Source organism: Artibeus jamaicensis, unplaced genomic scaffold (genome assembly GCF_021234435.1).
Source record: "Artibeus jamaicensis isolate MK-2021 breed Jamaican fruit bat unplaced genomic scaffold, CSHL_Jam_final contig_470, whole genome shotgun sequence".
In the NCBI taxonomy this organism is placed as follows: Eukaryota; Metazoa; Chordata; class Mammalia; order Chiroptera; family Phyllostomidae; genus Artibeus; species Artibeus jamaicensis.
The window spans coordinates 1082930-1153034 of record NW_026521849.1 but is presented as its reverse complement, the minus strand read 5'-3'; the positions used below and the strand labels follow the sequence as shown (position 1 = coordinate 1153034).

The 70105-nt window shown below is 45.1% G+C and overlaps 4 protein-coding genes across 7 annotated transcripts in view; all 4 read right to left on the bottom strand.

Moving 5' to 3' along the window:
* Nucleotides 1-22778: 22778 nt before the first annotated feature.
* LOC119044212 (cytochrome c oxidase subunit 6B1) lies at nt 22779-33384 on the bottom strand. Its single transcript, XM_037138479.2, has 4 exons — nt 33285-33384; nt 31361-31477; nt 30132-30232; nt 22779-22959 (listed from the first exon to the last, which is right to left on the bottom strand). Exons 2-4 carry the CDS (start codon nt 31464-31466, stop codon nt 22906-22908), a joined length of 261 nt encoding a protein of 86 aa, XP_036994374.1. The 5' UTR covers nt 31467-31477; nt 33285-33384; the 3' UTR covers nt 22779-22905.
* Nucleotides 33385-37337: 3953 nt separating this feature from the next.
* On the bottom strand, nt 37338-39647 carry ETV2 (ETS variant transcription factor 2). Its single transcript, XM_037138427.2, has 6 exons — nt 39578-39647; nt 39362-39439; nt 39011-39070; nt 38331-38759; nt 37798-37910; nt 37338-37556 (listed from the first exon to the last, which is right to left on the bottom strand). The coding sequence occupies exons 1-6, from the start codon at nt 39645-39647 to the stop codon at nt 37356-37358; spliced, it is 951 nt and encodes a 316-aa protein (XP_036994322.2). The 3' UTR covers nt 37338-37355.
* Nucleotides 39648-42267: 2620 nt separating this feature from the next.
* On the bottom strand, nt 42268-51002 carry RBM42 (RNA binding motif protein 42). Of its 4 annotated transcripts, none has more exons than XM_037138480.2 (10): nt 50773-51002; nt 50393-50537; nt 49059-49143; nt 48878-48952; nt 47138-47203; nt 46884-47059; nt 46043-46375; nt 45211-45328; nt 42605-42799; nt 42268-42513 (listed from the first exon to the last, which is right to left on the bottom strand). In XM_037138480.2, the coding sequence occupies exons 1-10, from the start codon at nt 50898-50900 to the stop codon at nt 42401-42403; spliced, it is 1434 nt and encodes a 477-aa protein (XP_036994375.1). In that variant the 5' UTR covers nt 50901-51002; the 3' UTR covers nt 42268-42400. The 4 variants fall into 4 exon arrangements, with proteins under 4 accessions (XP_036994375.1, XP_036994376.1, XP_036994378.1 ...); XM_037138481.2 differs by having other exon boundaries at nt 46884-47038; XM_037138483.2 differs by lacking the exon at nt 47138-47203.
* Nucleotides 51003-65983: 14981 nt separating this feature from the next.
* HAUS5 (HAUS augmin like complex subunit 5) overlaps nt 65984-70105 on the bottom strand; it is an 11154-nt gene continuing 7032 nt past the window's right edge. Inside the window, 2 exon segments of the mRNA XM_053667602.1 lie at nt 65984-66457; nt 66459-66613. Of these exon segments, the coding sequence (XP_053523577.1) occupies nt 66314-66457; nt 66459-66613 (299 nt within the window). The 3' untranslated portion in view covers nt 65984-66313.

Below are 70105 nucleotides of genomic sequence, written 5' to 3'. Positions count from 1 at the left end.
AGTTAAGCCTCAATTGCTGTCAGAAGATCAATGGGAGGTATTTACCCAGGCCAGTCAGCTGCAAGGACTGGCTGTGGCCACTGACCACCAGCCTCTGCCCTTTAGGGAGGATCAGCTGTGCAAGGGCAGGATGGTAGTGCTCTGACATGGTCTGTAGCTGTCTACTAGTTGCATAGGTTCTGGGGTTTCCAAGATGGTGCAGGCCAAGGTCAGCCACCACCTGTGTTCTGACTGGGGCCACTCTGCATGAGCTATCTGAGATGGCTGCTACTTGTGCTGGGCTTGGAGATTGACAGGCAAAGCCAAGCTGTGAATCTATACCGGTTGCTGCTCGTGCTGGTCCTGGGGCCACTTAGCAAGAGGTACAGGGGCTGAAGGCCTGCTGAGGCCTTCTGTTGTTTGTTTGAGAGGATTTAGGAAGTTTTGAAGCATGAGTCAAGACCAGCCATTCTTATGGAAAAGCCACTGTTAACAGCTTGGGTGTGCCTGTAAACTGGGTGGGGCAGAGTCTCAGGGGATCTCCAGGGCAGGGCAGTATTAGCCAAGTTGATGGAGCCTCAGATATGGTACTAGCCTGCCAGCTCTGTAGCTCTGTTTTGCGGGGGGAGGGGCGGGAGTTCCGAAAAAGGATAGTGGCCACTGCCTGCCTTTCTGGGAGAAAGCTGTCCCCCAGCTCTCACCTTGATGCCAGACACTTCAGTTCCTCCCTGTGTGCCACTAGTGCCTTTCTGGCTCCTATCCCAGTGCTGGGGCTCAGAGGGAATAAGTCTGAGTAAGTCCATGTGTGGGTTTTTTAAGAGGAACTGTTTGGGACTGTAGCAGTTTCTTCCACTGAATCAGTCCCCACTGGTTTTTGCAGCCAAAAGTTATGGGACTTATCTTCCTGGCACTGAAACCTTGGGTTGGGGGACCTGGTGTGGGACTGGGACTCCTCGGTCCCAAGACATTCCTTCCGTATATTTTTTAAAGATTTTATTTATTTATCTTTAGAGGGGAAGGGAAGGAGAGAGGGAGAGAATATCAATGTATGGTTGCCTCTCATGGGTCTCCTGCTGGGAACTGGCCTGCAACCCAGGCATGTGCCCTGACTGGGAATCAAACCGCAGTCCTCTGGTTCGCAGGCCCACGCTCAATCCACTGAGCTACACCAGCCTGGGCTCCTTCTGTATTTTTATCCACTGTTATACTCAGCTAGGAAAATTACAGCTAGGGCATTACCCAACCCTAAATCTGCAGTTCCTGGAACAGGGTAATGAACAAACATCCAGGAACAATTGGGTTTAAAATTCTAGCCAAATAAGGTAACTAACCCGCCAGAAAGTGCCCGCCAGCAGCAGCACCCACCAATCAGGGACCCTCGCCGTTTTTAAATAAGCCAATAGCTAACTGCCACCTCTGCTTCTGTATGCCTTTGTTTGCTTGCTAGAAAATATAAATACCCAGTAGTCTGTAAGCCAGGCGCGACTTCCATTTTGTAGCTCTGAGTAGCTACGTGACTCTGATCACAATTGGGGAAGTTCGCCCCTGCGCAGGAAAATCTTTGGCCATTAAAATTTTTATCAATTTGGTTCCGGACTCCGAGAGTGTGTATTTACCCGCCGATCGTCTACAACATCCACCACATGTGGATGTGGGACCAACCCATTCCACGTCTCTTCCCCTCCTACTAATCGGATGGATATGGTTTCTTTAATTCTGTAGTTGTCAGACTTCCATTCAGCTTGATTTCTGACAGTTCTTAGTGATGGTTATTCTCTAATTTAGTTGTAATTTTGATGTGGTTGTGCAAGGAGGTGATCCATGTTTACCTATGCTACTTTCTTGACCAGAAGTTGGTGTTTTGTTTTCAATGGTCAGTAGCGAAAGGAATGTTTTCTTAAAATATTCAAGTACGCACACACACAAAATGTAGAGAATAAACTAACAAAAAACCTACATCTTCACCATCCAGCTTTGTCCTTAGTAATTGTCTATATTCACTGCAGATTTTTTATTTTTAGTGGCAAGCATTGCAGATAGCATTTGAAGGCACCTGATCTCACCCCAGAGATAACTTCACTTCTAAACTTGAAATTTATAATCCTCCATACCCTTTCCCCTGTCTTCTTTTTCAGATCTCAGGTGTCATGGGTTGAGTTAATCACATAACCTCAGTTTATTTATTTATTTAAAATATTTTATTTATTATTTTTTAAATAATTTTTCTCTTTAAAACAAGGATTTTATTTATTTATCTTTAGAAGGGAAGGGAAGGAGAGAGGAAGAGAAATATCAGTGTATGGTTGCCTCTCATGCATCCCCTGCTGGGGACTGGCCTGCACCCCAGGCATGTGCCCTGACTGGGAATTGAACCACGATCCTTTCGTTTCCAGGCCTGCGCTCGGTCCACTGAACTAGACCAGCCAGGGCTAAAGATTTTATTTTTAGAGAGAGGGAAAGGGAAAGAGAAAGAGAGAGAGAGTGAAACACTGATGTGAGGAAGCTTCTCTACGTCCCCAACTGGGGACCTGGCCTGCAACCCAGGCATGTGCCCTGACTGGAAATCAAACTGGTGACCCTTTGTTTCATAGACCTGTGTTCAATCCACTGAGCCACACCAGCCAGGGCCATATATATCTTTTTTGTTGGGTGTGTTTTTGAAAAATATGTACCACTATTTCCTTTGTACATATCTTCTAATTTACATACCCATAATTGTGTTAAATAGCTCATCCTATTCTTACTTATTTTGCTCAGTACTATGATTTTAAGGTCCATCCATGTTATTCTGGGAACACTGTGTCCATGGCTTCTTGGTTGCTTGGGACACCAGTGTTGTGCACCCTCCAGTTTATTGTCTCCTCCTCAATGAAGACACCCAGGGTACTTCCAACTCCCCCTCCCCTACCACTATCACTATAAGTAATGCTGCAGTGAACACCCTCATGCATGCCTCCTTAGAGACCTATATATCTTTTTCTTAGGCAACAGATTTCCTGGTCATGGATATGTATGTACCAGTTTGCTTTTCACAATGGCTATTCCCTCTACTCTCCAACCAAAAATTCATGAGAGTTCCTGTATTCTCCCATTACTACCTACACTTGGCATTATCCAGCATTGCAGTTTGGACAGAGTAAATCAGTGACAGGTGATACCTGCCATTATATATATCAATTCTCACTTATTACTAATGATTTTGAGCATCTTTCCAAATATTTGTTAGTCTTTTGAGTTTTTACTCCTATGCATGTTTTCATTTTTAACATATATGCATATATTCATCAACAGTATATAGAATAGATTTAGATGTTTTGGTAAACTTTATACATATAATTTGTACATATCCTCATGCAATTAACTTTTTTCACTTCAAAATTATGTTTTATGATTTATTCATCACATATATGGCTCTAGCTCATCCATTCTTTGCAAGAGTACTTCATAAGTTAAATTTTCCTTTTCAAATGTTGATTTTAGCAAAGATGTCAGCAATGGCAGCACAGAGGTATGCAGACTTAGCAACACTCTGAAACCCCAAGTTTGGGCACTAAGGTAATATGTAAAGGCTGGGATGTCAGATAACCTAAAATTCATGGGTAGTGGGAGACAGCTAAATATTGTGGCCAAGAAAGGGAAACTTCACAGCTAGATGGGACCAGTGTGAATTGTAAGATGAGGAGAAGAGAGGAGAAAAAGGGAGGGGGAAAGACAGATCCAGGGAGATGGACAATGGTGTGTGGTGGTGAAGCAAAGGGGAAAACTCTACTATGGGGGTAGTCAAAAGTCTCTATTTTTTCTCAAATTTATTAGCACGATATATATGATCAGGCCTAAACTAAGCATTAAAGGTGCGGCACACATAATGAGCTTTCTCACGTCCAGCCCTGTGTGGGCAATGCTGGGAATACAGCAGTGATCAAGACAGCTCCATTCCTGCTTTCATAGGAGAGAGATGTTTACCAGAGTGGAATAGCCCAGAGGGATCAGGCAAGGTTGAAGTGACCATGGCATTGAGAGAGGAAGCACACGTCAGAGTGATCAAGGCCACAATGGGAAAACAAAGGTGAGTCCAGTGGAAGCACCTGACCCAGGTTGGGGCATACAGGAAGGCTTCCTGAAGAAAGGGGCATTGGAGGAGAAGTCTGTGGCCAGCAGGTAAAAGGCAGGAAAGAACATTTCTGACAGAGGGAATGTAGTGAATACACACAATGGGAAATTTCAGCCTTAGAAAAGAATGCTGCGATATACAACCACATGGAAGAACCTGGAGGACATTGTGCTAAGTGCAAGCAGCTAGTCTCAGAAGAGCAAAGCACATGATTCCACTTATCTGAGGTATCTAAAACAGTCAAATTCATTAAAGCAGAGAATAAAATGGCAGATACCAGCAGCTGTCGGGTGGGGGCAATGGGGAGTTGCTAATCAACGTGTCACAGGAAGGCACAGGTAATCAGGTTGGTTGTGATCACCGACAAAGAATTGAACCAAACACACATAATTTATAGCAGAAAGTGAGAGAGAGAGAGCAGATTTATTAAGCAGCAGTACACTCCACAGAACATGGAAGTGGGCCAACTCTGAGCAGAGATTGACCTCAGGGGCTGGAGGGATTCTAATCTTACAGAGTGGATCCTTCCTGGCTAGTTTTGGCAGGCTTTTATTGTGCATGTACAAGTAATTGTATTACTTCAAATCTACTGAGGGTGTGGTCTCCCATGATTTTCCTTGATTGGCCACTGGAGAAGGGGGTTGAACAATGTTAATTTATTATAATGATATTATAATGAAGCAGGGGTCATAAAGCATCTTCTTTGCAGGTACATTTATGAGTCACCATGATTCAGTGCTTTTCCAGAAAGCAGAAACAACTGGTCTTAGAACAGTGTCTCTGTCCTCTATGGATATCCTTTATCTTAGCCCTGGGGCACCTCCAGAGTTCCTCCCTCCTGACTATCTCCTGCCTCAAATAGATATAAATGTTTCAGTTACTCAAGATAAGTAAGTTCTTGAGATCTGTTGTACAACATCGTACTGCCTCTCTTGTGTGTATTCTGACTCTGTTGGAATATTTTCCTTTTTTTTTTAACCAGGTGAATATATTTATGCATTACTTGATAAATTTGAAAAGTTTTTAAAAATATATTTTATTGATAATGCTATTACAGTTGTCCCATTTTTTCTCTTTATTCACCTCCCTTTCTCCCACCAGCATTTCTCCACCTTAGTTTATATCTATGGGTCATTCATAAGTTCTTCGGCTTCTCCACTTCCCATTCCATTCTTAACATTCCCCTGTCTATTTTGTACCTACCATTTATGTTTCTTATTCCCTGTAACTTTTCCCACATTCTCTCTCTATTCCCCACTGATAATCTCCATGTGAGATTGTTTGCTTAGTTCATTTTTGTTTTTGTTTTTTTTTAGGTTCAGTTGTTGGTAGTTGTGAGTTTGTTGTCATTTTACTGTTTGTACTTTTGATCTTCTTTTTCTTAGACAAGTCCTGGGGGATGACCCATACCACGGAGCTCTCCCAGCTGCAGTGGATGAGAATACATTGTCCTGGACACATTCTGTTGTTCCAGTGAGAAAGGGAGTGGTGATTCCCTCTAGTGGAGAATGCCCTGAGCCCTTCTCTGAAACTGCTTTCATTGGGATTGGTATGCACAGGGGTATACAGTATGCATGTAAAGCTCATTAATCAACGTCTAAAGGACACGGTTACATAAAACAGATATTATCTATAGATAACAATTAAGGAAACACAGAGATGTGCCTCAGATAAGGGTCTATTAGATATGCTGATGTCAGAGGGTCATTCATAAGATTAGGAGTTCACTCCCCTATGCTTTGAACTTAAACATCTGGTTTATATCAACAGGCCTATACAAGCAAAGCAAGCTTCAAAGGATAAAATGTATTCTTCAGGCCTGATTTCCCATTGGAAACCTCAGTGTTAGTATAGGGTCATGCCTGCCACCTGCATTCCTGGCGTTTGGTTGAGACTTAAAAGCAAGGCCTTACTCACCCGGAGCTATGGTTTCCGATACTACACAAAGTTATCCCCAACAAAGTCCCTCTAACATTTCATATAATAAGGGCTTGCTGATGATGAACTCCTTGAACTTGACCCTATCTGAGAAGTACTTTATTTGCCCTTCCATTCTAAATGAAAGCTTTGCTGGATAGAGCAATCTTGGATGTAGGTCTTTGGACTTCAAATACTTCTTGCCAGCCCCTTCTTGCTTGCAGGCTCTCTTTTGAGAAATCAGCTGACAGTCTGATGGGAACTCTTTTGTAGGTGACTATCCCCTTATCTCTTGCTGCTTCTAGAATTCTCTCCATTTTAATATTGGCTAATGTAATTATGATGTGCCCTCGTGTGTTCCTCTTTGGGTCCACCTTCTTTGAGACTCTGAGTTTTCTGGACTTCCTGGAAGTCTATTTCCTTTGCTAAATTGGGGAAGTTCTCCTTTATTATTTATTTGAAAATAGCTTTTCAACTTGTTGTTCTCCCTCTTCCCCTTCTTGGACCCCTATAATGTTGGAATGTTTAAAAATGTCCTGGAGATTCTAAGCCTCTCCTCATGTTTTTGAACTCTTGTTTCTTCCTTCTTTTCTGTTTGGTTGTTTCTTTCTTCCTTCTGGTCCACTCCATTAATTTGAGTCCCAGTTTTCTTTCCATCATTATTGGTTCCCTGTGCATTTTCCTTTATTTCACTTAGTGTAGCCTTCATTTTTTCATCTAATTTGCGACCAAAATCAACCAATTCTGTGACCATCCTGATCACCAGTGTTTTGAACTGTGCATCTGATAGGTTGGCTAGCTCTTGTTTGCTTAAAAGTATTGGCTCTGGGGCTTTGATTTGTTCTTCTGTTTGAGCCATAATTTTTTGGTCTGGTCACACCTGTTACGCATATGAGGAGTGGAGCCTTAGGTATTCACCAGGGCAGGGCAACCCAGGTCGCTGGGTTGTGACACTGTATGTGGGGGCAGGGTCAGAGAGGAGATAATGGTGCTTGCCCCACTCTCTCTCGAATATTGGTCCCCTCTGCCACTTCCCACAAGCAAATTGGGTCTTTCTGGTGCTGGTTCCCAGGTGGGTGGGCTTGTGTACATTCTAGGACCTGTGGGTCTCTCCAATGAACTCTCCTGTGAGGCTGGGAGTCTCTCCCAGCGCCTCAATCTCCACAAGTTTTTTTCAATCAGTGCTTTTAGGCTTTATTTCCCGTTGCTGGGGCCCTGGGTTGCACGGTCTGTCTCACTGCCCATTTTTTGCCTGGTTTATCTGCGCATGAATGTGTGTCCTTGGTCAGCCAACTTGCCTTGCGCGCCTCACTGCGTTTGCTCATTTCCTCCCCTCGCCCTCCCCATGCCTGAGTCTTCCAACCACCGCTTTTTCCCTCGGAAACCCCTCTCAGCTGGCCGCTTACTCCGCCCCTCTTACTGGTCCTGATGAATAGTTTGTTGTTGTTGGACTTTGATACAAATCAATTTTCTGTCTGTTCTGGTTGTGTTTTTGTTTCTAGATCTTTGTTGGCCTTAAATTTGGTTGTGCAAGGAGGCACAGTGTCTTTACCTACACCTCCATCTTGGCTGGCGGTCCTTCCTGAATGTTTTTTTTTTTTTTTTATCTTTGAAGGGGTTGAGATATTATTCAAGTAATGTTATTCAAATGGCTAAGTAGGAGATATTCTACCATCTTCCCTTAAAGAACATTGATTTTGAAAATCATCCATAGATGAGAAGTCCAGGAGTCCAGCAGAGAAGTCCCTGCACACCACTGGAAAAAAAAGAATTGAGATTAGAGGCACTGAACAGGAACACTGACTGAGGAATTATGTACAACTGGGGAGTGGGGTGAGAAGATGCTGCGAGAAGAGCATCTAGGGTTCTCAGAAAGCATTAGAGAGACCTGGATCCTAGTAATCACATCACGGACATCAGAAGATTGTGCATGAACCACTGGGAACAGAATTCCTTGCCTTTGGATCCCCTCAATTGGCCCACAGTCACCTCCAACACTGTGCACCTCACCCACACCTGCGCCCACCCCATGGCTGGCTCCCTGTGCATATCCCTCAAGGCTGTGAGAACGAGTCTTTGCAGATAGCTAGAGAGCATGTGCAGAAGTCAGCCAACTCTGTGGGACTGGGAGAAAGTACTGAAATCTGAGCACTCAGCACAGAACTAGAGAAAGCAAATGGGAGGCTGTCAGCATTTGGTCTGGCTTTGCAGGATTAAGAGAAGACACACGATCTTCTCTCCCTCCCAAGAGGAAATGTCCCCTCCGCAAAAGGGAACAATAAATGTGGAGCAGGTGTGTCCATAGCAGGGTTCTGAGAAAGCTTCAGAATCCCTTCCAAGGCCGAAGTAAGACGGGAGGAGTTGACTGAGTCTTCAAATGTGAAGGCAGCAATGCAAGACTTCAAGGAGTATGAAAAATCAAGGAAATATGCCACTACCAAAGAAACAATTTTCCAGTAATCAATCTCAAAGAAATGGAAATCTGTGATTTGCCTAATAAAGAATTCAGAATAGCAGTTTTAAGGAAGCTTACTGAGCTACAAGAAAATATACAAAGATGATTTAATGAAATCAGAAAAACAATACACAAACAACATGAGAAGTTTAACAGAGAGATAGAAATCATAAAAATAAAACAAAATAGCCCTGGCTGGTGTGGACCAGTGGATTGCCTGTGAACCAAGAGGTCGCCAGTTCAATTCCCAGTCAGGGCACATGCCTGGCTTGCGGGCCAGGTCCCCAGATGGGTGAGCATTAGAGGCAACCACACATTGATGTTTTTTCTCTTCATTCTCTCTTCCTTCCCCCCTCTCTAAAAACAAATAAATAAAATAAAAGCCAAAGAGAAATTCTGGAGCTGAGGAACACAATGATTAAATTGAAAAATAGAATAGAGATTGCCAACAGCAGCCTTGTAGAAGAAAGAATTAGTAGAAGAAAGAATTTGTGAAGTAGAAGAAAGGTCAATTGAAATGATTGAGACAGCAGAAAACAAAGAAAAAAGAGTGAAAATAAGTGAAGAAAGTCCATGTAAACTAGGTGATACCATTAAGAGAAATAAACTATACATTATTTGAATCCCAGAGGAGAATGGAGGAAGAAAGGGAGGGAAGTTTATTTAAAGAAAAAATGGCAGATAGCTCCCCAAATCTGGGGAGTGATTTGGACATCCAAATTTATGAGCTCCCCCCAGATTTCAATTCAAAAAGATTTTCTCCAATAAAACTATCTAAAATGAAAAACAAAGACAGAATTTTAAAAGTGGCAAGAAAAACAAATATCCTCATGTACAAAGGAACTCCCACAAGGCTATAGCAGTGAATTTCTCAGCAGAAACTTTACATGCCAGGAGAGACTGAAATGATATATTAAAGTGCTGAAAGAAAGAAATAAAACCTGTCAACTAAGAATGCTTAACCTAGAAAAGTTGTTCTTTAGAAATGGAGAGATGTGTAATGGTTTTCCAGATAAACAAAAGCTGAGGTAGTTTATCGACACTCTCAGACCTGCCTTACTAGAAATGCTGGAAGGAGTTCTACAAGCTGAAATGAAAGGATGCTAACTAGCAACATGAGAACATATAAAAATAAGCCCCAGTTGGTGTGGCTCAGTGGATTGAGTGCTGGTCTGTGAACCAGAGTTGCTGGTTCAATTTCCAGTCAGGGCCCATGCCTGGGTTAAGGGCAGGTCCTCAGTAGGGGGCATTTGAGAGGCAACCACACATTGATGTTTCTCTCCCTCCCTTTCTCTCTCCCTTCCCCTGTCTAAAAATAAAATGAAAAAATAATTTAAGAAAAAGCCCTGGCTAGTGAGGCTCACTGGACTGATTGTCAGCCTATTGCTGATTTGATTCCCAGTCAGGGTATATGTCTGGGTTGTGGGCCAGGTCCCCAGTAGGGGGCGTGCGAGAGGCAACTACACATTGATGTTTCTCTTCCTCCCTCCCTCCCCCGTCTCTAAAAATAAATAAATAACATCTTTAAAAAATTAAATTAAAAAAACATGAAAATATAAACACATTGGTAAAGTTAAGTATATAGTTAAATTCAAATACAGTTAATCCTTAAACAACACAGATTTGAACTGTGTAGGTCCATTTATATGCAATTTTTTTTCAACAAAGATACAGTTGACTCTCCATATTCTAGGGTTTCACATTTGCAGATTCAACCAACTGTGACTAAAAGCAGTATTTTCAATCTGCATTTGAGAATCCATGTGTGCACAGGGCTAACTTAAGTTATACACAAGTTTTCTACTGCAGGGTGGGGGAAGGGTATCAGTGGCCCAATCCCTGCATTAGTCAAGGGTCAACTGTATTCTGATACTGTAATAAGTGATTTTTTAATAATTTAACTCTAATATAAAGGTTAAAAGACAAAAGTATTAAAAATCACTATAGCTACAATAATGTGTTAATGGATGCACAATATAAAAAGATGTAAATTGTGATATCAAAAATATAAAATGGGAGAAAGTAAAAGGGTTGTGTTTTTGTATGCAGTCAAAGATAAATTATTATCAGTAACTTTACTGAATTTGTTTGTTAGTTCTAACACTTTTTTGGTGGAGTCTTTAGGAACTTTTGTATGTGGGACCACCATCTTCAAAAAGAGACCACTTTACTTGTTCTCTTCTGATTTGGATGATTTTTATTTCTCCTTCTTTCTTTTCCATCTTCTCCTCCTCCTCCTCCAGTTCCTCCTTTTTATTCTCCTTATTTTGCCTAATTGCTTTGACTAGAACTTCCAGTACTATGTTAATAGGAGTGATGAGAGTGGGCAACCTTGTCTTATTCCTGATCTTAGAAGAAAAGCTTTCAACCTTTCAAGCTGTGGCTTTGTCATTTATGGCCTTTATAATATTGAGGTATGTTCCTGCTATACCCAAATGTTGAGAGTTTTTATTATGAAAGACTGATGCATTTTTTCAAATACTTTTTCTGCATCGATTGAAATGGTCATATGGTATTTGTTGTTCATTTTGTAATGTGGTGTAATAGAAAGGTGCTAGCTTTGTAGAAGCTCAACATCTCATGTTCATGGGTAATGATGATCGCTTCCATCTGGAGGCACATCATGTTTGATGGTCTTTCTTGTGGTGAGCTTTACAGCCATTAATATAAGGCTTAGATTCATTAGGGGTTGCAAAATGCTGATATTCTAATTTTCTATTCTGCTTCATTTGTTGCCTGGAATATTTTTTAAAGTAATATAAAACCCTACTGTAAAGCTATGTTCAATCATGTAAAATGTGGGGTCATGTTGAGTTGAATACTATGAAATGAGGGTACATCCAAATTTGTATTTTCAGTTTTACTGTACCAAATTCCTCATAGCATATCTCTTTCTACTTAACATGCCTTGGGAGGTGTCTGTTTCCTGCACTGAACCCTCTCCTATGTAGTAGATGCACTAAAAGGAAACCCACAGCCACACAAACTGGCCAGGGAATAAAAGTGTCAGTTTCCTTACTTGTAAAATAGGGTTCCTAATAACATATGGCTCATCAAGTTGTTGGAAGGCTTGAGATAAGTCAGGTAAAGTAATCAGCATGGTAGCTTTAGAGTTGTTTTGCAGCCTGCTGCTATACCCTAAGGAGGAGTGAGGTAGAGAGTTCTATGCTCAACTGAAACAAGAGAGACAGATGATAAATGTTCTGTAGCAGTCTCCTGCAAGAGAGGGAGGTGGATGAAAAATTGCCCCATTGTAGCTCTTTGCAAAACTGCTTATATCCCTTTGCTTTGGAATCACCAGGAGTTCTACCAAGTTTGGGGTCATGCCATAGGTAAGTCTTGTGTAGATGTGTAAATTCTACATGTGGAGATGTGCAAGGTTGTTGGGGTCCCATGGCAGAACTGCTCTCCATAGTACCATTCCACTGGTCATTTGCCAATGACAAAAAGGGAAAACAGATCTTTCCAGAGGAGACAGTTAGTGGCCACTACCTTCCCCAAGGATTAGACTCAACTACCACTAATAGGTCAACCCAGCATCAGGTACCTCCTGATGGGAAGCAATAAGATGCACATGAAAAGATTCTTGCCAAAAATACTTAACTGGCTTCTAATCAAGCAGATTCTTCTAAAGAGCTCATTTCAGTTTATAAGAGCTACAGAAGACAGTAGAAGCTAAATGACACAATGAGGAAACAAGGCAAATCCAGAGTGGGAGACATTCTATAAGACAGTTGGCCTAGCCTCTTGAAAAATTCCACCTTACACGGGTGGACAGGGTGGGGAGCGTTGGCTATTCTAGAATTTTAAAAAGACTAGATAACTAAAAATCGAATGTGAAACTTGACTGGATCCTAGTACAAAAAAATAAGCAAAAAATAAGTAAGACTAGGGTATAATTTGGGAAATTTGAATGAGACATTAGGGAATTAGTACTTCTTAGGAGTGATAACAGTATAGAGGAACCCGTGTTTTTCAGAGATACATGCTTACGAATTTAGGAGTAGAGCATCAAGATGTTTGGAAGCTACTTTTAAATGATTCAGTAGAAAAAGTCGTGTATACACATAAACAAAGTAAATATGACACAATGTTAACTATTGTTAAAAACAAGTGGTGGGAATAAAGGCAATCATTGTCTACTTTTTATATGTGCTCGAAAATTTTCTTTTTTTCCCAATAAGAGGCTATTAGGAGACTTCTGGCCAAGATGGAGGTGTAGGAAGATACCTTTTGCCTCCTTGCATAACCAAAAGAAGGACAACAGAAAATTTAAATATAAAAAAATAACCAGAACTGCTAGAAAATTGAACTGTATGGAAGTCTGACAACCAAAGAGTTAAAGAAGAAACCTTCATCCACACCAGTAGGAGGGGCAGAGAAGATGCAGGTCAAGGTAGCGGCAAGAGGACCAGGGTGGGCAAGGCAGCAGCTGCTGGACTGGGCAGTCCGATATTTGCGTGCAAATAAACTGGAAGGAACAACGGAGGGGCGAGACAGACTGCTCGACCCAGGGTTCCAGTGTGGGGAAATAAAACCTCAAAACCTGACTGTAAAAATCTGTGGGGGTTGTGGCAGCAGGAGAAAATCCTAGCCTCACAAGAGAGTTCATTGGAGAGATCCACAGGATCCTAGAATGTACACAAAACCACCCACCCAGGAATAAGCACCAGAAGGGTCCAATTTGCCTATGGGTAGCCGGGGAAGTGACTGAAAGCCAGCCGAGAACCAAGCAAGCATCATTGTTCTCTCTTGGCCCTCTCCTCCACATATAGCACCACAATGCAGTGACCTGGATTGCCCTACCCTGGTGAATACCTGATGCGGACTCTGTCCACTGGGGTCCATATGTTGTGGATGCAATGAACAAATTCACATGGGCTACAGAAGTCCTATGGAGAAAAATGGACAGCACAGCCACTCTCTGAGAGAGAAAGAGTGCCCCGACTCCTGCCTAGACAGGCTTTTATTGGCTTTCTAATAGCATGCGTCAAAGAATGTTCTCGGACTTCCGCCAAGATGGAGGCATAGGTGGATGTGCCGTGCCTTCTCACACAACCAAGTTTAGAGACAACTAAATATTAGCAACAGAAAACACAGCCAGAACACAGAAAATTGAACTTTTCGGAAGTCCGTTAACAACAAATTCTTCAGCCTGACCGGTAAGGGGCGAAACCAGCGGCTGGCGGAGCAGGGGTTGCACAGGAAAACTCGGTCAGACGGGCTCAGGTGCGGAATCCAGGCGCAGGGTTGGACCCAGTGAGCAACCGCGCGAGCAACCAGGCGAGCGACCGCGGGGGACACAGCCGGGCCGGGGCTGCGTGTTGACTGAGGTCGCGCATTTGTGCGCGGGTGGACAGGCGAGGGAGTGGGCGATTGGACCGGGCTGGCAGGTCCCCACGGCAAGCGGCAGTGGAGGGCGCCGCCATTTCCCTGCTCTGACCCCACCTCCACATACAGCGTCATAACCCAGCGACTCTGAGCGGCCCGGCCCAGGTGAACCACCTAAGGCACTGCTCCTCCGCACCCAGCTGTGAGAAGCGGCAGAGGGGGGTCGCCATTTCCCCGCTCGGGCCACGCCCCCACATACAGCGTCACAACCCAGCGACCTGGGAATCCAAGGCACCAATTCTTAAAGGGCCCGAACAGACCAAGAATGGCGCAGGAGGATCTCAGAGCCCCAGAAATAAATCTAAGCGATGAAGAAATAGCAAATCTCACAAACGCACAGTTTAAAACATTGGTTATCAAGATCCTCACAGAACTGGTTGATTATACGGACAAATTAGACAAATATATGAAGGCGAAACTAATTGAAATGAATGGAATTGCACAGAAAACCAATAGCAATGAAAAGGAAACTGGGACTCAAATCAATGGAGTGGACCAGAAGAAAGCAAATAATGGCCAAACAGAAAAGAGTCAAGAAGCAAGAATTCAAAGAAATGAGGAGAGTCTTAGGAACCTCCAGGACATCTTTAAACGCTCCAACATCCGAATTATAGGGGGTACCAGAAGGGGGGAAAGGCACAGCCACCAGTGGAAAACTTATTTGAACAAATAATAAAGGAGAATTTCCCCAATCTGGCAAAGGAAATAGACTTCCAGGAAATCCAGGAAGCTCAGAGAGTACCAAAGAAGTTGGACCCAAGAAGGAGCACACCAAGGCACATCGTAATTACATTAGCCAAGATAAAAATGAAGGAGAGAATCCTAGAAGCAGCAAGAGCTAAGGGGACAGTCACCTACAAAGGAGTCCCCATCAGACTGTCAGCTGATTTCTCAAAAGAGACCTTACAGGCAAGAAGGGGGGCTGGAAAGTGGTATTCCAAGTCATGAAATCTAAAGACCTACAACCAAGATTGCTCTATCCAGCAAAACTTTCATTTAAAATGGAAGGACAGATAAGGTGCTTCTCAGATAAGATCAAATTCAAGGAGTTCATCATCACCAAGCCCTTATTATATGAAATGTTAAAGGGACTTATCTAAGAAAAAAGAAGTTAAAGAAACATGAACAGTGAAAGGACAACAAACTCACAGTTATTAACAACCACACCTAAAACGAAAGCAAACTAAAAGGACAGCTAGATCAGGAGTGGAAACATAGAAATGAAGATCTCAAGGAGGGTTAGCAACAGGGGAGTGGGAGGAGGAGAAGGGGGGAGAAGGTACAGAAAATAAGTAGCATAGACAGTAGATAGAAAATAGATGGGGGGGGCAAGAATAGCATGGGGAAATATAGAATCTAAAGGACTTGGGACACATGGTCATAAACTAAAGGGGGGGTGATGGTGGGGATGGGGGTAGGGTGGAGGGGAATAAAGGGGGAATAGAACAACTGTAACAGCATAATCAATAAAAAAATTAAAAAAAAAAAAAAGAATGTTCTCATTCATTACGCTCAGGTTTGCTTTAGGTAATTACTTTTTACAGAATACAAAGGAAAGGATGTCACTGATTACTTCTTATAGATTAACAAAGAAAAGTGTTGCTAATGCAAGGGAACCATAAGAGTGATTGGTCTGATTACACTCTGTCCTTGGGAAGATTAGCACAGACTTTAGGAAGTTACTTTAAAAATATGTTGCAAACATTTTCTGCTTCCATTCAGGGTGAGGGAATTTTAGCAAAAGCAAGCCTCAAAGCAGCCTAGGTATAAAGCAGGCCTGGTTTCCCACAGGAAAGCTGATCCGTGGGTTTGGCTTCCTGTGTGCTGCCCTGTGCCTATTGGTTTTCTGATAGGGCTGGGCTACATTTGCCATTGCCAGGGGGATCAGTTCCCTATAAATACCTAAGGCTCTACCCTTACAACATAACAGCTATGCTGAGAAGGGAAAAAAAAAAAGCCCAAATAAAAGAACAGACCAGACTCCGCTAAGATGGAGGCATAGGTGGATGTGCCGTGCCTTCTCACACAACCAAGTTTAGAGACAACTAAATATTAGCAACAGAAAACACAGCCAGAACACAGAAAATTGAACTTTTTGGAAGTCCGTTAACAACAAATTCTTCAGCCTGACCGGTAAGGGGCGAAACCAGCGCTGGTGAAGCGGGATTGCACAGGAGGACTCGGTCAGACGGTCTCAGGTGCGTGGAATCCAGACGCTTGGAATCCAGGCGCGCGAAATCCAGGCACGGGGTTGGACCTAGTGAGCAACCAAGAGACCAGGCGAGTGACCGTGGGGGAGACAGCGGGGGAGCGGTGCTGCGTGTTGACTGTGGTCGCGCATTTGTGCGCGGGTGGACAGGCGAGGGAGTGGGCGGTTAGACTGGGGCCCGGTAGGTCCCCGCGGCAAGCGGCAGTGGAGGGCGCTGCCATTTCCCTGCTCTGACCCCACCTCCACATACAGCGTCATAACCCAGCGACTCTGAGTGGCCCGGCCCAGGGGAACCACCTAAGCTGCTGCTTCTCACCCAGCTGTGAGAAACAGCAGAGGGGCTCGCCATTTCCCCGCTCGGACCACACCCCCACATACAGCCTCACAACCCAGCGACCTGGGAGTCCAAGGCGCCCCTTCTCACACTTAAAGGGCGTGAACAGACCAAAAATGGCGCAAGAAGATCTCAAAGCCCCAGAGCCTATAAATCTAAGCAATGAAGAAATAGCAAAACTCTCAGACGCACAGTTTAAAACACTGGTGATCAGGATCCTCACAGAACTGGTTGATTATAGCCACAAATTAAACAAATATATGAAGGCAAAACTAATTGAAATGAATGGAATTGCACAGAAAACCAATAGCAATGAAAAGGAAACTGGGACTCAAATCAATGGAGTGGACCAGAAGAAAGCAAATAATGGCCAAACAGAAAAGAGTGAAGAAGCAAGAATTCAAAGAAATGAGGAGAGTCTTAGGAACCTCCAGGACATCTTTAAACGCTCCAACATCCGAATTATAGGGGTACCAGAAGGGGGAAAGGCACAGCCACCAGTGGAAAACTTATTTGAACAAATAATAAAGGAGAATTTCCCCAATCTGGCAAAGGAAATAGACTTCCAGGAAATCCAGGAAGCTCAGAGAGTACCAAAGAAGTTGGACCCAAGAAGGAGCACACCAAGGCACATCGTAATTACATTAGCCAAAATTAAAATGAAGGAGAGAATCCTAGAAGCAGCAAGAGATAAGGGGACAGTCACCTACAAAGGAGTCCCCATCAGACTGTCAGCTGATTTCTCAAAAGAGACCTTACAGGCAAGAAGGGGCTGGAAAGAGGTATTCCAAGTCATGAAATCCAAAGACCTACAACCAAGATTGCTCTATCCAGCAAAACTTTCATTTAGAATGGAAGGACAGATAAAGTGCTTCTCAGATAAGATCAAATTCAAGGAGTTCATCATCACCAAGCCCTTATTATATGAAATGTTAAAGGGACTTATCTAAGAAAAAGAAGTTAAAGAAACATGAAGAGTGAAAGGATAGCAAACTCACAGTTATTAACAACCACACCTAAAACGAAAGCAAACTAAAAGGACAACTAGATCAGGAGTGGAAACATAGAAATGAAGATCTCAAGGAGGGTTAGCAACAGGGGAGTGGGAGGAGGAGAAGGGGGAGAAGGTACAGAAAATAAGTAGCATAGACAGTAGATAGAAAATAGAAGGGGGGCAAGAATAGCATGGGAAATATAGAATCTAAAGGACTTGAGACACATGGTCATAAACTAAAGGGGGGGTAATGGTGGGGATGGGGGGGTAGGGTGGAGGGGAATGAAAGGGGGAATAGAACAACTGTAACAGCATAATCAATTAAAAAATTAAAAAAAAAAAAAGAACAGACCAAAGCTCCAAAAATAGAACTAAGTGGCAAGGAGATAGCCAGCCTATCAGATGCAGAGTTCAAGACACTGGTAATCAGGATGCTCAGAGAAATGGTTGAGTGTGGATGCAAAATAGAGGAAAAAGTGAAGGCTATGAAAAGTGAAATAAAGGAAAATGTACAGGGAACCAGTGTGGGGAAGGAAACTAGGACTCAAATCAGTGGTATGGAGCAGAATAAAGACATAAACATTCAACCAGAACAGAATAAAGAAATAAGAATTCAAAAAAGTGAGGAGAGGCTTAGTTTTAAAGGTTCCAATATCCGAATCATAGGGGTGGCAGAAGAGAAAGCAGAAGAAATAGAAAATTTACATGAAAAAATAATGATGGAAAACTTGCCTAATCTGGCAAAGGAAACAGAACTTCCAGGAAGTCCAGGAAGCTCAGAGAGTCCCAAAGAAGTTGGACCCAAGGAAGCACACACCAAGGCACATCATAATCACACTACCCAAGATTATAAAGATAAGGAGAGAATCTTAAATGCAGCAAGAGAAAAGGAGAGAATTACCTACAAAGGAGTGCCCATAAGAGTATCAGCTGATGTCTCAAAAGAAACCTTGGAGGTAAGAAGGGGCTGGAAAGAAGTATGTGAAGTCATGAAAGGCAAAGACCTACATCCAAGATGACTCTATCCAGCAAAGCTATCATTTAGAATGGCTAGGGGGCATGCAGATAAAGTGCTTCCCAGATAGGGTAAAGTTAAAGGAGTTCATCATCATCAAGCCCTTATTATATGAAATGTTAAAGGGACTTATCTAAGAAAAAGAAAATGATAAAAAATATGAAACAGAAAAATGACAACAAACTCACAACTGCCAACAACTGGACCTAAAAAAATAAATGCCCAAGAACAAAAACAAACTAAGCAAACAACTAGAACAGGAACAGAATCATAGAAATGAAGATCACATGGAGAGTTATCAGTGGGTAGCTCTTCATTTCACTTTGCATAGCTTTCAGTTTTCCCTCCATGTGCAACTATACTCAATCATTTCTGTGAGCATCCTGATTAAGAGTGTTTTAAACTCTGCATCTGATAGGCTGGCTATCTCCTCGCTGCTTAGTTGTTTTTCTGGAGTTTTGATCTGTTCTTCCATTTGGGCTATATTTCTTTGTCTCCGCAAAAGTGTTATGTCATAAGCGATGGAGACTTAGGTAATTGCCAGGGCAAGGTAACCTACTTCACTGTGTTGTGGTGCTGTGTATGGGGGAGGCATGTGAGATGGAACAATTACATCTGGTTGGCTCTTGCACCACTTTCAGGCACTTCCCCTGCTACCCACAAGCAAATTGGGCCCTTCTGGTGCTGATTCCAGGTGGGTGGGCTTGTGTACTTTCTAGACCCCGTGGATCTCTCCAAGTCTGTCTTGTGAGGCTGGGAGTTTCTCCCACCACTGCAACCTCCATGGATTTTTACAGTCAGAGGTTTTGAGACAGTTTTCCACGCTGAAACCCCAGGTCATGGTCAGGCTCACTCCTCAGTTGTTCCTCCTGGTTTATCCACAAGTGAATGTGGGACCGTCTGGTCCACCAGCTGCACCTTGTCTCACATCCTCTCTGCCCCAGCTGCTCATCTCCACCCTTCCCACCAGTCTGGATGAATGTTTCTTCTTGAACTCCTTGGTAGTCAAACTTCCATACAGTCTGATTTCTTGGCAGTTCTCGTTCTTTTTTTTTTTTTTTTTATTGTTGTTCTTTTGGTTGTGTGAGGAAGCAAAGTGTATCTATCTATGCCTCCATCTTGGCTGGAAATCCCAGAAAAATGCTGTGCTTGAAAATTTTCATCATAAAAACGTTGAGAGGCAGAATATGTAATAGATATTTTTTAAAAATTACTACCCCTCCTGCCTTGGCTTGTGTTGCTGGTTGGGTTCCCAGTCAGGGCATGCCTGGGTTGTCAGCCAGGCCCCCAGCTGGGGGATACAAGAGGCAATGGATCAATGTTTTTCTCACACATCGATGTTTCTGTACCTCTTTCTCCTTCCCTTCTCCTCTCTCTGAACAATAAATGAATTTTTTTAAGCTTAAAAAGTAAATAAAAATTGCTACCCCCACGGAGATTACATTCTAGTAGTATGGGTATCTTTATCAAGGATGAAAAAGTAAAATATAGGTACTATTAACAGCAAGTGCTTAGAAACAAAAGGACTGAATGGCTAAGTTATGTCTGTGGAAGAGCTGAATGTAGGAGGGAGTGAGCTGTGGAAAAAAGCATTCCTGGGAGAGCAAACAGCATGTGCACAGGCCATGAGGTTAGAGCCAGGCTGATTTCACCCTCTCATTTGCTCATAGTTCCTGTCACTCTGATGAGGCCCGTGCAATAAGAACTGCATGAGCAAAGTGGTAGATCGGAGAAGTAGGAGACTATATCAAATCTTTATCAAATCAAATACATATATAATATGTATTTACCAGACGAGCCCCTCATCAAGTTGGCAGATAGATGGCTTTGATGCAGCAGGAGAGTCCAGAACCTAAGGAGTTCTCCCTGAGAATCACAAGTCAAAATCTAGACTGAACAGTAGAAAATATCCTTTGCACTGAGCGACCCTGACCCAGTGGCTGTTACCCTAGTCAGGGCTAGTGCACCTGTGGATGGATTTAGGGCAACCTCTGCAGAGGTCAAACTTGGTGATAACAGCAGAGGTGAAGTGGGACACAGAGCAAAAGGAGAGATTCAAAAAGGAAGAATCTAGGGGCACATGAGTCAGCTGCAGAAAGAGAAAGAGAAGCTGAGAGACCCTGTTAAAATGTACAGACCAGGGAGGCCTGGCCAGTCTGGAGCAGAAGCTGAAGGAAACTGAGGAGTGCAGGATAAAGGAAAGCAGGCGTATGGACCTTAAGCTCAACATCATGGAAGTTAAGGATAACCTGGAGAAGGCCAAGGCCAGACCCAGACTACCAGGTACCTCCATGGACACCACCCATCTGGAGAACGTGAGCTCTGGCCCAAGGCTGCTGCCTCCATCCCTGCCCCCAAATGTACCTCCCAACTCTGCAACGACACTCAAGAACAGACCTCTTTCCATCACAGTCACAGGCAAAGGTACTGTCGTCCAGAAAGTCAAGGAATGGCAGAAGAAAGGTCCAAGGGAGCAAACAAGCTTCATCTAAATAAAGACTTTTGTCAGTATGGACTTTGATGACAATCTTGCTTTGTTCAAGTCTGTGTTTAAGCAGCAACTCTGTGAAAGGGGAAGGTGAGAGTGATATCTGGGGCTGAAGCCATGAATTGCATATGCAGCTTCTTGCTACCCACCTCCCACAAGAAATCAAGCTACTCTGGAACAATGTTCTCCAGAGCTCCCCAAAATGGTGTGTCACAAAATCAGCTTCATGGGGTGCGAAACTGAGGAAACATCAGAACACATTTCAAGTAGAAAGGGTAAGCACTGTTTCATGGACAGTTTGTTTCAGTTAGGTGCATGTGTGTATTGGGAATGCACATTTCTGTGAGCTGCCATCAAAGAGCTGGAAAGCTGGTCTTCTATAGCATGCTTAGATTACAAGCTCCTTGTTAACAGTAACTACAAATACTTCTAGACTGCTCCTTGCAGTAGGCCCTTGGCAGAATTAGGTGTCTGGGATCAGCGAAGTCCTACATCTTGACTTTTAACTGGATGTCTTATTTCATTTGAAAATTTCACGATGTTCCTTTTTAAGTTCTTTGTTCTTTCCAATGTGTGCCATAAGCTCTACAGCCCCTCAAAATCCCTATGCATGTACAATAGTCCTGTTTTCAGCCCATCCTTCTTATAGGCAGCCACTGCAGATCCTTCCTTCCCTACAGCCACTTTCCTCAATCAAGTATCATCTCTCTGCACCTTTGAATACTGTTATCCTTCAGATAAGTCTGTGGCACAGGCATCTGAGTGGTCTTGAAGAAACATCAATTTAGCCACACATGGTGCTCTAGCTGGCAACAATCTCAGGGCTTCCCTGTTGACAAGTTGGGTGAATGACTGGTACATAGTATTTTGGGCTGTCTTTGTATGGCAATGCTTTTGGGGGCATTCAGAAAGAGCATTTTAAAAAAAGTTTTTTATGTATTGATTTTAGAGAGAAAGAGAAAAACTGGTTTGTCGTTCCACTTACTTACACATTTATTGGTTGATTCTTATATGTGTCTCGACCAGGAATCAAACCCACAACCTTGGTATATCAGAACTCTTACCAATTGAGCTACCTGGCCAGGGCAAGAACATTTCTTAACTCAGCCTACTTAAATGACATCCAGTCATTACCATGCTCAACACGAAAGAGGAAGCTCAGAACACAGAGAAATTACATATTGTGCAGAAAACTGCTTATCAGATGATAGTAAGTATTGTTCACTTCTTAGGTGTAATAATAGTAGTGTAATTGTGTTTTAAAAAGCCCCTGCCCTGGCTGGTGTGGCTTAGTGGATTGAGTGCTGGCCTGCTAACTAAAAGGTCACCCATCAGGGCACATGCCTCGGTTGCAGGCCAGGTCCCCAGTTGGGGGCGTGCAAGAGGCCAACCAATTGTTTCTCTCACACATTGATGTTTTTTCTCTCTCTCCCTTCCCCTCTGAAAATAAATAAATAAAATCTTTAAAAAATGTATCTCTAATAGATACATACACTTACTCATTTCTAGATAAACTATGATCTCTCAGATTTACTTTAAAATTACCTAGAGTAGGGAGAAGAATAATTAAAAGTGAAACTAATCATTTGTTGATAATTGTCAAAGTTACGTGAGGTACATATGTGTTTTTACTGTACTCAGTAAAGTTTTTAAAATTATACAGATAAATTAAGGGATCACACAGATACATTTTAGAACATAGTGGGGCCTGAGGCTATTTCATATAACCATTTCCTCTATTGTCTAGCACAGAGGTGGTCAAATTTTGGTAAAATAAAAACAAAACAAAACACTCACTCTAGAGCCCCTCTTACTGGTCTAGGTATCATTCCCAAGCCAGCTTCTTAACCAATGATCCAGCTCTTTACACAAACATAGTCTTACACTGTTTCAACAAGTATTTATTGTAAGTTAAGCCATGATTCAGAATCCTAGGGTGGAATATACCCAGGTCCCCTTTCACCTCCCTGGGAGAAGGATGGAAGACAGAGGACAGGTGGGAAGCAGCCAGTTCAGATCTTCCCAGGAAATGTGCCTTCTGCCCGGCGGTCATCCCAGGATGACACCTGTGGAAAGACAGCTAGTGTTACTCCCTTCCTCTATGGAAAAACCAGATGGGTGGATTTGTCTTCCTCACTTTGCCCACTTACTCATTTCTTCAGTCAGACAAAAAGTAACCCCAGTACTTAACTGTTCCAGGAACTGGGGAACCAACAGTGACCCAGAAAGACAAGAATCACTGTCCTAAATGAGCTGACACGAGCTGAATCCGAGGAGGTGGGGAGAGAAGTAATGCACAGAACAATCCCAGGTTCACTGCAGGGCTGTCCATGAGGAGATATGTGAGGTACACAGGTTCAAGAGAGTGGCTATGCCCTGCTTCAGGAACCCGAGTGATGTTTGGAACAGAGTTAAGAAGAAATACTAGGCAACTGTGAAAGAAAGTAAGACAAGAATGGATGTCCACACTGGCTGGTGTGGCTCAGTGGATTGAGTGTCAGCCTATGAACCAAATGGTCGCTGTTCAATTCCCAATCGGGGCACATGCCTGGGTTACAGGCCCGGTTCCTGGTGGAGGGGCATGTGAGAGGCAACTGATGTTTGTCTCCTCTTTCTCCTTCTCTTCCCCGTCTCTAAAAATAAATAAATATCTTAAAAAAGAAAAAAAAGAATGGATGTCTAGGATATAATCAAGTGCACGTGTGCATGCACATAAAAATGATGGAAAGGCCAGAATCACATTGTTAACACTCCCCAGAAATAACACTCTACTCCTTGCAGACCCCTCTACAGGCAATTAGAAGCATATTCCTTTTTATTACCACACATACATAAACACACATTTACATGCTACCATATGGCAGAGGAAGTAGATAAAAACATGGATAAGGGAGACTGAATCTAAATAGCCACTCTAGCACTTTCTAGCTGTGAGACCTTGGTCCTCAGTTTCCATTCTATAAAATGAGGATAATAGTACCTACCTGATCCTACTTTTTTAGCATGTTTGCCCTTATATGATATAAAACGCTAACAATGCAGCTGGCCCACACAGTTAAGTGACATGTATGTGCTTATTTACATAGACATATGCATCACAAATACTCTGTACTTTCAAATAAACACACACACAAGTTAGGCCATATTATATAGACTGTCCTGCAACTTGCTTTTTCCCAAAAGTAGCAGAGCTCTTTCTATATTCTGTCATGTAGAGATCAATAAAAATGTGTCATTTATCTAACTGGGGTTGTTTCTGAATGTTCCCCAAAACAAACAAACAAACAAACAAACAACTGGCAATGGACAGCTCTGTATACAAACATTTTTGTAGGTGTCTAGAGTATGGTTTTTTTAAAAAAGATTTTTATTTATTTATTTTTAGAGAGAAGGGAGGGAGAAAGAAAGAAAAGAAGAAACATCAGTGTGTGGCTGCCTCTTGCACGCCACCCACTAGGGGTCTGGCCTGAAACCCAGGCATGTGACCTGACTGGAATCGAACTGGCAACCCTTTAGTTTGCAGGTCAGCACTCAATCCACTGAGTCACACCAGCCAGGGCTAGAGTATGTTCCCCCCCCCCAAAGATTTTATTTATTTATATTTAGAGAGAGGGGAAGGGAGGGAGGAAGAGAGGGAGAGAAACATCAATATGTGGTTGCCTCTCGCATGCCCCCAATAGGGGACCTGGCCCACAACCCAGGCATGTGCCCTGACTGGGAATTGAACCAGCAACACTTTGGTTCACAGGTCAGCACTCGATCCACTGAGCCACACCAGCCAGGGCTAGAATATAATTTTTTAAAAATTATGCCACATCTACAGTATGATTATTTTTTTGTTTTGAAGCAGCCTGCCAAACTGACCTCAAAAGTGACTAGAACAATTTATAGAACCACCAATACTTAACACTATCAACCTTTATCGGTAATTCTTGCACCAGACTGCCAGGTAAAAACACAAGCATCTCTCTGTTGTTTTAAGCTGTATTTTCCGAAGTGGGGATGGACATCTTTTCATGTCTGGAATTCACCTAGATTCCCTTATACTAGACTTGTGCTGTCTACAATCCACAGTTCTGTAATTTCTCAGGTTCTCGGTTTATGTCCCCAATCCCTTTTAAAGTTAAAGGGTCCAGCTGGTCTGGTCCTTTGGCAAATTACCCTTTGTCCAGTAATCTCTCTTCATGGGTAGAAAACTAAGGATACCAGTCAAGTGGAGGGGACATATCTTGTATATCAAGTATCATTTAGTTAAAAAAAAAAAAAAAAAAAAAAAAAAGAATGAGTCCAGCCAAAGGGGAAGGGAATATTTTTTTAACTATTAAACCTGATGGCTACTCAATAATTGAGCATTCTGCACTGAAGTAAAAAAAAAAAAAAAAAAAGCAAAATTCAAAAAAGTACCTAGAGAATGACCCATATCTATATAAAAGTAGATAAAAAACAAACCTACACATACACTGGCATGCAGCAAAGAATTGGAAAATTACACCAAATTCCTAAGGAAAGTTAATTTTAGGACTCAGAAGGGGTCACAGGGGGCTTTCACTGTCTACATTATACATAAATCTCTCATTTAAAGATTCTGCAGTCTTCCGGCCAAGATGGAGGCATAGGTAGACACACTGTGCCTTCTCAAAAACCGAAAAAAAAAGAACAAAAATTTACAAACAAAAAACAACCAGAACTGACAGGAAATCGAACTGTATGGAAGTCCAACAACCAAGGAGTTAAAAGAAGAAACATTCACCCAGACAGGTAGGAGGGGCGGAGACGGGCAGCTGGTTAGAGAGGACTTGAGGCAAGGCAGCAGCTGGAGGACCATGGCTGGCAAGGCAGCAGTGGGCAGACCCAGTGAGGTGGCGGCTGGTGGAGCGGGTAGTCCCACATTCGAGTGCAGATAAACCAAGAGGAGCAACTGGGGAGCGAGACAGACCACACAACCCGGGGTCCCAGCTCCAGGAAATAAAGCCTCAAACCTCTGATTGAAAACACCTGTAGGGGTTGAGGTGGCAGTGGGAGAAACTCTCAGCCTCACAGGAGAGATCGTTGAGGAGACCCACAGGGTCCTGGAATGTACACAAGCCCACCCAGAAACCAGCACCAGAAGGGCCCAATTTGATTGTGGATAGTGAGGAAAGTGACTGAAAACCAGCAGAGAGTACAGCAAACACCACTATTCCTTCTCAGTCCCTCCCCACAGAGTCGCAAAGCAGTGATGTGGGTTGCCCCACCCTGGTGAACACCTAAGGCTCCACTCCTTACTATGTAACAGATGTGCTGAGACAAACAAAAGCCCAAATGGAAGAAAAGATCAAAGCTCCAGAAAAATACAGCTAAATGATGAAGAGATAGCCAACCTATCTGATGCACAGTTTGAAACACTGGTAATCAGGATGCTCACAGAATTGCTTGAATTTGGTCGCAAATTAGATGAAAAAATGAAGGCTACACTAAGTGAAATAAAGGAAAATGTACAGGGAACAAACAGTGATGGGAAGAAAACTGGGACTCAAATCAATGGTGTGGACCAGAAGGAAGAAACATTCAACCAGAAAAGAATGAAGAAACAAGATGTCAAAAAAATTAGAAGCTTAGGAACCTCTACAATTTTAAAATTTTTTTAATGTTCTAACATCTGAATTATAGGAGAACCAGAAGGAGAAGAGAAAGGGCAAGAAACTGAAAACTTATTTGAACAAATAATGAAGAACTCCCCCAATCTGGCAAAGGACATAGACCTCGGGAAGTCCAGGAAGTTCAGAGAGTCCCAAAGAAGTTGGACCCAAGGAGGCATACACCAAGGCACATCATCATTAAGTTACCCAAGATTAAAGATAAGGAGAGAATCTTAAAAGCAGCAAGAGAAAAGGAAACAGTTACCTACAAGGAGTTCCCATCAGACTATCAGCTGATATCTCAAAAGAGACCTCACAGCCAAGAAGGGGCTGAAAAGAAGTATTCCAAGTAATGAAAGGCAAGGACCTACATCCAAGATTACTCTATCCAAGAAAGCTTTCTTTAGAATGAAAGGACAGATAAAGTACTTCCCAGGTAAGGTTAAGTTAAAGTCCTCACCAAGCCCTTATTATATGAAATATTAAAGGAACTTATCTGAGGAAAAGAAGATAAAAAATACAAACAGTAAAATGACAACAAACTCACAGTTACTAACAACCACACCTAAACAAAAACAAACTAAGCAAACAACTAGAACAGGAAAAAACCCCACAGAAATGGAGATCACATGGAGGGTTATCAGCAGGGGAGTGGGAGAGAGAGAGAGAGGGAAAAGGTACAGAGAATAAGTAGCATAGATGGTAGGTAGAAAATAGATAGGGGGAGGTTAAGAATAGTATAGGAAATGTAGAAGCTGAACAACTTATATATACAACCCATGGACATGAACTAAAGTGGGGGAATGTGGGTGGGAGGGGGTGTGCAGGACAAAGGGGAATAAAGGGAGGAAAATGGGACAACTGTAATAGCATAATCAATAAAATATATTTAAACAAAAAGATTCTACAAAAAGCCAACGCTATTTTTTATGAAGAAACTAAAGATTTATGTACTTACTTATTTTTAAATTTTTATAAGAGTTTATTTGAGCCAAACATGCCAGAAGCAAAATTTCAAATGCTCCTAACTGTTTTTTTTGTGTGTTTTTTTTTAAACCAGAAAATAAGACAGTTGAAAAAAAACTTAAATGCTTATATAGGAAAAGTGCTGGACTCCCACCCCTACTGCTCCCAGAATATACATGAGATTAGAGACTGAATTGATTATATTGTTTATAAAAAAAACTAAAAAACAGCAATAACAAAACTTATTTGTACTTCAAGTTTTTGAAATGCCAGGGCTGCTGGCTAGCCTGTGCAGAATACATTTTTATCCAATCCTAACAGGGCAGACCCAGTAGGCACCTGAATGGAAGAAGCACCTGATGCTTCTCAGGTAAGGGCAGGCCCAGGTTCTGGAAACTGGGGTAGGGGGCAGCATCAAGACCAAAAGCATGACCCTAGCATCGTGTCTAGCATGTACCCAGTGCAGGCCCTGAGGCTGGAAGTGGGTTGTTAGGAGATCACAACATCATGTTACCCGCCCTGGCCAGCTGACTCGGTTGGTTGGAACTTCGACCCATGTACCAAAAGGTTGTGGGTTTGAGTGCCAGTCAGAGCACATACCTAGGCTGCAGGTTTCATTCCTAGTCATGGTGCATGGGGGAGGCAACTGATTTATGTCTGTCTGTGTGTCTATCTCTGTCTCGTTCTCTCCCTTCTTCTCTAAAATTAATAAATAGATCCTCAGGTGAGGACTAACTAAGCAGAAAAAAAAAAAACAAGTAACAAAACTCATCACATCACCCAAGGTCACCCAGGGTTTTTAAGAAATCCTGGGATAGCACAGGGTACCCAGAGACACATGAGACAGTGTGGCCGAAGAGGTGAAAGGAAAATGAAGTGAGATGAAGAATGCCACTAAGACAATTTGTTCTCCAGAAACAAGCTCCAAAGATGCACTTCAAGGATGCTGAAAATACTGAAAAATTAGAAGCATAATCTCCATCAAAAGGGGACCAGTTAAATAAAAGCATGTTATTAAAATGAATAAGACAGATCTCTGCATTGCCATAAAAAAAAGGTTCTAAGACAAACTAATAAGCCAAAGCAAGCCATAAAACAGAATATATAGTATGAACTGTTCATACACAGAAAGTGCCACAGGCTTACATATGATAAATTTATATAGAGAGAAAAAGGAATCAGTTAACAGTAGTTACCTCTTGGGAGCAGGATTGGGCTTCTACTTTTTATTTTACTGTTCTGCTCACATTTGTTGTTATTGTTTTTTAAATGAGCACTATTACTTTTGCAATAGTATCATATTTTGATTCTAAGACAAATGGCATTTCATTTTAAAATCTCTGAAATTAGTATACTTACTACATTTGTTTCTAGTATTAAAAAAGATTTGAACATCTCAATATTTCTTACACTTGATGGGAGCTTTGATTTGATTAAAAAAAGTTTTTATTTTATTTATTTATTTATTTTTAGGGAGGGGAGGGGAGGAAGAAAGAGAGGGAGACATGCAAGAGAAACATCAATCAATTGCCTCAGGTACATGCCCTGACCAGTGCCTTTTGGTTTGCAGGACAACACCCAACCCACTGAGCCACACCAGTCAAGGCTGTTTTTATTTTATTTTAGTTAAAATTTAATTTATTGACTTTAGAGAGAGAAATGGAGAGAGGAAGGGAGAAACACTGATTTGTTGTTACACTTATTTACAAATTCGCTGGTTGCTTCTTGTATGTGCCATGACCAGAGATGGAAACTGCAACCTTGACATATCAGGAGATTCCTGTTGAACATAAATTCTTTATTTAAAAAGAGGGCATGGCAGAGAATATTAAATGGTGACAAAAGGTCTGGTCAGACCAGGGCTAAAAGGACTGCTTTACTGTGTCCATACTTTTTAGATATACACACTAAAGCAGGGAGGGGGTGAAATGACATGTTTGGGATTTGCTTCAAAATACTTCAGCAAAGGAAAGAAGAAAAAGAAAAGAGACAGATGAAGGAAATGTAGAAAAATATTGATTTTCAATTTGGATAATGGGTATATTTGGTGGTCACTGAATTATTCTATTTTTATGTATATTTCAAAATGTTCATAATGAGGCCCTGACTGGTGTGGCTCAGGTAGCTGGGCATTGTCCTGCAAGGAGAAAAGTAGCTGGTTCAATTCCTAGTCAGGGCACATGCCTGGGTTGTGGGTTTAGTCCCCAGTTGAGGAGTATGCATGAGGCAACTGATTGACGTTTTTATCTCACATTAATACTTCTCTTCCTTTCTCCCCCCACCCCCCGCAAAAGAAATAAAATCTTAAAAAATAATAATGTTCCTAATAAAAAAGGACAGGAGTGCACAAGATGGTGAACTCCATAGGGACAGGAACCGAGCACTGAGTATACCTAATATCTGTAGAGTGCTGAGTGAGATGGATTTATCAAAGAGATAGCCCTGGTCACCTTTGCTGAGAGCCCTGACTTGTTGAGAGTATTGGTGAAAGACTGAAAGAGAGGCAATTCTAGGAAGAAAAGGCCAAGTCCCATGGACAGTGTGATGCCCTGTCTTCCCTCTGCCTCTTGCATCTGAATTCCACCAAGTTACCAAATTCCCCTCTCCTAAGACCCCACTCCAGCACCCCAAGGGTCCCAGTAGGAGTCACTTACCCAGGATACAGGGCAAAGAGACTTATACACACGCCGGTACCATTCGCACACGGAAACATCACCCCCTTTAGCAGCCATTGCCTTCTCACAGCGGTAAAAGTCTGTGAAAAAAGGGCTTCAGGGTCAGTCCAGACAAAGGGCTGGAACACAGTTTTGAACAAAACTCACAGAAATACTTTTTACTTCACAACCAGTCACACACACACTTTATAAAGAATGTATACTCTCACAAGTATACTAAAAAAGGCTAGATATAAGTCAATAATTGACTTTGCAATCCCTATAGAACTGCTGTTCAACTCGAAAACTGGGGTCAGGACTGGTGGAACAAAATGAGGGGCTTGTGTAGAGATTATGAAAACCTAGAACCAGGGTAAGAGAAAGATAGTCTTGATGCTAAAATTCAGAAGTCCAGGAGAGGAAGACAGGAAGGGGAAATCTGGCTTCTAAAAGTAAATAATTAAAAAAAAATTAATCTAGGTATTTTACTTCAAGGCACATTCTCTACAAAGAAAAGCATTCATATGGACTTCAAATCACATCTGTAAGAATGCACACAGCATCATCATCCATAAGAGCTCCAAACTGGAAACCGCACAAGTGTCCATGAATATATGATGAAAAACTTTATAGCACTGAAAATGAGCAAACTTAATTGTCATAGTACAGATGAATCCTCAAAACTATTGAATTAAAAAGTACAAACACAAGAGAATACATACAATATTTATAAAGTTCACAAGCGGCAAACCAAACATGGTAAGAAAACCAAAATGTGATTGCCTTAAGTCAGTGAGGTTACATCTCTGCTGGGGAGAGTAGGGTGTGTTTTCACTACAGGGTGTGCAGTAGGCAGGGGAGTTCAGAGTTCAGGCAGTATCTACTTTTTTTATCCAGTTTATTCTGGATAAAACACAGGTGTTCACTTCAGAATTATTCTTTAGTTCTATGCTATGTTTTCTGTACTTCCTCTATGTATATTACATCACACACACACACACACACACACACACACAAAATCTTTAAAAAAAGAAATCATTGTAGGAAACAGAGTTTGTAGCACTGGTTCAGATCTTGAACCAGCTGGTGATAAGCCACCTAGGCCCTGAGGTAGGATGTCCAAAAATAAAAAAGGCCTGGGATGCATGGGTCCCTGAGGAGGCAAGAGGTGGGCAACAGATGCAGGAGCAGCAACATCTGCATCCCCCCTACTACCATGCCCTGCTTACCCAGGTAGTTTTGCCAACAGTTTCTGGTCTGGTTCTGGTTGGGGAAACGGCTATCAAAAGGGGCAGTCTTGTAGTTCTTGATTTTGGTCTTGATGTCTTCTGCCATGTTGCTGACTCCTGGAGGCAAAGAGAGTGGTGTTAACATGGATTCTAGGGGGCCTGAACCTGGGCATGTCAGCCCACTCAGGCTGTTGGGGACAGAGAGAGAATAAGAAAGGCTGGGTGTGAATAAACCATACCCCCTGCCCCTTTCAACACACACACACACACACACACACACACACACACACACACGCACACACACACACACAAAGGTGAAAGGCAGGACAAATCCACACATCTAAATGTGGAAGTCACAACAAGGTTTGGAGGGAGGATCAAGTCCTTGGTAAAATCAGGCCTTATCTGTCACAAAATAACACTAGCTAACACTCACTGAGTGCTGACCACAGGCCTGGTGTTGTCCTATACTCTTACAGATTTACTTCTACAGTCAATCTAATAAAAGGTAAGAACTTCTACTATCACTGCTTCACCAACAAGGGATGACCAGTGTTTAAATGATTTCTTAAGGTCATACAGCATACAAGTGGTGGAGCTGCACTCAATCACTGACAAAACGCACAATGAAGAAATTCTTAGTATCTTTGGTGCCATGAACTCATCAGGGGTCTAATGATCCTTTTCTCAGAATGTTTAAATGGTTTAAAAAACTGCAAAGGCTCACAAAAAACCCCACATATATGCAGCCAAGGATTTATTAACTACCACAGTTTTTAAGTAATCATGAGTGAAAATATTCTGTATTATCTGCAACCATAAAGTGATATAAGATGACATGTGATTTCAACGCTGACAGTCACAGATGCTAATACTCAAGTTGTTGCCTCAATGCCTAATGGAAGCAAATGTTACATTTTAATGAGATTATTGAAAATACAGATGTAATTCCCCTTCCCATTTGGGTACTAGAACTCCTTGAATTCTATAGATTCTGTGGACTCAGGGTTAAAAAGACCTCTACTGCTCTGGCTAGTGTGGCTCTGTGGATTGAGTGCTGGCCAGCAAACTAGAGTCGCCCATTCAATTCCCAGTCAGGTTACATGCCTGCGCTGTGTGGCCCAGGTCCCCAGTAGGGGACGCAGAAGAGGGAATCACACATTGATGTTTCCCTCTCTCCCTCGCATCCCCTTTCTAAAAATAAAATAAATAAAACTTAAAACCCTTTGCTATAACGGTTCATGAGCTGACAGTTTTTCACCCAGGAATCTGAGAGAAAGTGCCTCTATTCCAGAGAACTGGAGGAGTCGTAAACTTACATAGAGGTGCGCAAGCCAGTGTTAAATGAAAGCGATCCAAAGTAGTAGTGGGGATTTGCGACTACAAAATACTGTGGGGGAAGGGGCAGAGAAGTAGGGAGGGGATTGCAGAACACCAGCAGCGGGGATGCGGACATGGGAGAACAGTAATGTGGAGTGAAGGTGGACCGGGATCACACTGCGGTCCCCTTCAACGTTCAAGGAGGAAAGGAGGGGCCAGATACCAGGGAGCTAGGCTGCGGCCAGGCAAGCCGCGGGGAGACACGGCTGCGGAGCGATGATTAAGGGCACGGCAGGCCAAACTACTGAGTCCAAGCCTGGTCTCCAGCTAAGTAGCTTAATACTTCTGAGCTTCTGTTGCCCCACTGTCAAAAGGGACAATCAATCACAGGCTGGCGGGAAGACTAAATGACAATATAAATCATTTGGAATGTTGCCCGGCATTAAGGAAGAATCATTATCTATGACTACTAACACAAACAGGACCTCAGGGCCCCGAAAGACCGAAGGCCGCTAGCCGGAAACCTCTTGTTCTCGGGGAAGCTAGGGGCCGGTTCCTCAATCACCCAGGATGGGATCCCGGGCTCCCGACCCTCTACACTCACCTAAAGACGCCCCTGAAGCCGCTCGCAGCTCAATGTGACCCTCAGCAATGACGCCTCCGTCTGGCCGGAAGCGGAATTTAGTCCGCCCGGAAGCCGGGCGGGGTATAAGTGAGTCTTCCATTCAATGGAGCGCCCAGGAGAGGCGGTCTCTGGGGCCATTAAGGCCACACCCATTCATGCGAATTCCAATCTTCTATTGGGCTAAATGGCTGTTCATCGTTACTCTAGACCCAGTCATGAGATTGCATAGATAGCATTTGAAGAGCTTCGAGCTGGGGATTGGGACACCGCCTAGTTAGGGGTTGTCCTCCTTCTGGCTTTACTTGGAGAAAGGAATTCTGTCTGGGTCCTGGGGCTGGCTCGAGAGTGGACCTGGGGAAGTACCCAAGCGGAAGTACTCTTATTCGCTCAAGTATTATTTATTGAATGCCAAGTACTAAAGGTTGGAGATGCATCGTTGAATACAAGATAACAATCTGTACCCTCATTATGATTATTGTGCAGTCAATTGTTACGGTATTGAAAAGGAACTAGTCTTCTTTCCCAGGGTCATTTTTTCATGTTAAGAAGAATACCCAGACTCCACCTCCAAATCCCGAAAAGATTTGAGTGTCTGAGGACTCAGAAATCAGTCCTGCATCACGGAGAAGAGGGGTTAAGAGTTAAGATATGGTTCCATGAAAGGTCTGGCAGAAATCAGTTCATCTTGGAAAATGGCAACTCTTCTTCTGGACAGAGTTATACTTGACTCCTATCTTTCTCTCACACCCTATAGCTGATCTTATTGAGAAATCCTGTTTGCTTTGCCTCTAAAAATATACTCAAAATCTTCTGCCATATCTGGTTCAAGCCACCAGCACCTCCAGCCTGGAATATTATAGTAGCCCACTACCTGGCTTCCAGGCTTCCCTGCTGCCCTCCAGTCAGTTCACTCAGCCAGAGAAACCCTGTTAACACCTCAGTCAGATCAGCTCCCTTCCTTTGCCTAGAATCCTACCCTGGTGTCTGGTCAGACTTTTAGTCTATAATGAAAGTCCTCACAAATGACCTACACAGTTGGGCCCCCTTTATACCCTCATCTTTGTAAAAACTAATAGAGGAAACCTTATTCAAAATGGAGTTGGGAAGCTGACATGTGCACTGGCCTGCAGTGCCCGCCGCGTTATGGATGGAAAATCAAGACAAATTCACATGGACTACTGAGTCCTGTGGAGGAAAAGGGATGGCACAGCTACTCCCTCAAGGGGGGAGTGCCTCAGAATGGCCTGGCAACTCTCTCAAGGGGAGAACGCCCAGACCCTCGCCTTGATGGGCTTTTATTGTTTTTTTTTTTGCACAGGAATTCAGATACAACTTATTAATCATTGTCAGGCAGTAAACAGTAGGTAGCATACAAAGGACTATTAGGGTTTCTTTTAAGTCAGGGTCTATCAGCTAAAAGGCTACAAAACTTTGGGAAAACAAATTCATTTTTGGCGTTATCACCTATGGAGCTTGCCATTCCCAGCACAGGGCTGCACCACACCCTCAGTCATTGTTTTCAGGCTTAAGTCAGGCAGAGGAGGCAGATAGCCAAGGAATTCTCTGAGACTTCTCGCAGACAGAGGACTCAGGCTTCATCAAAGCCAAGGGACGAGGGTCCATCACCCCCTTTCTCCATAGCCCCCGAAGTCCTTCCCTGGGGCCTCCATGTGACCATGCCTGTCTTAGGTGGTTCCCCCCTTGGGGGGAATCCGCCCCCCCTTGGCGGGATTCCCCCTTGGGGAATCTTATTGTTCATTGGCTAACTGATCAGGCATTGGAGGCCAGTTATGAAAAAAGGAGCAGAAGCGGTGCTTCTGCCAGGGAGATAAGCTTTGCCTTCTTAGTGGCTTATGGTTCAAAGGTTGCTCACTCGGCCTTAGCCATGGGGGGTTACAGCTCCTGAAACCAAGCAGGGCTGTTGTCAACAGGAAGCTCTGAAAGAAGAGCTCTCAGGCCCTTATTATTTGTTGCAGCATGCATAACAACAACAACAAAAAAAGGAAGATAAGAATTATTTTAACAAGATCTGTTTCTCAAGTTCCTGTCTGTGATAAGAATGCTACTTTTCATCTGGTTCAAAGGAGGATATTTTTCACAAGGGAATTTATCTCTTGCCTAAAAAGAGAGAGAAAGAAAGAAAAAGGAAGATCCCTCCCTGCCCTAGCACCAACACTCTGGGCCAACACTTGCAGCCAGTGAGAAACCACTGCAACCTCAAACTCTTGTTCTTCTAATGGACTTGTGTTCAAAACACCCCTCCCTAATTTCCTTCTAAAACGTAATAAAAGCTGACCTTCACTTTGTCTCTTTGGATGTACTTTGGGCTTGCCTGTAGCTTGCTACAGTTTGCCTGTCCTGAATTGTAGTTCTTCTGCTATTTCAGAATAAATTCATTTTCTGTTTAGCTGGCCTCAGTTTACCTCTTTAAGCCAACATCTCCTACCCATCTTCTGACTCCCACTGTTCCAGCCTTGGAAGTGGCCTAAAAGGTCCTTAAACATGCAGGCTGGCTTCCCCCTAAGAGCCTTTGCACTTGTTCTCTTGACCTGAAATCTTCCCAAAGCTGGCTCCTTGACTCAGCTCCTTGTTTTTTTGCTCAAATGTCACCTTCTTGGTGAGCCCCTCTCGGTTCAGATATTTTAAGCTGCCATCTGTCAACCTCTATCTCCCTTCCCTACTTTACTTATCCATAGCACTTATCTTCTCAAATATGATATCCTTCCTTTTATTCTGATTACCTTCTTTTGTTTCCCCTCAAAGTAATAGAAGATTGTAGAGGAGCAATTTTTGTCTTATTCTCTACTGTATCTCCAGCACCTGGCACATTGACACAGTGAATTTGTGTGAATAAAGTGCCTAATGAACACTGGATGAAGGAGTTGTGTGAAAGAGAACTGCTTTCATCCTTCTCTTGGTCTTGGCCTCCAAAGCTTCCCCATATACTATGTGTTTGGTGCAGTGCCCAGGTCTTATTGGGTCAGGGGTTCCTTAAATATTGTGTTCATCAACATTGTTACTATTTGTGGAACTACCTGTTTGCATGCCTTCTTTCACTCCCTTCAATGACATCTTAAAGCCCAAATCCTTTCCCTGCTTAACCCACCCATAGCTCCCCTGTGACCTTGGGACAAAGTCCAGGCTCCTTACCATGACCCCAAAGATTCTTTGTGAAACGATCCATTGTCCCTTCTCCAGCCACACTGACATTTTAGTTCATTGAATAGTGCTGTGAGATCTACCTCCAGGCCTTTGCTCATGCTGTTTTTCTGCCTGGAACATTCTTTGACTTCTCAAATCAGCTGTTTTTTCCTCCAGGAAGCCTTTCCTGGCTTCCCCTTTCCCAGGCTAGGTCAGGTCCCTCCTTCTGGGTCTCCCCAACCCCTTGGAGTTTCCCCATCCCAGCCCTGACTACTGTGGGCTGCCCTGGTCTGGTGATGGGTCTGTAACTCCACTGAACTGTGAGCTCCCTAAGGGCAGGGCCGAGTAGTCTTGGTCACTGCTGAATCCCCAGCAATGTCAACAGGACCACTTGAGCTGGCTCTTTTCAGGAGCTCAGCAGTTCCCAGAATGTAGTAGCTCTGCTTGGGATCTAGGTCTGAGTTCTACATTCCCCAGCTTGGGTGGGGAAACAAAGTAGGTGGTTTTGAGGGGGTAAGCACTACATTTAATTTCTTGATAATCACTAGCACTGTGAGGGTACACAGTAAGCCTTTTTTGGAGCCTCAGTTCTTTTTTAAGGGGGACAGAGTAGGTAAACTCACCAGTGATTGTGTCTGATGCTTTACAAGTCCCAGCACAGGGCAGGCGGATCCAATGGAGGAACTGAGTTAGATTCCTTTGTTTGTCCCATCACACAATGAGCGCACAGTAAGTCCCTTAAGGGTCTGGGTCTGTTTTGGTCTGGTGAGTCTTAGGATCACACAGGCGGTGGGTGGCAGGGTTGGGGGGTGGGCGCTGTTGAGTGGGGACGTACGCAGGCTCCCCAGCAGATCTAAGGGTCGTTGGGATGGATGCAGGCAGCACGAGAAGGAGATTTGACCGGATATTTTATTGGGTTGCTGCTCCCTGTCCGCCCCCGGAACGGTCGGGATAAGCTAAGCCGGGCACCCGACCCCCGAAGCAGTAGGTGTACTTGCTCCTACCGCTTTTGCGCACAATATCGCGACGGTAGTAGTAGCGCAGGCCTCGGCTCAGCTTCTCGTAATTCATGCCAGGTTTCCTCTTGCGCTCGCCCCACAGCCGCGCCACCTAGGGGATAGGCAGAGCTTAGTGGAGAAGATGGGAAGGGGAGGGCTTGGCAATAGGTGGGCGGGTGGGGGGGCGGGGCAGGGTTCGAGTATAGTAAGGACAACGGTTAGGTGGCGCGGAGCAGGGTCGAGGTGAGAACGCGTCCGGGGAGGGGCCAAAGACTAGGCAAAATGAATGGTGGGACTAGGCTGAACAAGAGGAGACTGGGGTTGGACTTGGCGGGTCTGGGAAGCTGCCCCACCTCTTTGGGGTCGCACAGCTGGAACTCGAGGCTGTTGCCCGTCCAGCGGATGCAGCTGCTACGAGCCCCATCTTGAAGCAGCTCCAGGAGGAACTGCCACAGCTGAATTGGACCTGCTGGGTGGAGGCAAGTGAACACTCAGGTTTTCTGGCCCCAGTCCAGGTCGCTTTGATGACTCAGGCGTCCGGGCTCCCTCCCCAGACCAGTGAGTCCAAATCCCTCCATATAAGGACCCAAGGATTGGCCTCGGGGGCTCGGGTTGTCCCACCTTGAAGACCCAGTCATCCAGACTCTCAAGTCTTTCCTTGCCACCTAATCCAGGAGCCTAAATCCTCGTCCCTAGCCCCGCAGAAGACGACCAGGGTCTTAACCCTCCCCTTCCTCAGGACTCAGGAATGAGGGCAACCGCCGTCTCCACTCTCCAGCGCTGAAGCACCTAAGTTCCGCTCTCTCACAGCCAGTTTCCCGGGTCCCGCCCCCTTATGCGCGTAGGCTGCAGTTTAGCTTCCTGCGAAGTCTTGCGGACCTCTCACCTCGGTGGTTAGTTTTGGGATAATGAGCTAAAGTTGCGCGGTCCGACTGCTGGCTCGGTCCGGAGGAAGAGGTGAAATCTGAACTCTGGTACTCCTTCGAAGACGTGGTGCAATCCGTATGCAACCCCATGTCCCAGGTGGTGGGATAGTACCGGCGCTCAGGCTCGCCCCAGGGGGTGGCGCGGTCGCAGCCAATAGAACAGTCCCAGCTGGTGGAGCTGGCTGCTGCCGCTACGCCCGACCACGAGTTGGTACCTCCCGCAGAGCTGGTGTTCTGGCGTGTGATCCCTAAAGACCCAGAGGAGCGGAGAGGGCCCAGGCCGGGAGGGGCGGGGCCCAGGGCCGGCGAGACAGGGCTCCAAGGGTCCCAGCTGGTGCACCCAAATTGTGACCAGTCTCCTGACCACGGTAGAGCCTGACAGGAGTGCTCTGTGAGGAGGAACGGATCCCAGTGAGTGGAGCCCCGGTGTCTCATTCCCCGGCCCCCTGGGGAGTTCTAGAAGTCGAAGCTCTCTGTCCCTGGTTCCTGAGGCCCCTGGCTCCCGGATCTGGGCTAGGCCACCTGGAGGACACAGGCGCCCCCAGTCCTATTTCCGTTCTCTCTCAAAGATAAGGGAGGAAAAACTTCAACCTCGGTGGAGGGCCCCAGATTCCTCCTTCCCTGTCTCGTACACACTCACCCGCTTTCTGTGGAGTTTCTGGGTGTGGCAACGTGGAGCCCCAGTCCTGCTGTGGGAATCCTGCGAGGGATAAGGATGTAGCTGAATTTAAGGAAGTGTGTGAGCAATAACTAGAGACCCCCCCCCCCTCAACCACTCACCCAGTAGTTTTCATTTGTCTGGGACGGGAAGTCCTTATTACCGCCCCCCCCCCCTCACTCAGAGCTAGGACTTGGGACTCCAACCCCCTCTTCATCCTCAGGAGTTTAAGCCTGAAGCCCTCTCCCCGTTAAACTCGGGAAGTCCAGGCATGGTCCCTTCCTCCCACAGATTTAACATTCCCCAACACCCAGGATCCCAGCCCACAAACACCTTTCCAGCAAGGGTCCTCTGTCAGGGTGTCCCCTTGGAGTGCCACTTCAGGGAAATAGAAGCCGAGTTCAGCTCCTTCTGCAGGCAATCAGGAGATTAGGGCGGGTCAGGGTCAGTGGAAGCCTCCCACCTGGGCACCGGCCCCCGCCCCCCCCTCCCCGCCCACACATCTACATTGTTTCAGCCCCAGCAGCCTACCCAGCCTTGGCAGCCTACCCGGCCTTGACAGCCTGTTCCCTGGGGGCCCTTCCTGTGGTGATGCTTCATCCCACGTCCACAAGTCCATGGATGTTCCTTGTAAATGTTCTGGAGTAGGGGGGATGGGATGGTGGGGAAGACACAGGGTGAGCTGGTGTCACTTAAGGACCCTGCAATCTAAGTCCCAGCCCTTGCTTCCCTCAGACCCAGGAGTCCAGGCCCCCAGATCTCCAGTCCCCAGTTTATGGCTCACCTCTGGCGGGTTCCTCTGCCCCCAGTTGAGGGTCTCAGCCCCATTTCATACCATGCACCCCTCCCTTGGGGACCTGAGCAGGGGAGAATTTTCCAAGACGTCAGAGCTGGGGGTTGAAACTAGGGTCAAGTTGCAGGGGGCTGGGGCGGGGCTGAGCTACACTGCCCCCAACCCAGGAATGGCCACCTGCCTCCTGGTAGCTGGGGCTTTCCTGCTGGAGTAGCTTTGGGGAACAATAGGCTGGGCTGCAGGGGGTGTTTATGGGGTGATGGCACTGGGGCAGGGGGCTTGGTAGACAGGTTCTCCATCTGGGGGACTTGATCCTGCGACATGGAGGGGGGCTGGGGGAAGGAGGGCCTGGGTACAGCTGGGCTGCACCAGATTTATCTGCAACAGGAAGGGGGGGATTTCCGGCCAGACTCTCCATTAGCCTACGTCACAATCCACAAGACAACTGAGGGAGATGGAGTTGGGGGACGCTTATTGGGATCCCTGACCAGGTAGAGTTCTCCCATTCCCAGGGCTCTGAGGACATTCTAGAGGAGCATCAATCATGATAATGGTAGTGTCAACAAAACAAACAATAACAGTAATACTAATAGCCAACATTTGTTGAGGGCTCATTGCATGCCCCCAACTGCTACGGGCCTTTGTTTAATTTTCTATTGGGTAGTTACTAGTCTTATTTCCATTTTATGACAGAGAGGAAATTGAAGCAGGCTTCCTCCCACTTTTGTTCATCTCCAGAGTCCATGCCCTTCCATGCTGTAATAGTTTGGGACAAATGGGAAATTTGAGTATAGACTATGTGATATAAAATTACTAATTTTTCTTAGATGTGATAATGGTGTCATGATATGAAAGATGTCTCTGTAATGAACACTGAAATATTTAGGGGAGAAGTGCTGTTTGTAACTTGCTTCAAAAGATTCATCAACCCTCTCCATGTCTGTTTTTGAGTGTCCCTCTCTCTCTCTCTCTGGGTTTTCTGCCCGTTTCTACTCTCATTGTACTGCTTCACGGTTCCCGCCTCTCTTCATCCTTTTGCCTCCCTTCCCACCCCTCCATCTCTGTTCATCTCCACCTATGACCTTTTTTTCTCTACCTGTCCTCAGGAAGACTTAAATGCACCCTTTAAAAGCCTCCTTTCTGTCATCATTCTCCTTCCCATCTCCTTCCTTGCCCCTAGGGTTAGTGAGCAGAAGCAGGGCAGAAGGGAGGGCTAGTAATGTGCGGGTGGGACTTGAGGGTCAGCTGGGTGGTTCAGCCAGGTGGCAGGGAGCTGAAGGGCACTTCCTGCTGGGGGAGGAGGCCCTCATCCTCTGACCAGACTGGAAAATGTGACGTCACAGAGGGGGGTTGTAAAGCAGAAAGACAGGAACAGAGGAAAATTTAACATCTCTCCTGGGTGGCTAGCTTCCCTGACAGGCCTTGGTAGTTTCTCCCCTCCTCCCTTGCCCCCTACCAATCCAGGGTTCTCACCACTATACCCCTGGGAGACCCTCATCTCCTCCTGCTGGAAAAACACGATCTCCTTCTGCCCCAGCCTCTTTCCAGACCTCTGCACACAGTAGTTTCAGGGCTGTTTCTAAAGTGCAGATCTGTGATGCTGGTTCCCTATTTGAACTACCTCAGCTTCCTGGGACTGGTTGCTGCCATCAGAGTAAAGTCTAAGCTCTTAGTCTGGTGTTCAAGTTCCTGTATGGATTTTCTTTCAATAGGCAGAGACAAACTTGGAGCCGGGAAAGGAGATGGGTGAAGAGACCCATAGATATGGAGAGAGTCGACTCAGATACAGATGCATAGGGACAAACCAGGGTACACTCAACAGAGAAAGAGACAGAAAAACATTCAAGGAGACCCCCACAAAGACATAGTCTAGGGTTCAGCAGAGTGAAGAGAATGGGAAACAGTCTCAGAGATCCAGAGAGTGAGAACTGCAGACTCTGAGAGAATGACAGAAGAGAATGAGACAGCCTCAGAAACAGCCAGTTCCTTCAGAAAGCCCTCCTCGAATACCAGCTTGCACCCTGGGCTCCTCTACTCCAACCCTGATCTCTCTTCTGCCATTGGACCAGGAGCTCTGAGGAAACAGGGCCTGGGACTGTTACAGTCACCAATGTGTCTCCAAGCACTGTTTAAGCCCTAGGTGAGTCTGCTGCAAGCCTAGAAGGCTGTGAGCTCCAGAAGGGCAGGGCCCAGGAGACCCTCCCAACCCTTACGCTGGTGCTGAGAACACAGGCTAGAGTCAGAAGAGCATGGGTCTGGGCCTCAGCTTCCTCTTCTGTGAAATAGGTTGTACTCAGTGTGCCCTAAAGAGGTTTCCAGAAGATGTAATGGGCGCTCAGTAGGAACTGAAAAATGACCATCTGCATAAACTCCTGGCTACCTACTATTCCCAGGTGGGGAGAGGCAAGGTCTTGTATCCCAAAGCGTTTCCAAGCTCAGCCAGGGATGGAAACGAACAAAAATTTATTGAAAATGGTTTTGAGGAAGATGGTTGGGTGTATAATTGCAGGTTTTCCAAAGAGAACACTGAGGAGGAGCCAACACCTGGCCAGGTGGGAGCAGGTGCCCAGCCACAGACCCTATCTCAGGCCCAACTTCTTCTTCTCCTTTTGCTTCTTGCGTACCACATCCAGGTTCCGGTCCTTCCACATGCTCTTGCGCAGCTTGATGGGGCGTGAGCCCACATACTTCCCTATGGGAACGGAAGGTTCAAGGTCAGGTTTGAGATTGGGTTTAGGCCAAATACCTGTCACACCCATTGTCCCAGGGGAGGCCTCACCCACCATTCATCTCGCGCATGGCTCGTACATAGTCGCTAGGATCCTTAAAGCTGACGAAGCCATAGCCCTTGGTCTTGCCTGTGCGCTTGTCGCGGATCACCTTAGCCTTAAGGAAGGATGGGAAACGGCTGAAAGCGCGTGCCAAGATGTCATCGTTCACCTCATTGCCCAGATCTCCACAGAAGATCCGAAAGTCATCTGTGGTGGGGAGAGAGGAGATCAGAGGATGCAGATGCTTGGACCAGTGTCTGCCTTATTTAAAGGGCCTTCTCTGGAGGCATCTCAACACCACCCCCTACCCCCAAGCCCCTCTGCATCCCTAGCAGTCTCTGCCTGTGGTCCCCTTAGTGATAACTGCCAACACCTGTATGGTACTTACCTCGTGCTAGACTTTCTGCTAAGCACTCATGAGGTTTTAGCACACCTGGCACTCTTAACAGCCCTTTTACACTGAGGCACAGAGAGGTCAAGTCACCTGCTCAAAGTTACTCAACCAGCAGTAGTCGAGTTGGGATAGAATTCAGGCATCGGACTCCAGAGTTCTCACTTTTAATTAATTGCACTACCCTTCTTCACCCTAGGATCGTCTCACCCATTCCCAGGATGAAGCCCCTCTGTCTCAGCCCTGGCTTCTTCTCTCAGCCCCTGGTACCCCCTGGTTTCCTGGACACCTCCCTATGGACATACCCTAGGTACCTGATACCACTGGCTCCCATAATGGCACCCAATACCACAGATTTCATCCTTCCTCAGCAAAGCCCTTTTTCTTTTTAAAGATTGTATTTTTTTTTTTTTTTTTTTGAGAGAGAGGCAGGGAGGGAGAAAGAGAAGGAGAGATCAAGAAACACTGATCAGTTGCCTCTTGCATACTCCCAAATGGGGACATGGCCTATAACCCAGACATGTGCCCTGACTGGGGATTGAACTAGCAACCTTCTGGTTCAAAGGCCAGTGCTCAATCCACTAAGCCAGCCCACTCTTAGTTCCCACATGAGTCCCCGAAAGTTGAACACACTGCCCAATCTTTCTCCACAGCTGACCTCAGTTGCCATTTCTGGGCATATCCCCTAGGGTGCGCCTGAGCCTCAACTGAACATGCTCACACCCAAAGAATCCTTTCCCCATGAAGCACATACTATTATTATCCCCTTGTTAGAGATGAGGAAGATGAGACTGTCACAAAACTAGGGTCCACTGCCTATACTGGCCTCATCTGGGCCCATGCTGCCATGACCCCTGGCCTGGGGTGGTAGACTGTCCCAAGAGAAGAGGCAGAAGTCAAGGACTGGGATGGGAGGTAGGTCCCTTTCCTTGATTACAACTGGAGTTGCCCATGGTTTCTGTGATAATTAAGGACGTTCTCTGAGAACAAGATAGACTAGTTCAGGAGAAAATAATGAGAAACTCAGAAGGTGACACCTTCTACAAGACAACTGGTCTGGACACTTCAAATTACTATACACAAGACAAGGCAGTGGGAGAGAGATGATTCTCATTAAAAGGTAATTTGAGGCATAAAGCTGCATGAATCCTGATTTGTTGGAGAAGAGTTTTCAGTTTGGGGAGAACTGAGTAAATGTGAATATAAATGGATATGAGAAACCATAGAATTATTAATTTTCTTAGATGTGTTAATGGTATTGACATGGAAGAGATTTAACACTTTTCTTAGGAGATAAATACTGAGGTATTTAGGAGTGAAGTGATAATTTATAACTTGCTTTAGATTGAGTAAAACCCCCCAAAACACACATACACATAGAGAGATAAAGTAATATAGCAAAATATTGATTGCTAAATCTAGGTGGTAGATACATGGCTGTTCATTGTGCAGTTTAGTGTTTAACATTTTTCTTTCTTTCTTTTTTTTTGGGAAAGATTTTATTTCTTTTCAGAGAGGGGGAGAAAAAGAGGGGGAAAAACATCAGTGTGTGGTTGCCTCTCATGTGCCCCCAACTGGGGCACAACCTGGCCAGCAACCTAGACACATGCCCTGACTGGGAACCAAATGGGCGACCCCCTGGTTTGCAGGCTGGTGCTCGATCCACTGAGCCACACCAGCCAGGGTTGTGTTTAACATTTTCCATAAAAAGTTGGGGGAAAAGCCCTGGCTGGTGTGGCTCAGTGGACTGAATGCCAACCTGGGAATCAAAACGTCTCAGGGTCAATTCCCAGTCAGGGCACATGCCTGGGCTGCAGGCCACATTCCCCAGTAGGGGGCGTATGAGAGGCAACCAATTGATGCATCTCTCGCGCATTGATGTTTCTCTCCCTCCCTTCCTCTCTCTCTAAGAAATAAATTTAAAAAAAAATATTTTTGAGGAAAAAAACAATGTTCTTTTACCTTTAGCAAGCCAAGCCCCTCATGAATAAGAAACAGAAGCCAGAAGGTCCTAGGTGCCAATCACTTCCACCAAGTTCTGTTCAGTGGCTTGGTGAGGGCCTGAGCCATAGCCTAGTCCTCCATGAGGTGTGCTAACAGTGCCTGCCCTGCAGAGAGGAGGCAGTTGTGTAGTTAACCTAGTTCACCTTCCTTGCTTCTGCCCCAAAGAAGAGAATTTGGCCTAACAGGCTGAGCAATGTCTGATCCTGGACATTGGTCCACGTACCTGCATCCCACTCTAGCAGGCTGGGGTCTTCCCAGCTGCTACCGGCTGCCGTGCGAATGCAGCGTTTCAATTTCTCTGGCTTTCCTTTCTTCTTGTCCTCACCCAACGGCTCTGGGACCTGCAGAAGAAAAAGGAACAGCCCTGATTTGGTGTGGCTCAGTGGGCTGGGCATCATCCCATAAAGGAAAAGGTTGCTGTTTTGATTATAGTCAGGGCATGTGCCAGGTTATAGGCCAGGTCCCTGGCTGGAGGTGTGTGAGAGGCAACCAACTGATGTTTCTCTCTCACCAATGTTTCTCTCCTTCTCTTTCTCCTTTCCCCTCTCTCTAAAATAAATAAAATCTTAAGAAAAAAAAGGGCCCTGGCTGGTGTAGCTCAGTGGATTGAGCAGGGGCCTGTGAAGCAAAGGGTCGCCAGTTTGATTTCCAGTCAGGGCACATGCCTGGGTTGTGGGCCAGATCCCCAGTAGGGGACAAATGAGAGGCAACCACACATTGATGTTTCTCTCCCACTCTTTCTCCTTCCCTTCCCCTCACTCTAAAAAATAAGTAAAATATTTTTTTTAAAAAGGGGAAGCAAAGGGTTGGTGTTAAGAGTCTTTGGACTCATTAGTCTTCCTCCCACCTTCCTTTGCTCCCTGCCCTCCTACCTCCAGAGTTAAAGGACTGGATATACTCCTTGGTTTATGTGTCTGCCACCCTCCTCCAACTTCTTGGGCCCCTTGTACCTTCAATGATAGAGGACTACATGTGTTTCTATGTATAGGAGCTCATGGAATCCTGTCTGCCCTCCCAGTCCTTTCTATCCCCTCACTGTGGTGCTCCTTGCTTACCTCAAGAGCCATGAGGCCAGGGGGTGGCTCAGGCCGTGGGGGCCGGGGTCGTGGACGCAAAGATAGGAGCTCAGGAATGCGTAGTGGAGGCAGCAGGCCTCGTACAACTTCCAGAGGGAGGGGCAGGGGCTCAGGCTCAGGCAAAGGCATGGCCAGGGCCAGTGGTAGGCTGGGCCCAATGACAGCAGGGCCCGCTGGGGCACCTCCCGCTCCCACAGTTACAGCTGCACTAGCATCCTCCAGCCCAGCTGCTGCCGCCACTACTGCTTCCTCCTTCTCTTTCAGGCCCAACCCCAGGCCTAGGCCCAATTCTCGGGGTGTTGCTGGCTCTTCCTGTGGGCAAGGGGAGGAAATGAAAGGATCAAATCAAGGCTTAAACCTTACTCCCATTCCCATCCTGTACAACAAAACAAGGGCCTGGGATCAAAGAGCAGGCAAGAGATATATATCAAGACAGAGAAAGGAGTCTCTAGTCAGAGACAGACACAGGAATAGAGAAACAGATAGAGATACACACATACACACGCAAAGACACAAGGACAAAGAAAGACATCAAGACAGAAAAAGAGAGGGACGACGGAAAATGGAGATGTAGAGACAGAAATACATCCACAGCTCGTGTTTCTCTCTATACTTTTCTAAAAAAAAAACAAAAACAAAAAAACAACCCAGAAATAGAAAGATCTGGCCACAGAAATACAAGGAGAGACAGAAACAGAGTGAGGAAGCAGACACATAAAATACTGGGGCAGAGACAGACTTAGACAAAGTCCATCAGTCCAGAATCAAGGGTCTCCACATCCACTGCACTTCTGATCATCAGCACCCTGTTCACACTTACCAGAGGAGGCCTCAGAGCAGCCATGGAGCCCAAGGGAGGCCCCGGGGCCCGAGCCATTGGTGGTAACATCATAGGTGGTCCAGGGGGCCCAGGCAGAGGGGGGCCCACAAGGGCTTGGTGAGGGGGCCTCAGGGCCATAGGGCGAGGACCACCTGCTGCAGAAGAAAGAGCAGAATCTGTCAGGGTGTTAGTAGGGGAGTTAAAAGGGTTTGGGGGGTGGTTATATGGCAGGGATGATGATTCTGGCCCCTCACCTGCTCTCTGAAGCACATGGGGGACAAAGGCTGGACGCAGGATTGGGACCCTCTGGGGGCCCACAGCTGTGGGAGAGAGAGATGGGTGTGTGTGTCATGGGGGACCAGGGCACTTGGGGCAAGTTGTGTGTGTGTGTGGCGGGGGGTAGGTAACTAAGCATCCAAGAATCCTGGAGAAGAGTGTAGAGAGCCTTCTGGGAGATACAAGGGTCTTTTCATTTGTTCATACAGCAGAAATTTATCATCGAGGATCTCCTTTGTGCCTGTCCAGGAACACACCAAAAGACCAAGCGTTCTTAGGGAGCTCCTGGTCCAGAGTAGGAGGGCATAAACCCATTACTAGAGAGTTGAAAGCCCCAAATGTTTAGAACCAGGATGGGGGAAAGTCTAGGCATGATGATTGGAGCTGAAAAGGGAAGCCCAGGGAGTAGTGGGAGCCCAGAGGAGCCCTCTGACCTATCCAGGGAGACTAGAGAAAGCTTCCTTCCTGAAGAAAGGGGCCTGGGAGCTGAAACCTAAAGGATAATAAAGACTTAGGCAAAACATGAGTGGAAAAAATAATGGCAAAGAACATTTATAAACAAAGTAATTTTCCCTTTTCAGTTTAGTATAACTGTAATAGAGCAGGTCAGGGTTGGAGAACATAAGAGAATGGTTAAGACATCAGCAGGCATCCAAACATAGCCTTACTGACTGACCCATGAATGTTCTCCCGAGGACACCGAGGAGTCACAGAAAGGTTGGAAGCTGAGCAGGGGACTAGGTCAGATTTACATTTCAATCAAAACCATACTAAAGAGTAAGAGATGGGAGAATTTCTCAGATACCAGCCCTGGCTGGTGTGGCTCAGTGGATTGAGCAGGAGCCTGCGAATCAAAAGGTCGCTGGTTCAATTCCCGGTCAGGGCACATGCCCAGGTTGTGGGCCAGGTCCCTTTCGCTTTCTCTAAAAATAAATAAATAAATAAAATCTTTAACAAATTTTATCAAATATCAGATTAAAAAAGTATAACAGGACCTAAGTAATGTTTAGTCTCATAGACATTATACCAGAACTTTAGATAACACTGAAGGAAGTACTATCATAAAAACTATGTGTATAAAGTTTACCTCAAAGAATGGTCTGTGAAGAGGACAGATTTTAGTTGACTTTGGTTAATTTGATTTTGGTTTAGTTGATAGGTTTTAGAAGGGTATAGTTGGGTGAGAGTGAGCAAGGGAGAGAATTTCAACATGAGCATTACTGGCACATCCCAGCAATGTTTAAGGCTTTGGGAGGATGTGAGGATCTCTCCGCAAGGGGCCAGGTGATGTAGGGTCTTGATTGCCAGGTGAACAGCTTGGTTCTTGTTTGGTGGTTCATCTCATCAACAGAGAGCATGTAATGCTTACTATGTGGCAGACACCAGGACTTCTGCTCCTCATGGAGCTTATATTTTAGAGGAAGCAAAGGATAGTTAAGTAAATTGTACAGTTTGTTATAAGGTGTTAAGTGCTAGAAAACGCAGCAGGGTAGGGATTAGGGGTGACAGTAGGAAGCTGGTTTACAATGATCAAGTTAAACCTTATTAAAGATAAAATGACTTGAAATATATAATCAGCTTTGTGCTTTAGGAAGTTGACAACATCAGGGTGGGGATGAAATGGACAGTGTGAGTTAGAGCAATAAATCAGGCAAGAGGCTTAAGCAGTTGAAATATGAGTGCTTGGTTAAATGTGGGTTTCCTGGCCCCAGAACTACCTGCTCGTCGCAAAAACATGGCTTCTCGAGCCTCTGGACTGTCCAGGTGACTCCTATCACCAGGGCCAAAGCCAACTGTTGGGAGAAGAGAGATGAGGATGGTGGGTGGAGAGCCCTGGTCATCCCTTCTTACCACCCTCCCTAATCCCCTGGCTCCCTTGTCTCACCAATCCTTACTTACCTGGGCCCACAAAAGGAGGGCCACCCACCATGGGAGAAACCACTGTGGCTGCAGCAGCTGCCCGGGCCTCCAGGGTCTGTTGGACCTGTTCGGGAGGAAGTTTGGGTAAGTGATCTGACTCAGTGCTCCCAAACTGCCCTGAATGGCTCACCCTGGGAGGTCAAGGGTTTTATTCTTTGCACTGTGTGTGGGGGGTTGACTATCTGTCAATCTTTAGGGCTTAGTTAAAACGGCACTTTTCAGGGAGGCTTTTGGGATTATACTAGCTAAAGCTGTCCTTAGCAGCAACTCTCACTATCCTACTCTTTCATCTACCCCACACCATGTAGCACTATCTGAAATTATGTCCAGCCTTTCCTCCCCATCTCCCATGCCACCACCATTGTCTCTTGCCTTGATCATTACAGTAGCCTCTTCCTCCGTCTCCTCGATTCTGCCCTCTCCCCTACAGTCTGTTCTCCAAACACAACCAGAGTGACCCTGTTAACATCTAAGTTGGACCACATCACCTCTCTGCTCAAAATCCCTCAGTGGTTTCCCATCTCAGAGTGAAAACCTAGCTCCTTACCATGGCCCACAAAGCTCTACCAGATCTGGTGTTTTTCACCTCTCTGTTCTCATCTCCTGTCACCCTTCCCCTTGCTCACTCCACTTCAGCCACAGTGCTCTCCTTGCTGTTCCTTGAACATGTCAGGTGTGTACCTGCCTCATGGTTGTTGCACTAGCAGTTCTTTCTACTGGAAATGCTCTTTCCCCAGATATCTGCATGGTTTCCTCCATCACGTCCTTTATATCTTTGCTTAAATGTCATCTCTGTCCTAATTGTACTTTGACCTGTCTCTCTCAAGTGAAATGTAAACTCCAAAAAGGTAGTAATTCCATTGTGTTCTATGTTTTGTTCTCTGCTATATATGCCTAATTCCTAGAACAGTGCCTGATGCATAGAAGGCACCCAGTAATTATTTGTTGACATAATGAACAAATTTTATGTGTTTTCTTTTTAGTAGTCTTTCTCTCCACTCGTCATATATAGCTTGGGCACTTGAATGTGACTAATGAGATTAAGGAACTATTTAACTCAAATATATAACTTAGATAGATAGAGGCATTTCCATCATTGCATAAAGTTCTACTAAACAACATGCTTTAGAATATAAGCTCTCAAAGGGCAGAAATACTGTTTGCCTTAGTAATTACTGTGTCCTTAGTTCCTGGCACAAAAATATTTGTCATGCAGATTAATCAACAAGCCAACATGTAAACAGTTCTCTCTATATAAATACTGAGTTCCAGGCACTCTGCTCTTTGACTTATATGCCACAACTCAGACGTACCTGCTGGTATGTGTTGGTTGCGATAATTGGACGTATCACAGGAGTTGCTGGGACCTGCATCGCTTCTACTGTGGAGACCGTAGGCACAGCAGGCATTGCAGCTGGGATTCCAGAGACCGGAGCCCCCAGGACTTCCTGCTCAAACCTGGGGGTACAGGACAGACACCATAACTCAGGACCTTGCACCAATTCTGGAACGCTGGCTATATCGAGACAGCCTTCACCCCTGCGGACCTCTTCTTACTCCCGCCCCCACAATCCAGAATGTCCCATTTCCTCATGATAGAGCCATACGGCGGGCCTATTGCGTCCCGGAGGCCCCAGGGTTCGGCAGCTCCGGCTCTAGGACTGCTTTTATTCTGCCCTGTCGGGGGCCTTACAGGGCCATCTCCGCCTCCATCTCCTTTAGGCGTTCTTCGCCGCTCTTGCCCGGAATGCTGGCACCAGGGCCCGGGACCACAGGTCCTCCAGCACCCGGGAGTCCCGGGGCCGGCCCCGCCCCAGCCATCGCTGCCGCCTTCCTTGTGGCCGCTACTACCCCCGGGGCTCCACCGATTCCGCTGTCTACTCTCTGGGTACGTCAGTGTAGACGCCCGCGGATGACGTAGGAGCGAAAGCGACCGGCGCTGGTACGTGACATCATAAGCCAACCGGGGTTAGTCTTTAGAGCGAGGGCCAATGAGAGTCTGGCTACACCCAGCGGGCCCACCCAAGGAAAAGTATAGGCCAGTCACAGTGCTTGAAAACGAACCAATGGAAGACTCTAGCTCTGTGGGAGTGCAGCCGAGGAGGCGGTGGAACCCTTACGGAAAAATGGGGATCAGTGAGAGCTCTCCAAAGTCGGAGTGTCCGTCCTTAAAGTAGAAACAGGACCTTGGAGAGCTCGGAAAAGTTCGGAGGCTCTCCCGGAACTGTTAAAACCCACTTAAGCCCTGCGTAGCTTAGTTGGTTAGGGTTGTCCGCTTACGCCAATATTGCGGTTCCATATCGGGTCAGGGCACATACAGGAAGCAACCAGTGAATGCAAAAAAAAAAAAAAAAAAAAAGTGTAACAACGAATCGATGTTTCTGTCTCCTAAATAATTAATAATTCAATAATAATAATAATAATAATAATAATAATGCTTTTAAAACACACTAAGTCTGCATCAGCCCAGGCCTGCAGGCTCGGCTGGAGACAGCTCAGGAGCGTGGGCTCCCAAACTGCTTTAGACACAAGGTGCAGGACAGTGACTCCCAGAAGATAGAGAAATGATGTAAGGAGCTCAGAGGAGGCGCTTCCTGGAGAGTATGATAGCTGGAGGCTTTTGCTAGATGAAATGGATGAGATATTTTGGGTAGGAGGAATAGTTCATGTAAAGGCCAAGAGACAGTAGTCAAATTCGTCAACTCAGAAGGTCACGTGTGTAGGTTTGATCTGTGCCCTTTCTTATGATACAGCTGACTTTCTTTTTTTGGTAGTCCTCAGAATGTTTTATGATGAATATTTTAAACAATATGCAAGAGTAGAGAGAATAATATAATGAAAATTCCCTACCTCTCCACAATTACTAATATTCTGCACTTCTTGTTTCATCTACGGTTTTTGCTGAGGTATATTAAATTCCAGCCATCTGTCAATTCATGCTTCATGATATTTTTCTAACAGAGGACTATTAAAAACATTTTCAAACCCAAGAAATATAATTTCTAAGTATCAGCTAACACCCAGACTGTTCAGTTTTCTCTGCCTCAGAATGGCTCTATACAACAGTATTGTAAAGTCTGGATCCAATAAGACCCACATGTTGCATTTGGTTGGTTAGTCGTTTTTCTGTTTGTTTTTGTCATACAATTTCATTGGCTATCTCGGTTTCTTGAAGTTTCAGTCTGAATCAGAACAAATGAATGCTTTGTTTAAATGCTGACTTTTGTTTGTTTCTGTGCTAGAGATCTGGTAAGAGAATAGGAAACTTTTTAAAGACACCATTATTAATTAGAGTTCATATTTTATTTAGATTTCCTTAGTGTTTACCTAGTCTCCCTTTTTTGTTTGAGCATTCTAACCAGGATACCACCTTACATTTAGCTGTATTTCCTTCGGCTTCTCTGTGATGATTTCTTACACTTTCTTTGTTTTTTATGACATCAGTAGTTTTGAGGAGAACTGGTCAGGTATTTTGTAGAATCTTCCTCATTTGGGATCTGTCTGATGTTTTTCTCATCATTAGACTGGGTTTATGGGTTTGGTTTTGTTTTTTGTGGTTTTTTGCAGGATGGGGTAGACCACGTAAGTAAAGTACAATTCTCATCATATTGTATTAAGGATACATACTATCAACATGACTGACCACTGTTCATGTTAAATTTGATCTCCTGGCTAAGGTAGTGTTTGTCAGCTTTTTCCACTAAACACTTACTTAAAAAAATAAAACCAACTCCCTTTCCATTCTCTTTGGAAGAAAGTCATTATCCACAGGCTACACTTAAGATATGGAATATCTACATAAGTTATTTGGAATTCTTCTGCACATGGGGTTTGCCTATGCTCTCCCCTTTAATTATTAAATCATATTAGTTTGGACTCGTGGATCTGTTATACTTTGAGTTGTAATTCAGTCCTATTGTATTTTCTTGCTCAAATTGTTCCAGCTTTTAAAATCTTGTCTTTTTAAATCTATACACATCCTTCTCCTTGCCTTTTTCTTCTTTCCTCCCTGTCTCTTTCTCTCCCCTCCCCATTTTTGGGCTTTTTTTTTTTTAGAGAGAGAGGGGACGGGAAGGAGAAGGAGTGGGAGAGAAACATCAATGTGTGGTTGCCTCTCCTGTGTCCCCTACTGGGGACCTGGCTTGCAACCCAGGCATGTGCCCTGATTGGGAATCGAACTGGTGACCCTTTGCTTCACAGGCCTGTGCTCAATCCACTGAGCTACACCAGCCAGGGCTTGGGCCTTTTATTTGTTGAAAAAACTGAATCAATTGTCATACAGGATGTGTCACATTTTGGATTCAACTAATTACATTACATAGTTTCACTTGTTCCTCAATACTCCCTTCCCTTTTTCTTTTTTTTAATCTTTAGAGGGGAAGGGAAGGAGAGAGGGAGAGAAACATCAATGTATGGTTGCCTTTCATGCGTCCCCTGCAGGGAACTGGTCTGCAACCCAGGCATGTGCCCTGACTGGGAATCGAACCGCGATTGTCTGGTTCGCAGGCCCACGCTCAATCCACTGAGCTACACCAGCCAGGGCCCTTCCCCTTTTCTTATAGATCGTAGTGACAGGTAGAAGCTTGATTAAATTCAGGTTTAATTTTGTGAAAGAATACCTCGTAGGTAATGCTGTTGCAATATATCCCATTGTATCCCATCAGCACAGGTCTGGCTGTCCTCCTTTGGTCATGCCAGGATTGATCAGCAGTGTCATTCTGTTTCAGCCATTTTATGAAGCCAATCAATCTTCCCGCTAATAGTTTAGCAGCCCTTGACCACCATTACCTGTATCTATTACTTCATTAATGTATGCAATATAGTGCTTTTACAATGTTGTCATTCTCTTTGTGATTATTAGTGATTCTTTCATATAATTTCCTACTCATCAGGAGTTTTGTTACTTGTTCATAGGCAGAAAAGACAGAGACCATGCTTTGCTTCTTTCCCTATTTTATGAAAAAAATTCAAAATGAGTTGGCTAGGAACCAATATTTTCAATATTTAAAAAAATATTTTCTTGCCCTGGCTGGCATAGCTCAGTGGATTGAGCACGGGCCTGCGAACCACATAATCGCAGTTCAATTCCCAGTCAGGGCACATGCCTGGGTTGCAGGCCAGTTCCCAGCAGGGGACTCACGAGAGGCAACCATACATTGATATTTCTCTCCCTCTCTCCTTCTCTTCCTCTCTAAAGATAAATAAATAAAATCCTAGAAAAAATTTTTTTCTTTATTTATTTATAGAGAGAGGGGAAGGGAGGGAGAAAGAGAGGGAGAGAAACATCGATGTGTGAGAGACATCAATCAGTTTGCCTCTTGACTCCCCCAAATGGGGACCTGGCACACAACTCTGGCATGTGCCCTGACTGGGAATTGAACTAGTGACCTTTTGGTTTGCAGGCCAGCACTCAATCCACGGGGCCACCCCAGCTAGGGCCCTAGCACCTTTCAAAGGTGCCCAACGAGGTATGTGTGTATAAGTGTAATAAAAAACCAGTGGGGTCCTATCATGCACTGCCAATAGGTAAAACTCTAGAGGCAGAGTTTGGTGGGAAGGGAAAGTCATCTTTTATTCAAAGGCTATACAGTTTGAAATAATGATAGGTTTCTGCTTCAAAGCTCATTTCCTTTAAGACACCCAAAGAAAATCACTCTGCCACCCTCTGCCAGCTTAGTTCAAGGCTGTGCCAGGAACCTCTTCTCCCCCTCTAAAGTACCATCCTGTGAGAAATGCAGGTGGCTTAGCTTGTTTCCAGTTGCTGTCTGGCTTCAGGGATCTTTCAGAGTCTGTGTCTGGGCAGCCTACTCGTAGCTCACTGCCCTCTTCCTCCAGTCACTTCCCTCTGCTTCCCTTCAGTGTGTCTGTATGCCTGGCTGGGCAGGACCCACTCAGTGCAGCTCCAGTCGGCGGGTCACTTGGATATGTTAAATGGCTGTGGCCAGGCTTGGAGCAAGGGGGATGAAGTCACTCCCCGCAAGATGTAACTGGGGGCAGGTCCCCCAAGTTACAGTGCCTGCGTGGGAGCTTGGAGAAGATTGGCTCTAGGACATGGGATGATAACTGCTCAGACTAACGATGGCAGCCCAGTAAACTTATAATAATACAGAAATACTGGCAGGTGTAACTGATCTTGGGAGGAGTCAGAAATAGGGGTACAGAGGAAGATGGGTGCGAGGATTTAAAAGCCAGACATAGCAGCCATTAAGGGGAGAGCCACACGGTTTCAGCAGAGTGAGGACCTCCTCTTGGTGAGGTGAAAGAGGGAGCCACGTGGTTTTGGCAGAGTGCGGAACCCCTCTTTCCCAGTTGAAAGGGAAAACCATGCAGCTTTGCCAGAATGGAGATCCCTGCAGCCAGGTGAAGAAAAAAGCCACATGCTTTTGGTGGAGTACGAACTGCTGCAGCTTTGGTAGAAGAGGCCCACGTGGCTTTGGGATGCCCCCTTTGGCTGCGTGACCTGGAAAGCAAGAGAGACTTTGACTAGAACTTGGTACAAAAGAACTCTTGCCAGTGGACCGTGAGAGAGTGCCACATAACTTTGGATTAACTCGAGAGCCTGCACAGTGACACAGCTGACGGTGCCAGCGGCCTGAAACATAGACCTGTGCTCTTTTCCTGATTTACGGTACCCGGAGTTGGGACAGTGGAAGAAGGGAGCGCTGTGTGGGTGTAGGTGTATACCCCAGAGGACTCTGATATTTAAGTGGAGGCATTAGGCCTGAATAGCATTAAATAAACATTTTGTTTCCTTTTCACAAATCTCTGGCATTGAGAGATGTCTTTCCAATTGGCGGTGGACAGAAGAGCTCAGTAGATACTAGTATTCTGTCCTTGGGAGGGGCCCCTTGTTCTGTAGCAGTTTTTGGCATCCCTAGGTGGGCCAAATATTGCCCCCCCTCGGACCTCTTGTTTGGTAACACTCAGGGAGGGGTGCAGGGAACTTTAGCAGACCATGAGGTCTCCAGGCCTTGTACCTAGGAACTCAGCCCTTGGTGGCCAGGGAAAGAGGGGAGAACAAGGAAAGTGGCTCTCCACTTTATATAGTCTGGCCCCAAATCCTCTGCATGGCAGAATAACCTAGGAGGGTATTTTTCCTCTGTCATGCTGCACTGCTTGGTTGCCAGGACAACTGCTCTTCAGAGCTTCCCAACCCCTGCCCCATGGAGGGGAGGTGCAGCCTCTCATGCTGCTCCTAGGGTCCCCTGCTCCCTTCTGTCTAGTAATTTGGCTAGACCCCACCCCCATTGTGTACATATCAATATAAACTTATATTTTCAAACATATTTGATGTGCTTCAAATTCTTGCAATCATCCCTACCGCTACTTAGTACTTTGGCCTATGGCAGCCCCTTCAGATTGCCTCCTGAGTTCTTTTGACTCAATTCCAGTAGTCTTGTAACAGGGCCCAGCCAAGAAGGGGGCCCCAGAAAAAGGGTCAGAACTCAGGGTGTCCAGGAAATATTAGAAAGACAAATAAAGTGTCCTCACCCCTTACGCCCCACACAGGTGTCAGTTGGGGGAAGGGACACATGGAGCAGGGCCATTGAGAGCTGTTTTGCATAGCAACAGTTTCTCAGCTAACCTCTGGTGTGGTCATTTAACATATCTATAACCTTTAACTGGTTTCATAGATATGTTAAATAGCTGTGGCAATGCTCTGAGCCAGGGGGATGGAAGTGACTTCCACCCAAGACATAACTGGGAGGCAACTCCCCCTGGTTACGGAGCCTGCTGAGAGCTTGGAGTTGATTGGCTCCATGTCATGGGGCCACACCTGCCCAGACTCACAATGCCAACCCAGTAAACTTGGAATATATGGGAGTGCTGGCAGGTGTAGCCAGGTGTGGGAGGAGTCAGAAAGGGGGCTGCAAAGGAGGACTGATGCAGAGATTAAGACGCAGATGTGGCAGCCACTGAAGAGAGCCATGCAGTTTTGGAAGAGTGAGGACCCCCTCTTGGCCATGTGAAGGAGACAACCACGGGCTTTTGGCCAGAATAGGGACTCTCGCAGCCATGTGAGAGAGAATCACCATGTAGCTTTAGCAAAGAGCACCACGTGATTCTGGCAGAGTGGGAGACCCCCGCAGCCATGTGAAGGAGAGAGAACCACTTGGCGTTGCCAGAATGGGGACCTCTGCAGCCATGTGAAGAAGAGAGCCACACACTTTTGGCAGAGTGCAGACCCCTGCAGCTTTGGTAGAAGAGGTCCATGTGGCTTTGGGGCGCTCCTTTTGGCCACATGGCCTGGGAAGCAGGAGAGACTTTGCCTGGAAAAAGGGTGAAAGAACTCTTTGTCAGTAGACTATGAGAAGGTGCCACGTGGCTTTGGAGTAATCAGAGATCCTGCCTGGACAGCGACACAGCTGACGGTAACCAGCGGCCTGAAACACAGAGAGAAACACGGTGTGCTTCTTTTCCTGAGTTATGGTACCCCAAATTAGGGCAAGGGGAGAAGGAAGCGCTGTGGGCACCTGTGGTTATCCTAAAGGACTTTGATATTTTAATGAAGATGTTAGGTTACTACTTTAAGTCTGTATAGCTTTAAATAAACCTTTCCTTTCCTTTTCACAAATCTCTGGCATTAAGAGATGTCTTTCCTCTGGCGGTGAACAGATGAGCCCAGTGGGTGGTCCAGACAGTATTAGTATACCATCCTCTGGAGTCTGGGCATGGTGTATCTGTTCTGTAACAGTTTTTGGCATCCTTGGATGGGCCAAATATTGCCCCCCGTCTTGGATCTCTGTTCTGTAACAGTCTTACAGGAGTTCCTTGCTTTCTTGCACAAGGTGCCCCATACTCACTTTGTAATTTCCTCCTCCAAACCTGGAATCAGCTATTTCTCCAAAGACCCCTGGTTCCTTATAGTCAGAAATAGTATTTAGAGACCACAATCTGGGCACTAGGAATGTTTACTGTTACTGGGTTGTCATTATATCTAGACCTTTTTGTGGGCTTAGCTAGGGTATTTTTTTTTCTTTCAGAAAGAGGACTTCTGGCCAAGATGGAGGCATAGATACATTTTGCCTCCTTGCACAACCAAAAGAAGGACAACAATTTAAAAATAAAAAATAACAAGAACTGCCAGAAAATCAAACTGTATGGAAGTCTGACAACCAAGGAATTAAAGAAGAAACATTCATCAGGCTGGTAGGAGGGGTGGAGAAAGGCAGACAGGGTGGAGAGGACTCATGGTAAGGCAGTGGCTGGAGGACCAGGGTGGGCGAGGGGGTGGCTGGTGGACCAGGCAAGGTGGTGGCTGGCAGACCAGGTGGTCCCACATTTGCATGTCAACAAACTGGGAGGAACAACTGTGGAGTGAGACAGACTGCACAACCCAGGGTTCCAGTGTGGGGAAATGAAGCCTAAAAATCTCTGACTAAAAATACCTGTGGGAGTTGAGGTGGCAGGAGAAACTCCGAGCCTCACAGGAGAATTTGTTGTAGAGACCCATAGGGTCCTAGAATGTACACAAACCCACCCACCTGAAAATCAGCACCAGAAGGTGCCAGTTTGCTTATGGGTAGTGAGGGCAAGGGCAGGGAAGTGACTGAAAGCCCAAGGAGAGATGAGCAAGAAGCACCATTTCCTTTCAGACCCCTTCCCCGCATAGAGAGCCACGATGCAGCTGTGTGGGTTGCCCTGCTTGGAGAATACCTAAGGTTCCGCCTCTCATACATAACAGGCATGTGAGACTAAAAAAAAAAAAAAAAAAAAAAGTGGCCCAAATGAAAAAAAGTGGCCCAAATGAAAGAACAGGTCAAAACTCCAGAAAAAACACAACTAAGTAATGAAAAGATAGGTAACATACCAGGTGCAGAGTTCAAAACACTGGTAATCAGGATGCTCACAGAAATTGTTGAGTTTACACAAAATAGAAGAAAAAGTGAAGACTATGAAAAGTGAAATAAAGGAAAATGTGCAAGAAACCAACAGTGAAAGGTAGGAAATTAGGACTCAAATCAATGGTTTGGACCACAAGGAAAAAATAAACATTCAGCCAGAACAGAATGAGGAATCGAGAATTCAAAAAAATGAGGAGAGGCTTAGGAACCTCTGGGACAATTTTATACATTCCAACATCTGAATCATAGGGGTGCCAGAAGGAGAAGAGGAAGAGTGAGAAATTGAAAAGTTATCTGAAAACATAACGTAGGAGAACTTCCCTAATTTGGCTTTGGACATAGACTTCAGGAAGTCCAGGAAGCTCATAGAGTCCCAAAGCAGTTGGACCCAAGGAGGCACACATCAAGGCACATCACCATTAAATTACCCAAGATTAAAGATAAGGAGAGAATCTTAAAAGCAGCAAGAGAACAGGAGACAGTTACCTACAAAGGAGTTTTCATAAGACTATCAGCTGATTTATCAAAAGAAACCTTTTGAGAAGGGGCAGGCAAGAAGGGGCTGGCAAGAAAATTTGAAGTCATGAAAGGCAAGGACCTACATCCAAGATTACTTATCCAGCAAAGCTATCATTTAGAGTGGGAGGGTAGATAAAGTGCTTTTGGGATAAGGTCAAGTTAAAGGAGTTCATCATCACCAAGCCCTTATTATATGAAATGTTAAAGAGACTTATCTGAGAAAAAGAAGATAAAAATATGAACAGTAAAATGACAACAAACTCACAACTATCAACAATTGAGCCTAAAAAACCAAAAACAAAACTGAACTAAGCAAACAACTAGAACAGGAACAGATTCACAGAAATAGAGACCACATGGAGGGTTATCAGTAGGGAGGGGGAGAGGGAATAATACGGAAAAAGGTACAGGGAATAAGAAGCATAAATGATAGATACAAAATAGACAGGAGGAGGTTAAGAATAGTATGGGAAATGGAGAAGCCAAAGAACTTACATGTATGACCCATTGACATGAACTAAGGTGGGGGAATGGTAGTGGGATGGTGGGTATAGGGTGGAGGGGAATAAAGGGAAGAAAAATGGGACAACTGTAATAACATAATAAATAAAATTATTTAAAAAAGGACCATGAATGTTCATTGTGGTATTTTCAATTTAAATGAAAGGTTATGAGATGTTCACTTCTTTGATTATATATATATAATTTTATTACATTAAAAATCTTGGTCTCCAGTAACATTAGCAAAGCTACATATTTGCTTTAGTGTAATATATAATTTCAAAATAAGATAAAAATGAAAAAGATAATGTAGGATGTCAAAATATTATACCATATACTTTTAAAAATATTTTTTATTTATATTTATTTTTATTTTTATGGGGAAGGGAAGGAAAAAGAGAGGGAGCGATCCCCAACTGGGTACCTGGCCTGCAACCCAGGCATGTGTCCTGACTGGGGAATTGAACCAGCAATCCTTTGGTTTGCAGGTCTGTGCTCAATCCACTGAGCTACAGTAGCCAGGGTATACTGTATACTTTTTCAAAATAAAAATACCCCTATTATATGAACAATAAAGTCTATTGAATTCAGTTAAAAATTTCATTGCAGTTTTTTTTAGGACCTATGTACCACTGGAAGCATCAACTAAAAGTACTATTTTAACATTACCCAAAATAATTCTTACCTGAAATAATTGTGCTACCAACTTTATATGTAATTAGGACATTTATTTCAGTTTGTTTTCAATATTTAGGTATTTCTTTTTTTCTTTTCTCATTTAAAAAATTATCAGATGTTTCTAGTCAACAGTGTGAAAGAGGAGCATTTGAGATGTCGATTCTGGACATATCAGTTTTGGCTCAAATAAATGCTTATAATTTTTTTAAAGTATGAAACAATGTACATTTTGAGATGTCTGGCTTCTGTCCCTCTGTTTTCTATCTTATTGTCTCTTGGTGTGACTTATTTGAAAATAAGTTGCAGATGTCACCCTTAGTAGTTCAGCACATGCACTCTAAGAACATTCTTCTATATGACCACAATACTATTATTCTACCAAAGATATTTAAACAAGGTACAATATTTTCCAATTCACGAGTTACACCAGTTGTCCCAAAGATGTACTTCAAACTGTTTTTTTTAAAATTTTTTATTGATTATGCTGTTACAGTTGTTCTATTCCCCCCTTCATTCCCCTCCACCCTACCCCCCATCCCCACCATTACCCCCCCTTTAGTTTATGACCATGTGTCTCAATTCCTTTAGATTCTATATTTCCCATGCTATTCTTGCCCCCCCCATCTATCTTCTATCTACTTCTATTTTCTATGCTACTTATTTTCTGTACCTTCTCCCCCCTTCTCTTCCTCCCACTCCCCTGTTGCTAACCCTCCTTGAGATCTTCATTTCTATGTTTCCACTCCTGATCTAGCTGTCCTTTTAGTTTGCTTTCGTTTTAGGTGTGGTTGTTAATAACTGTGAGTTTGTTGTCCTTTCACTGTTCATGTTTCTTTAACTTCTTTTTCTTAGATAAGTCCCTTTAACATTTCATATAATAAGGGCTTGGTGATGATGAACTCCTTGAATTTGATCTTATCTGAGAAGCACTTTATCTGTCCTTCCATTTTAAATGAAAGTTTTGCTGGATAGAGCAATCTTGGATGTAGGTCTTTAGATTTCATGACTTGGAATACCTCTTTCCAGCCCCTTCTTGCCTGTAAGGTCTCTTTTGAGAAATCCTCTGACAGTCTGATGGGGACTCCTTTGTAGGTGACTGTCCCCTTAGCTCTTGCTGCTTCTAGGATTCTCTCCTTCATTTTAATTTTGGCTAATATAATTATGATGTGCCTTGGAGTGTTCCTTCTTGGGTCCAACTTCTTTGGGACTCTCTGAGCTTCCTGGATTTCCTGGAAGTCTATTTCCTTTGCCAGATTGGGGAAATTCTCCTTTATTATTTGTTCAAATAATTTTTCCACTGGTGGCTGTGCCTTTCCCCCTTCTGGTACCCCTATAATTCGGATGTTGGAGCATTTAAAGATGTCCTGGAGGTTCCTAAGACTCTCCTCATTTCTTTGAATTCTTGCTTCTTGACTCTTTTCTGTTTGGCCATTATTTGCTTTCTTCTGGTCCACTCCATTGATCTGAGTCCCAGTTTCCTTTTCATTGCTATTGGTATCCTGTGCAATTCCATTCATTTCAATTAGTTTCGCCTTCATATATTTGTCTAATTTGTCGGTATAATCAACCAGTTCTGTGAGGATCCTGATCACCAATGTTTTAAACTGTGTGTCTGTGAGTTTTGCTATTTCTTCGTCGCTTAGATTTATCTCTGGGGCTTTGAGGTCTTCCTGCGACATTTTTGGTTTGTTCTGGCCCTTTAAGTGTGAGAAGCGGCGCCTTGGACTCCCAGGTCGCTGGGTTGTGACGCTGTATGTGGGGGCGTGGCCAGAGCAGGGAAATGGCGGCCCCCTCTGCTGTTTCTCACAGCTGGGTGCGGAGGAGCAGCGCCTTAGGTGGTTCACCTGGGCCGGGCCACTCAGAGTCGCTGGGTTATGACGCTGTATGTGGAGGTGGGGTCAGAGCAGGGAAATGGCGGCGCCCTCCACTGCCGCTTGCCGTGGGGACCTGCCGGCCAGGTCCAACCGCCCACTCCCTCACCTGTCCACCCGCGCACAAATGCGCGACCTCAGTCAACACGCAGCCCCGCTGCCCCGCTGTCTCCCCCGCGGTCGCTTGCCTGGTTGCTCGCTCGGTCGCTAACTAGGTCCAACCCTGCGCCTGGATTCCGCGTCTGGATTCCGCGCCTGAGTCCGGCTGACTGAGACCTCCTGTGCAATCCCGCTTCACCAGCCGCTGGTTTCGCCCCTTACCGGTCAGGCTGAAGAATTTGTTGTTAGCAGACTTCCGAAAAGTTCAATTTTCCTTGTTCTGGCTGTGTTTTCTGTTGCTAATATTTAGTTGTCTCTAAACTTGGTTGTGTGAGAAGGCATGGCACATCCACCTATGCCTCCATCTTGGCGGAAGTCCCTGTTTTCTAAACTTTAATCTTTTTTAAAATTTAATTTAGAGAGAGTAAGGGAGAAATATGAAGTTGTTGTTTCACTTACTTATGCATTTATTGGTTGTTTCTTTCTTTTAAAAGATTTTATTTATTTACTTTTAGAGTGATGGGAAGGAAGGGTGAAAGAGAGGGAGTGCAACACCAGATCTGTTGCCTCTCACATGCCCCCAGCTAGGGACCTGGCCTGCAACCCAGGCATGTTCCCAGACTGGAAATCAAACCAGGAACCTTTTAGTTTGCAGACCAGCGATTGATCGATCTACTGAGCCAAACCGGCCAGGGCTATTGGTTTTTTGCATGTGGATCCCACATTGCATATAGCTGTCAGTCTGAAACAGACCCAACCAATCCCCATTGATCTTCTGAAGAATACAATCTAATTGTTTTACACAAGGTCCCACAACTTGTATTTCACCCAGGATAGATTCCTAACAGTGGGATTGCTTGGGCAAAGAGTAAACATATATATAGTTCTGTAACGGGACCCTCGAAAATGGGGAAGGGTGGAGAAGTGCCAAAGACAGTGCTTGCATGTGTCACTGAGCAACCAGGAACAGGAACGCAGGCTTGCACGCACGCATGCGGCTGTAAAAAGGCGTTTAGTGTAGTGCTGGTGCCACAAGCTAGGGAGGTGATTGGATGGGAGAATGTACACTCCCATCTACTTGTGCTGTGCGGGAGATTATGGGTCTTAAAAAGCAAAGCGCTGGAAATGCCAGGTGCTTTTGCTCCCCTATTCCCTGGCTGGGAGCTGAAGCTCCTGAGCTTGTGGGCCTTCCCAGGAGGATTCCTCATATCCCTGTCTGAGCACTCCCGGACCTGCCTGGCCAAAGCACAGCAGGTTCTGATAAGAGGGCAGAGGAAAGTCAAGGCTTGGACCATGGGGCTCTGGGAGCATGGCTGGCGGGCAAGCCCCATGCCCCTTGCCCAGATGGGAAGTCAGGGTGGCTGCTGTCTGTCCATGGTCCAGGTCAGTGCAGGCCTGTCATAAGCACTTTGGGTACTAGGCTGGTAAGAAGGTGGTGGGGGGACGAGGCTTGGGCTGGCGGGTGGTAGGAGGTGGTGTGCCTGGGAGGCAAGTCCTTAGCCCTTGCGTGTGGGAAGCCACTGTGGTGGCCACAAGCCAGCTGCCCGTGTACTCCTCTGGCAGGACTTTGGTGGGGGGTGCCCACCAAGAAACTGCACGTTTTTAAATATTATTTTTTCCTTTCCACTGGACTCTGTCTCTGGAGTTATTGCCTATGGGCAGCAAGCAGTAGAACCCCACTAGTTGTTCGGTTACAGTTTTGCTGGAAAATTTCTCATAGGTGATGTCCCATGTTGTATGTCCACTGATGTATTATGAGTGCTATTTTCCCATAGTCTAGCCAAGAGTGAGCTGTCAAAATTTTGGGTTTCCCTTTCCCCAGTCTGATAGATTGGAAATGTATCATAGTGTGGTTTCAATTTGCTTTCCTGTTATGATTGAGTTTCAGCATATTTTCTGAAAGTAGTCCATTTATATATTTTGCCTATTTCTCCAACAACTTGGAATTTTTCTTTTCAAATCTGATATCACACACACATGTGTGCACCACACACTCCTGTAGGCATAAGTTGCAAAATTTATTCCTGGCTTGTCATTTTTATTACTTTGCCCATTTTTTTTGTCAATTTCCCTTTATTGCATCTGGGTTTTGAATCATATTTCAGAAAATTTGCCCAATGAAAGATAAAGTAAAATATAGTATGTCAGAAGATATACTACGGACAAAAATTAAGCAGGGAGGTGGGGCTGAGATGAAGAAAGGGAGGAGGGGGCACATAAAAAAGAAAATGTATAAAGACTCAGGAAGAATAACCAGGGATAGAAGGAGCATTGGGAGTGAGGGTACTTTGGAGGTCAAGAAAGGAGGTGGAAAGCTAGGCTCAAGATCACAAAGATGTCAAATCTGCCTAATTTATAGTTAACTACAACCCCAATAAACTCTCCATCTGTGTTTGTATTTCTTCTGGAGCTACGTTGGTTGGGAATAAAGTTCATTTCATTGGGAGAAAAAAGTAGAAAGAGACAGGAAAACCTTGAATAATAAGATGGCAACCAGCCATTTCAGATACTTAAAGGTATTACAACCCTGACTGGTGTGGCTCAGTTGGTTGTGTATCCTGAAAAGTAAAGGTTGCTGGTTTGATTCCTGGTCACCACACATGCCTGGGTTGTGGACCAGATCATTGGCTGGGGCACGTGCGAGGCAACTAATGGATGTTTTCCTCATACGTCGATGTTTCTCTCCTTCTCTTTCTCACTTCCTTCCCCTCTCTCTAAAAATATAAATAAAAACTTAAAAAAATAAAAAGTATTGCAAAGCCTGTATAATAAAAAAACCGAGGATGGCAGACAGAAGTCAGACAATAGACTCGGAGAGAACCCAGATACAATTACTCACAGAAACTTAGTGTATGACAAGGTGGCATCTCAAATCACCCAAAGTTTGACTTTATAAAGTTTAGGTGGGTAAATTTTTACTTTATAAATTGAAAAGGAATTCACACAGTGAAGTGCAGACCTAAAATGTACAGCTCAAGTTCTGATGAACCAACACGACTGTGTAACCCTACCACTCTCACCCTGTACAAGTCTACCCTGAACAATACAGGGCTGACCTGCAGAGGTCCACTTATATGTGGATTATTTTCAATAATACATACAGTACTGTAAATGCATTTTCTCTTCCTTATGATTAAAGAAAATAATTTATTTAGTTTTAGAGAGGGGAAAGGAAGGACAGAGGGAAACATCAATGTGTGGTTGCCTCACACCCTGCCCCATTGGGGACCTGGCCTGCAACCCAGGCATGTGCCCTGACTGGGAATCGAACCTGTGACCCCTTGGTTCGCAGGCCAGTACTCAATCCACTGAGCCACACCAGCCAGGCCCTTATGACTTTCTTAATAACATTTTTTCATAGCATACTTTATTGTAAGAATATACTATATAATACATGAAACATACAAAATGTTTATTAATTGACTGTTTATGTTATCAGTGAGGATTCTTTCCAGTCAAGAGCAGACTATTAGTAAAATTTTGCATCACCAGCAGTCAAATGCAAAAGTTGTATGTGGATTTTCAATTGTGCCAGGGGGTTGGCGTCCCTAAAAACAGCAGTCTGTTTCATTGTTCCTGAAAGTGGGGACTTTTGTCCATTTTGTTTAGTGCTGGATCCTCAGTGTTTACAGCAGGTGCTCAATTACTTTAGGCTGAGGGTGAAAGTGATGAGGGGAGTTTCATGGGGACCTTGGGTCGGGTCCAGAGCACCACATTGGCTTCAGTGGGATGACAGGACAGGAGTAAAGTAGTTGAGAGGAACAGCAGCATAGCCTGTGAGAAGGTGGCAGGTGTGGGTAGAAACAATGGGTGACACACCCAGGCAATGCTGTCTTCCATAGTGGGGGAGTTGAGGTGTGAGGGTGAATAAATGTGCTCTTGACTCCTGTTTGAGTCCCTTCTTCATCTGCACAGCTACTGCAGGGTGCCTTGGGCTTGGACCCAGCGCAGCTGCCACTGGGGCAGGGACAGGCCCTGGCAGAGCTCCCCAGAGAGGGCAGCTTGGCCTGGCTGATCCCACCTGGGAAAAAGGATGATGTCAGAGGAATATCAGGAAAGGCCTGGGTCTCCAGACCCTTGGGTACACACCAGTACCCAAGCACATGGTATGGGCTTCCCCGTACCATGCCTGCCTGTCACCAGCCCCTTCCCCTTCCTCCCCACTAAGCCCTGAGTTTGGCCTGTTCCACCCTGCTTAGTCCTACCCCCATCACCAGTTCTCCACAACCCCCTCTTACCAGTCCCCCACAGCTCTCTGCAGCTCAGGGATTCGCTCCAGAGCTTGTTTTAGCAGGTTCTCCAGCTGCTTCAGAGCCTGCCCCAGATTCTCTTTCTGCTCCTTTTCTTGGGATGCATGGATCTGCAGCAACTCTGCAGGTTAGAAGCCCAGGAGGAAGCACTGAATCCCCTGGTTCTCTGGTGCCTTTTAGCCAATGGGTTACCAAATACATTTCCACTTACCTAGTCTTGACCTTAGCATCTCCCCCAAACCTTTCCTTCCTCCCAGGTCCTCATTGCAGGGATAAGCCCACTGTCTCCTCCCTGCCTAACCTCATCCTTGATGCTTACCTTCCCCCTGACAGACCATCAGTCCCCATGGCCTATCCCTCAGCTTCCTCTCCCTTCCCTACTCAGCCCCCAATCCCAGCTTCCCTCCCAGGTTCCAGGCCTCAGCCTGCCAATCTGCTCCATCCTCTACATGACAGTCAAAGTGATCTTCCCGAAGCCTAACCAGATCCTTTCCTTTTTATTTGGAACCCTCCAAGGTTCACCAGTGACCCTAAGACAGAATCCAAACTCTTCAGCATTGTACTTGAGGGTTTGCATTATATCGCACTGCTTACTATTCCTCAGCAAAACCTCACCTACCCCCCAAGGACCACTTGAGACACCATCTTTCCTCCTGGTAGCCCTTCCCAGCATTCCTCACCCCAAGGCTTCCTCCTCAGACTGCCGTAGCCTTTCACTCCAGCACTGTTTTCCCCTGGGGACTGTAGATCTAGCCCTGCTCCACAAACCCAGAACAGGCCCAGCTTAGAGCAAGTGCAGACCGGCAGTGTGATCAGACCCCTTGGGCCTGAATCCTCACTCCAACCTATCCCTGCCTTGTGACATTGGGCATAACACTTGTCCTTCTGTGGTCGACTTTATCTGAGCCACAGGCTAGTGGAGTGGGGGCAGATTAGAGCACTTGGGAGATGGGACCCAGGCTTGCTGACAGATTGAAGTTGGGTGGGTAGGGTTAGGGGCCTGGGAGGAATTAAGGATGACTCTGGGGTTTCTGGCTTTGGCACCTGGATAAGGAGGGCAGGATCATTTGTTGAGGGAAGGAAACCAGGCCTAAGAAAAACAAAACTGCTGAACTTCCGCCAAGATGGAGGCATAGGTGGATGTGCCGTGCCTTCTCACACAACCAAGTTTAGAGACAACTAAATATTAGCAACAGAAAACACAGCCAGAACAAGGAAAACTGAACTTTTCGGAAGTCCGTTAACAAATTCTTCAGCCTGACCGGTAAGGGGCGAAACCAGCGGCTGGTGAAGCGGGATTGCACAGGAGGTCTCGGTCAGCCGGACTCAGGCGCGGAATCCAGGCGCAGGGTTGGACCTAGTGAGCCACCGAGCGAGCCACTAGGCGAGCGACCGCCGGGGAGACAGCGAGGGAGCGGTGCTGAGTGTTGACTGTGGTCGCACATTTGTGTGTGGGCGGACAGGCGAGGGAGTGGGCGGTTGGACCGGGGCCCAGCCGGTCCCGCGGCGTGCGGCAGTGGAGGGCACCGCCATTTCCCTGCTCTGACCCCACCTCCACATACAGCGTCATAACTCAGCGACTCTGAGTGGCCCGGCCCAGGTGAACCTCCTAAAACGCTAATCCTCACCCAGCTGTGAGAAACAGCAGAGGGGGTCGCCATTTCCCTGCTCTGACCACGCCCCCACATACAGCGTCACAACCCAGCGACCTGAGAGGCCAAGGCACCGCTTCTCACACTTAAAGGGCCAGAACAGACCAAAAATATCCCAAGATCTCAAAGCCCCAGAGCCCATAAATCTAAGCGATGAAGAAATAGCAAAACTCTCAGACGCACAGTTTAAAACACTGGTGATCAGGATCCTCACAGAACTGGTTGATTATAGCCACAAATTAGACAAATATATGAAGGTGAAACTAATTGAAATGAATGGAATTGCACAGGACACCAATAGCAATGAAAAGGAAACTGGGACTCAGATCAATGGAGTGGACCAGAAGAAAGCAAATAATGGCCAAACAGAAAAGAGTGAAGAAGCAAGAATTCAAAGAAATGAGGAGAGTCTTAGGAACCTCCAGGACATCTTTAAACGCTCCAACATCTGAATTATAGGGGTACCAGAAGGGGGAAAGGCACAGCCACCAGTGGAAAACTTATTTGAACAAATAATAAAGGAGAATTTCCCCAATCTGGCAAAGGAAATAGACTTCCAGGAAATCCAGGAAGCTCAGAGAGTCCCAAAGAAGTTGGACCCAAGAAGGAACACACCAAGGCACATCATCATTACATTAGCCAAAATTAAAATGAAGGAGAGAATCCTAGAAGCAGCAAGAGATAAGGGGACAGTCACCTACAAAGGAGTCCCCATCAGACTGTCAGCTGATTTCTCAAAAGAGACCTTACAGGCAAGAAGGGGCTGGAAAGAGGTATTCCAAGTCATGAAATCCAAAGACCTACAACCAAGGTTGCTCTATCCAGCAAAACTTTCATTTAGAATGGAAGGACAGATAAGGTGCTTCTCAGATAAGATCAAATTCAAGGAGTTCATCATCACCAAGCCCTTATTATATGAAATGTTAAAGGGACTTATCTAAGAAAAAGAAGTTAAAGAAACATGAACAGTGAAAGGACAACAAACTCACAGTTATTAACAACCACACCTAAAAAAAAGCAAACTAAAAGGACAGCTAGATTAGGAGTAGAAGCATAGAAATGAAGATCTCAAGGAGGGTTAGCAACAGGGGAGTGGGAGGAGGAGAAGGGGGGAGAAGGTACAGAAAATAAGTAGCATAGACAGTAGATAGAAAATAGATGGGGGGGAAAGAATAGCATGGGAAATATAGAATCTAAAGGAATTGAGACACATGGTCATAAAGTAAAGGGGGGTAATGGTGGGAATGGGGGGATAGGGTAGAGGGGAATGAAGGGGGGGAATAGAACAACTGTAACAGCATAATCAATAAAAAAATTAAAAAAAAAAAAAGAAACAAAACTGCTTTTGAAGCAGAGAATTAAGTCCCATTTACATTCCATAATGCCTGTGGGATGGGATGCAGCTGTGCTGGCTCTTGGACCATTCCTGCACAGGGCTCCCTGCCCATCAGAGAGGGGAAAGGCAGAGAGCCTGAAACTCAAAGGCCTGAGAATGGTTTCTTCCTTCTTTGCTGATGGCACCCTGATTCATCATTTCACTTCTTTTGTCTATTTATCCTTTGATTCTTTGCTCTTTGGTTCTACCATGGGGACATCCCTGGGGCTGGACTG

Coding starts and splice junctions, on each gene's coding strand:
- LOC119044212 (XM_037138479.2), bottom strand. CDS start 31,466: ATGGCAGAAGACATCAAGACCAAAATCAAGAACTACAAGACTGCCCCT. Junction 30,233..31,360: donor CTGTTGGCAAAACTACCTGG/GTAAGCAGGGCA, acceptor CTTTTTTCACAG/ACTTTTACCGCTGTGAGAAG. Junction 22,960..30,131: donor CTCTTTGCCCTGTATCCTGG/GTAAGTGACTCC, acceptor GTCTTTCCACAG/GTGTCATCCTGGGATGACCG.
- ETV2 (XM_037138427.2), bottom strand. CDS start 39,647: ATGGACTTGTGGACGTGGGATGAAGCATCACCACAGGAAGGGCCCCCA. Junction 39,071..39,361: donor AGAGGACCCTTGCTGGAAAG/GTGTTTGTGGGC, acceptor TATCCCTCGCAG/GATTCCCACAGCAGGACTGG. Junction 38,760..39,010: donor AGAAACTCCACAGAAAGCGG/GTGAGTGTGTAC, acceptor TCCTCCTCACAG/AGCACTCCTGTCAGGCTCTA.
- RBM42 (XM_037138480.2), bottom strand. CDS start 50,900: ATGGCTGGGGCGGGGCCGGCCCCGGGACTCCCGGGTGCTGGAGGACCT. Junction 50,538..50,772: donor ATGGAGGCGGAGATGGCCCT/GTAAGGCCCCCG, acceptor CTGTACCCCCAG/GTTTGAGCAGGAAGTCCTGG. Junction 42,800..45,210: donor CCTGCTAGAGTGGGATGCAG/GTACGTGGACCA, acceptor TCCCCACCACAG/ATGACTTTCGGATCTTCTGT.